Source organism: Camelus ferus, chromosome X (assembly GCF_009834535.1).
Source record: "Camelus ferus isolate YT-003-E chromosome X, BCGSAC_Cfer_1.0, whole genome shotgun sequence".
Lineage (NCBI taxonomy): Eukaryota > Metazoa > Chordata > Mammalia > Artiodactyla > Camelidae > Camelus > Camelus ferus.
This window is the reverse complement of record NC_045732.1, coordinates 89,742,503-89,813,349: the sequence shown is the minus strand read 5'-3', so window position 1 is coordinate 89,813,349 and position 70,847 is coordinate 89,742,503. Positions and strand designations below refer to the sequence as shown.

The 70,847-nt window shown below is 44.4% G+C and overlaps 2 protein-coding genes across 7 annotated transcripts; one reads left to right on the top strand and one right to left on the bottom strand.

Moving 5' to 3' along the window:
* Window positions 1–17,066: 17,066 nt before the first annotated feature.
* Window positions 17,067–46,218, top strand: MAP7D3 (MAP7 domain containing 3). 3 transcript variants are annotated; one of them, XM_032474598.1, is made up of 18 exons: window positions 17,067–17,217; window positions 22,441–22,539; window positions 22,644–22,727; window positions 23,864–24,027; window positions 26,956–27,067; window positions 27,586–27,690; window positions 29,040–29,135; window positions 32,513–33,873; window positions 34,641–34,771; window positions 35,018–35,226; window positions 36,540–36,672; window positions 37,747–37,885; window positions 39,019–39,123; window positions 40,102–40,155; window positions 41,453–41,561; window positions 42,796–42,991; window positions 43,918–44,189; window positions 44,767–46,218. In XM_032474598.1, exons 1-18 carry the CDS (start codon window positions 17,157–17,159, stop codon window positions 44,772–44,774), a joined length of 3,438 nt encoding a protein of 1,145 aa, XP_032330489.1. In that variant the 5' UTR covers window positions 17,067–17,156; the 3' UTR covers window positions 44,775–46,218. The 3 variants fall into 3 exon arrangements, with proteins under 3 accessions (XP_032330489.1, XP_032330491.1, XP_032330492.1); XM_032474600.1 differs by lacking the exon at window positions 39,019–39,123; XM_032474601.1 differs by lacking the exons at window positions 42,796–42,991; window positions 43,918–44,189; window positions 44,767–46,218 and having other exon boundaries at window positions 39,019–39,122; window positions 40,100–40,155; window positions 41,453–41,545.
* Window positions 46,219–50,072: 3,854 nt separating this feature from the next.
* On the bottom strand, window positions 50,073–61,389 carry FHL1 (four and a half LIM domains 1). Of its 4 annotated transcripts, none has more exons than XM_032476003.1 (7): window positions 61,234–61,389; window positions 54,579–54,760; window positions 54,143–54,317; window positions 53,369–53,538; window positions 52,739–52,925; window positions 51,955–52,154; window positions 50,073–51,608 (listed from the first exon to the last, which is right to left on the bottom strand). In XM_032476003.1, the coding sequence occupies exons 1-7, from the start codon at window positions 61,253–61,255 to the stop codon at window positions 51,525–51,527; spliced, it is 1,020 nt and encodes a 339-aa protein (XP_032331894.1). In that variant the 5' UTR covers window positions 61,256–61,389; the 3' UTR covers window positions 50,073–51,524. The 4 variants fall into 4 exon arrangements, with proteins under 4 accessions (XP_032331894.1, XP_032331895.1, XP_032331896.1 ...); XM_032476004.1 differs by lacking the exon at window positions 61,234–61,389 and adding an exon at window positions 56,085–56,230; XM_032476005.1 differs by lacking the exon at window positions 51,955–52,154.
* Window positions 61,390–70,847: the final 9,458 nt, after the last annotated feature.

The following is a 70,847-nucleotide window of genomic DNA, read 5'->3' as shown; positions in this document are numbered from 1 at the left end:
TCCTCTCCTAGCTAATAGTGGTTAAAAGGGAGTTCGGGCTGTGAACTCAGAAAGCGCAGGCCTTGGATGTGGCAAAGCTGTCAAATACTGAGCCAACTTGAGTCCTAACTTCCACAGCACAAAATGGAGATGCTCTCTCTCTCACAGACTGATAATGAGGAAAACATGAGATAATGTACAGGAAAATATCGAGCACAGGGCCTGAAACTTGGCAAATGGCAGTTATTATGATTATTACTAGATCATTCTAGTGATGCTCACCGACTGCTTTCTGGTTTTTTGTGCCTTTCCCCTTCTATTTGCTGTTTGGTACAGCCTCCTGCTCATCCTCGATGAGGCTTAGAGGAATAATGGTAGCACTAATGAGTGACCCGTCCAGCCCCACTTACACTCATACCCCTGGCTTCCCAGTCTAGGCCAGTCTAGGCCAACCTAAGCATGAGATTTGCCTCCTTCCTCATTTTCCCACTCATAAATCGCCCCAGGTCCCTTTGTTTACATTGGTTCTTTGAAGGTTAACATTCTGCCTACAGCAAGTTTGGGAAGAGTAGGGCTTTTCTCTATTCTGTTTCATTCAGCCCAGCACCGGGTCCCATCAGGCGCTGGGCTAGGCAAAGAAATATTTATTGAATGCCTGTTCTATTCCAGACACCACACTAAATACTAAAGATTTAATGATAAGCAAAATTAGACATGGTCCCTGTTTTCAGAGAACTTACCTTACTAGGGGAGGAAGACACATTAATGATTTAATAACTCAAAGCTAAGATAGATGCTCTGTAGAGAGAGTTTTACCATAAAGCTAAAAAAAAAAAAAATGAAGCTTCTGGTAAACTTCAAGCCTCCTCATTTGAACAGACCCCTGTAAGTGCTGGGAGATGCTGGGAGTCATAGAACATTCTAGATGGAAAGGGATATAGACATGAAAGTCACCCCCAAGAGGATGCAGGACTTGAAGTGAAGAGGAAAACCATGTTCAGAGTGTTTGCTGATTTAATTATACAAATTATAGGTGACATATTATAAACTTTCAGCTCTCAGGCAGATGTATGTTTTATCTAAGAAAAAGAATGGGACTTTTGAATCGTTTACAGACTGAAAGTGATCCGAATTCCTAAATATCAAAACCATACAAAAACAAGTCTGTTTCCACGGCTGAAAAAAATCCTCCATCAATTCTGTCAGAACAATTAGAAATGACCACAGTCAGAGGAATTGTCTTCTGATCAATGGTGTTCAGCCAAACTGACTGGAACAAAATCAACCAGATGGCAATCCCACTGACAGTACAATCATCAGCCATTTTCTACTCCGAAAAAAAAATGACCTTTACATGAGCAATTCAGGCGTGTAATAACAACACAGACTCTTGTGTACATATAATAGTCATCACTTTAGATTACTCTTCAGCTTGATTTAGTTGCCCTGTGTAACACAATGTATATTTATTCAGATTATTTGATGCTCTCTACTTCAGTTCACTCCAGACAGGTTCCTTCCAGAGGTAAAAGGCATATTTACTTGCCTACTTTAACCAAACTGGCAGGCCATCAGGCAAACACAACTGTATCTACATCTGTCTAGTAAGCTGCCCAGAGCTCCCAGGCTAGGAGGGTGATTTGAGTCAGGTGGAGATAAGAGTTGGTAACCTTGACTATATGTAATTCATAGTTGTCGGGGGAAGTGACAGAACTGGGGAGGTGCCCTACTCTTGCTGAAAGCAGAAGCCATCAATGAGGGGAAGTAATCAGTATTGATTGTGAAAGGTACAGTAAATCCCCTGTGACCACATGCCTCTCCTTATCAGATGTTCTCCAATAGTCACCAGTCCTGGGAAGCTCAGGGTGCTGGGACTAATTTGAAACACAGCCAATTTGTACATAAATACAAGGACTAAAAGGCAGCATGATGCGGTCACTAGAGGGAGCACCGAATAAGACTTGCCCCCCAGAGACCCTGTAACTTTAATAGAAAGAATGTCAAAGAAACTCCCCTCTTTGGACCAGGCTTCAGGCTGAGATAACGAACTTAAGCCTTTCTCCAGGGTTCTTCATTTTACTCCGGAATGATTTAGTCAGCACATAACACTTGACCACTACCGTTTTTAGCTACTGCCCCTTTCAGGACCTGCTTATAACAATACTTTATTGTAGCCCCAGACAAGAAAAGCTCCATTCCAGACAAGAGAACAAATTATTACACATTTTCATCCTGCTTCCATGAAGATGTCTTATCTCACCAGCAATATATGAGAGGTCCAAATACTCTACATCCTTGTCGGCATTTGACAGTGTCAGTTTTGGTTTTGCTTTGTTTTTGTTTTAGCCATCCTGATCTGTATGCAGTGGTATCTCACTGTGGCTTTAATTTGCATGTCCCTAATGACTAAGGAGGTTTGAGCATTTTTTCACGTGAGCCTTTCACGTGAGCATTATGCTTGGCGCAGAATAATTGCTCTTTACCAAGATTTCAGGTGGTTTCTAATCCCTTCTTCCCAAATACATGATTTTAACAGAGGCCATCAAGAGACAAGACCTTACATCCCCACTCAAGATTTTAAGTACCAGTCACATGCTTGAGGAGAAAGGTATGGGGGAGCTAGGGAGACGGGTTTCTTTGCAAACTTCTCACACATCACACCATGTAAGTGACCACTGAATTCCGCTAGTAGGAATTGCCCTAAATCTAAAAATTCTTTTCGATACTAGCTTCTCTGGATTAATCAACACACACACACACACACACACACACACACACACACACACACACACACACTCAGAGACAGTTTTCTTTGTTTTTAATTTTTTTTTTTTGGTGGGAGGAGGTAATTAGGTTTATTTATTTACTTATTTATTGTAATGGAGGTACTGGGGATTGAACCCTGAACCTCTTGCATGCTAAGCACAAGCCCTACCACTGAGCTATACCCTCCCCTAGTTTTCTTTTTCTTTTTTTAATTAAAAAATATTTCAATGACTTGAACAGTATAGGCAGACAGCTAAATTAAAAGGCGGCTGTAAAAAGTCACTGAAAAACCTCCCATATGCACTGCCGGCTGCATTATTACACTTGTGATTCATATACAATGAGATGGGAACATTTACTATCCTTAGTCTCCTCTTCACACTCTGAAATGAAGTCTGTAGTTTCTTATTTCTTTGGCTGTTTAACCCAAAAAAAGGCACCTTGATTCTTGAAGCCTGGAACCTGATTACAAAGTTCATTCTGACTCACTAAATACTTGAGTATCTAAAACATACTAAAACGAGGGTAGACAATCTAGGAGAATTTAATGACATAAGAGACATAATCTCAACCCCTGGAGGGCAACTTCTGGTCTACAAGCACCTTGAGCTTATTTCAAGAAATAGCTGAAAATTATTTTAGTCCATACTTGCTGCGTGGAGTCTAGGCATGGGCTGAGGCCTCTGTTTTTTTTTTTTTTTTTTTAAATAAATCTTTTTTGATGACCCAACACCAAGTTGTCTGTAGTCTCTGACTAGTCTCCGACTAACTACCTCGACTCACTTCCTCTTTTTTAACAGCATTCTCAGCTTGTGTTCGACTATTTCCTGTTGACATTTTCTAAATGCCTTTGTTTAGTATTCTCTGCCTTAAAACCAAAAAAAGAGAGAGAGACAGCACAAAATGTTATATAAGCCTTAGTATGCATCCTTAGCCTAAGGAACCCCCCAAAAAGTCAGAAATGGGGAGGGGTGGGGCAAGAGTAAAATTACTGTTGTGCATATTCTGTTCATATCACGTAGATACATCTGTAATAGGTGATAGATGGATTCTTGTTCATGGAAACTCTTCACCTAACTGATAATTTAATTGGAGGAAGAGAGGATCGTGTTTGAAAACAAACAGTGGAGGGAAATCTATCCCTTTTAGTGAATAATTCTGTTCAGGCTTATTACTGAAGGGAATTTTGTATGAAAGAGGAAGGAAGGTTTGAATCACTTAACTATTCTTAACAATCCCTGTTAATAGAGAGGAGCGATTGTTCTGATGAGCTGAAACAACAGATAATCACAAATTCTTCCCCTTAGTCACCTGTCCTCCTACAGTCTATCTCCCCTTCCACCCCCATCCAGCAAACAATTGGTTGGAAATTAAGGAAAATATTTTCCCGAGGTAATCTCTCCCCCTACAGGCAACTGGGCTACCAAGCCGCTGCATCAATTCCCCGAGGAGAGGCTGTATTACTAGAATGCCTCTGTGCTAATTTACAACAGGGTCTGCACGTGGCAAGAAGGGAACCCTCTCCTAGAGATGGAAATGTAGACGGTTCCTAGCCAGAGTACGCATGCGCACCTCCTGCTTCCCGACATTAGCACATCTGGGAGGCCAAGGTCCCAGGAAGGAGGGTGGTATAGGGCTGTGATTAAGGGCTAAGGTAGTCAGGAGAGCCGTGGGACTCTGGTAAACTGTTCTCTGACCCTCAGCTTACTCAGCTGAAAAATGAGGATCAGGATCATAATTATTATCTCATTGGGCTTGTGTCAGATGTAAATGAGATAATAAAGGCAAAGGCCCTGACTCAGTGGATGCCCTTGGTGATATCAGCCACTATTATTATTACTACTGTCATCATCATTATCGTCATTAAAGATTGTTGATTGTGCAAAGAATTGACTACTTCAACTTGGGGCTATGAGATTATTGCAAGTGATTTATAATAAAAGTAGCAAAAGCTTGATTTTTAAAAATACATTCTAGCAGATTACGCCTGGTGCGCCGGGAGCCACTCCAAGGGTGGGCTGCCTCTCAGCAAGATGAAGATAGGTGGTTAGAGGCCTCTGGGAGTCCCAGGGAACAAGTCCTTCCTTCTTCCCAGCACAGAGAGCGCCTTCTAGTGCTTAAAGCTCCCCTGAGCATCAGCAACTCCAGCTTTCCGCCCAACTACCCATTCCTTCCCACCAGAACCCTCAGGCGTTCTTTAAATATGCAAATAGCATTGATTAACATCTCCTAATCTTGCTCCAGGCCCAGGAGCTATATTCGCCTCTGATGGTGGTGGTTTTACAAGTCACTAATCTCATTCATTTGCGGTGGATTTTATCAGATCAGTTTTCAGAGTTCTGGGACCAGTCTCCTGTCACCCCTGCCTAAGTTAACTACCTGTGTGACCTTGGCCAAAATATCTTCCCTCTGTACTATGAAATAGGTTGTCCTAGAAATTCTCTGAGGGTGCTTCCTTCTTGCTCAGACCTTCTAGGGTTCTGGGATTCCAGCCGAAAGAGGGAGAGGACCACGGGAAAAGACCCAGTCTGTACACATCATTACATCTACTTAATAGTAATGCCCAGAGAAGCTCTTCTCCCAACCTCATTTAGTCAAAGGGAAAGAGATTGGTTTGCAGAAACCTTGTAAGAGTTAATCTGTGAAATCCCCAGAACAATCTGGTCAACTGGATGATTTCTGGTCGCTTTTCCCTAGGCCAGCACAGGAGCCTACCTTGCCTGGAAGCCACGCGCCTTTTCCTCACTAGGTGGCAGCAACACTCAGCTTTGCCAAATAGCAAAAGCATCCTTTCTATGGTCATGTCTGTGATGATCTCTATCATCTACAGGTTTGATTCAGGACCTTGATACTTAGTGGTTCTATTTTCCTGAGCAACTAAACAGGTTTCATTCCCATAACAAGCAATAGCAAATTATGGTAGAGATTTCAGAAAAAGGCATAGAACGCAAAGCCAGGAAAGAGCCAAAGCAATAAGAAAGTAGGAGCCTTTAATTTGTAGAGGATGGAACAGAACTGGAGTGATTTACCCAAGGTCATACAGGTAGGTCGTGGCACAGTGGGAACTGGAACTCAGGCCTCTTCAGTAACCACCCCAATGTCTTCCCCCTTCCTTCTTTTGGGAGGTGAATATGTTGATAGTTTCACTTAGTAACTGTGCACCCGGGGTGGGGCAGGTTGAGTTCCTCATCTATAATATGGGCATAGTAATACTATAGACCTCATAGAGTTTTACTAGAATTAGAGACCACACGTGTAAGGGACCAGGAGGGAGCACACTCAGGGAGGCAGGGTGTCACAGACAGGCAGGTGCGTCACACATAGGTATGCCCAAAGGCATTTTGTTCCACAGTTTGCCATGACACAGTCTGATACAACATATGACATACACGGTTTTCCTTCTCTTTTTCCCATGGGGACAGTGCAGGGATTTTTAACAAAAACAAGAACCTACAGTCAGGAAATAAGAAATGGGAGGCATCAGTGTCCGGTGAGAGGATATCTAAAGCCTGTTTCAGCGCTGACAGCCTCCCAGCAGTCTCTGGTTCAGATATTAAGGTGAACTGTGCCTAACTCCAGGTTTCTCCCTTAGGAGAGGATGTGAGGCTCCCTGGGTTACGTCCCAGCATCCTGACTTGCTCACTGCAACAAGACCTGGGGTACCACGCCCCGGCTAGTCCATTGGACTACTTTTGAAACATGGATGAGGCCAGCAAAAGCAATAGCACGCGTGAAGGTGAGTCTCATCTTCCTCCTGACAGTCTATTGCAGGGGGGAGCATCACATTTGTAAATATCATCATGGAACTGTAATCGGGGACTCACTTGGCAGAAATCATTCTTAAAATAGAAACTACTCAGTCTCTCCAGAAAGCCTAGGGCTGGGCCAGGGAATGGTGTAGAGTCCTAGAGAATTACTGTAGCTAAATTAAATCCACGTGATGACCATGTCTTACATTAATAAAATGCCTACACATTTATACAATATTTTGTTTACTCTTTACAAGGCACTTTGGGATTTTTCTCCCATTTGATCCTTGAAACAACCCTGAAGTCAGTAGGACAGATAACTCACCATCTCATAAATGAGGGGAGGAGGGGAGGCAGGAGAAAACCAAGCACAGATGCTTTAGAATCAAACAGGCCTGAGTTCATATCACAGCTCTGGCACTTCCTTGGTGTGTGGTGTGTGACTCTGGGCAAGTTAATCTTTCTAAGCCTCAGTTTCCTCATCTGTAAAATGGGGATGATAGTAGTGTCCACTCCAAAAGTGGTTGTTAGGATTAAATGGGATGATGCATAGAAGCGAAGGGCCGTCACACTCCAAAATATAACTTGTTAGTATTAATCATTGACAATTTGTGACAAAAGTCAGAACATACACTGCAAGTCCAGTGGGCTAGATGTTCAAATTCAATCACATAGATGGATAACTGGATACATAGATCCACACTTAGATTTGTATCTTTAAAATCAAAATCATCTTCTTGGCCATGATGGGAATTCACAAGTGAATCCCCAACATTTTATTTAATAAAGCGCTTGGAATGGTCACACTTCCCTGGGTGGCTTTTGTTAGATTCTGCCTCATATTAATACAGAACTATTCATCTTGTTCTATATTAGCATGGTCACTTCTGCTCCAAGACTCTCTGCAGAAGGAGGAAGTTAGAAAACGGCCAGGAAAGCACTAACACTGCCAAAGGTTGAAGGGTGGGGTGAGGAGGGGCAGGATGTGAAGTTTCAGCCAAGAATCCCCAGGTTCCTTTTTCTATGCCCAGACAGAGGAGTTAAACCACTTTTTTTGTCAATGATAGTCTCCCGTCACTGGTCACACACACAGTAAACGTGGTATTTCTCTGACGAGCAATCTGCTTTGAAATCTCTTCGTGTGTCTTACTCCATTCTTGAGAACACATTCTAAAGAAACCAGCTTTAGCATAGGGGATGGGAAGGTGGCAAGCTAGGTAAGGTTGTTCCAAGCCCTGCTATGTATAATGGTGAAAAACTGGAAACCACCCAAATGTTCACCAGTGATAGAGTGTATACAAAATAGTAGAGTCCACAGACCAGATGGAATATTCTTTGGGCATTAAAAGGTAAGTCTGCAGGTAAGTCTGCAGTCTGTGTTAAGTGAAAAAAAAGAGATCAAGATGTGGTCTAGACACAAACATTACAACTATGTAAACTCAAAATCTATGTGGCTATGAATATCCAGGAAAGAAAATACGTAACGGACAGAGCATTTTAATTTCGTTCTGCCACTTTACAAGCGTTACTGCATTGAATCCTTGCAACAACAAATCATCTTGTCAATTGTTACACATAAAAATGCTCCCTACTGGGATTATAATTTGGATCGTGTGTAATGGCATTTTGAAAATGGGACTTGAAAACATATGGGTTTGCCATTTACTAGCTGTGTGACCTTGGATGAGTCACTTCTTCTAAGTTGCTTCCTTTGTAAAATGAAGAGGGAAGCTGGCTAGATTTTACAACGAAATTTAAAGACACTCCAAATCGAGTGTCTTTGAGCTGTCAAAGAAGTCCTTACCTGAGTTTTTTTCCTAATTTGAGTTTTTCTGTCTCTGGCCTACCCTGAAGTGTCCCTTAACAAAATGGTTGTTTTGAAACGTGATGTAAACTGCCACTGGAGAAAAATATAAGTGACTTTTCTATTTTAAAACAAGACACAATCCAAAAGGTTATAGTATGATATTTCATATTTCCCTGAATTCTGGGGACCAGACTGTCTACCACACCCAGAGAATTGGCAGAGACAGCAAGGAGGGGGAAACAGACGCAGAAAGAATTTGGGACCATGCGCAGACAGTGTGAGAGAAAAATGCTGAAATTCTGTGCTGTGGCTTCCCGGAGGCCAAACGGAAACTAGAATCTGCTTGGTTTCCAGTTAGCATTTCAATAAGTTTCTCCCAGGAGGTGCTTCCCCCAAGTGCCCGCCAGCCTTCGGAAGTGGGTGGAGCAGGGTGTGTTGTCACGTGACCTGAGTTAACCACCCCACCCCACCCCCCAGACCTTCAAGGCCCATGTTTTGCCTTGAATCCGATTCGGATTCTTATCTGAAGCCGCTTCACCTTCTGCCTTACTCTCAAGAGAGATGCTCTCTTCCTGCAAGAGCTAATTTCCAATAAGGCCAGTTCGGTTTGTAAGAAATGAGGACACTGCAGGCATGCTAGTGGCAGCAGTCTATCTGTTTGGACCACATCTGCCCCCGCCTCGTGCCTTCCCCACCAGGAGATGTGCCTGGGGGAGGGGGAAGGGGGTCTGTGACTGCACCTCAGGCTTCGCCTGCACCTGAAGGGAATCAGCCCTGCCTTGTCCCGACCTGGGACAGGGGAGCAGGGAAGGAAGGGGGTGGGGAGCAGGAACACAAAAGGTACTGGCCCTCTGTGAAGGCCCAGTATTCTGATTTTAACAGATTTCAAGTATATGAATGACTCCTGTGTTTGTTTTCCCCCAAACAAGCCCCTTTGTCAGATACTTACAATTAGTATTCTTTGCATAAAAATGTGATTTCTTGTCTCTGAATGCAGACCCCTTTGGGGTTGCAAAATGCCTGTTCTCTTGGCCTCCTGTCTTCATTCCATCACCTGGTGAAACGTCTCCAGCCGTCTGGCCACAAATGAAAACTCAGTGGGGGGTCGGGGGAGGTGTGAGGACGAGATGAGGAAGTGTGGAATTATCCCAGTCTGAGCTGTGTGGTGTGTTAGCATTATTAATCATATTCGGTGTTTTAGGGGATAATTCTACTGACCTCATAGCTAGAAAAACAAAAAAAAAACTTCAAAAAAAAAAGGATAAGTGAGACAATGAGAAAAGTGCCTAGCACATAGTATAATATTAGCTTTTGTTATCACTCCAAAATATTAGCTATCGTTGCTACTACTATTTTATATTGAGCTCACATTGTGTATTGAGCACCATACCTGACCCTTTATATCAACTGATTTGAAGATCAATAAAACAGTTTTAAGCAACTGTTATGATCCTCATTTTACAGGTGAGGAAACTGGAGGCTCAGGGTGAAAGAGTCTTTAAGTGGCAGGACCGGGACCCAAAGCCCCTGCTCTTTTCCCACAGGCAACGGCAACGGGCCAAGGGCAGGTTGGGGGACTTCACAATTCTCTTCAAATGTCATTTCCTCCTCCTATAAACGCAGCGAACACATCCCTGACTCACGTCTGAACAAAGTCATTTTACATTTCAATTTTTCCTTCCCCCGCAGTCAGCCCTATAGCAATTCCACAGGCCCAGGGCCAGATTCCAGCTCCTAGTGGAGGATGTGTGAATACCGTCGGCTAAGAAAATAGCAGGAGACCAACTGACAGTGGTCCCCAAAGTGCGATCTTACCCAGCTATTTCCCAGCAGGCTGTGGATTAAGATATAAATGAAACATATGGAGATGGGAAAAAGCATATGTCAGGCCTGCTGTGGCCCATGTTCCTGTCAAGCACACGCATGGGGTCATTTTCAATCATGAAAACACCACCAAGCAGGCTTCCCAAATATTTCTACAGAACTAAAATTGCAATCAGTGCTTTATTTCTCACACCTTCTTTCTGAAGGCAGTCTCATCTACAGTTTCTCAGGGTGCACACATCCAGAAGCAACCAGAACTTGGCATATGCATGCCTCCTCCCAGAAAGAGAAAAGAACCGGTTCCAGAAGATTGAACAGCTCCTCCTGGATGTGTTTCAGTTGAATTAATTATCCCCAAGCATAATAATAAATATCGACAACAGAAACATACTGAACACAAACCCTTCACAAAGCACTGGCAGAGTTCTGAGAATAACACAGATAAGAATTTACTATCCAATAGATATGAAGCCTGATTTGAAGAGTCATTTCTTCCATGGAGCCTCTCAGGCTACACTAGTGCTTGGCCATCTCCTCCATCCTCACCGCTACTCCCAGATTCAGATCACAGTTCCACACTGGCACGCTTTTAGCCCGGGCATAGGCTGCCAGGCACTGCCCAGAGCGGCCCTCTCTTCCTCTGGCTCCTCATACCTCTGGAAAGTTTGAGGACTCTGGAATCAGATTATCCTGAATTTGAATCATGCCTCTGTGAGGTGCGGGAAGAGTAGATATAAGAGGGCCGTGCAAGCCGAGACGTTTGCCTGGTTTGGGGGCTGCAGAAGAGGGTTCCATGGAGGAAGTGGTGAGACAGGAGTGTGGAGCAGCAGGTAGGGGCCAACTTATTGGATCCTTTACAAAAATCATGGCTGTTAAATATCCTTTAAGTGTGCCTTTCACAACTTAGCGGGATCTCCATCTGTTTCCCTCCCGTGTCCGTTTCAGTTTCATGAGAGGATATAGGTCAAATTCCAGCTGGATTGCATAATGGTTCCCAGCGCTGGATCAGCAATTCTCACTTTTTTTTTCTTCTTCCAAAAGATTGTTTGGACAGCCTTTCACGTATGTGTAGAGGAAAGAGCATGAGATAGGGCATCAGGAGACCTGGGTTCCAGCTGTGGGGACTTGAGTCAACATGCCTCTCTGAGCCTCAGGGGAAAGTGAGAGGACTAAACTTAGTGGCCTTGAAGTTCCTTGCTAGCTCTCACATTCCATGATCTGTCCTCCACGGTAATATCTGGAAACTAAAGCAAAGCAAAGTCAAGGATATTTGTATTTCCTGAAAGCAGAGAAACGTTGTCTGTTCACTTGGCCTCAAGGATAACCTGCTCTTTTTCTCTCCTCCTCCCCATCTATCCCAAGACTCTTCTCTGAAAACCCTGGAGAGTTTTCTTTTCAAGGGGCTGGCTGTTGGGCTGACCCTTAGAAATTTCACTCTGCATTGCTGAGTCCTTCACCCCAGCTGCATGCAGAGATGAGAACCCCCTGGGAAGTCTGCTTTGGCTCTTGGCTGCCCACGTGTGCGTTCTGATAGACCCACGTGCCACGAAGACTGTGCACAGTGGTTTCCTTTGTCCTCTCAGGCCCTTTTGTCTCTCAAAGGACACATTCTCTAAATAGATCTAGGAGCTGGCCATGAGAAAACAATGAGGTTTAACAGTGCAGGCAACTCCGCAACTGTATCAACCTAGTGACAAACAGCTGAGTTTTGCAAAGGGTGGCTCGAGAAGAGCCGAGTTAGGGACAGGATTGTCTAACCATTCCAATCTTGGGTCACGAAGACTTGCATATTTCACTTTCCCCCTCATTCATCTAATGAGGTCCTTTTTATTTTTTATTTATTTATTTTCATTTTGGTAGGGGGGAAGCAATTAGGTTTATTTATTTTTGGAGGATGTACTGGGGATTGAACCCCGGGCCATCATGCATGCTAAGCATGCGCTCTACCACTTGAGCTATACCCTCCCCCCATTAACGAGGTCCTTTGAAAACATAGGTGCATATGTATGTGGACTGTCCTGTGTATGGAGGGCCAAGAGCAGGAAAACCGTGTATGTAGTGTGCTGTAGCACACTCTGTCACAGGAAATTGTGGTACAAAATGCTCTCAGGCAGCCTTGCCTGCAGCTCCCTGTCGTGATGCCCCTCCCTCCATGGTGATGCTCACCAGCAAGGCCTTGGCCAGACCTTGGCTTTCAAGGACCCCTAGGGCAAAGCATCTGCCTGCCCTTAGTAAAAAAAAAATGTTAAGTATCAGGATGTATACAACATTAGATCTGTATTAGAATTTTTAATATTTATCATCATCAGTGTTTTAATATTTACCAATTTTTAATATTTATCATCATCAAAGACATTAAGTACTCAGCTATACTTGACATCACAGTAGATATTATTCGGTACATTTCCTTAGAGGTATATGTTGTACAATTAATGACACTTACAGAATCAGAAGCTCTGGGAATGGAGCCCAGCAAATCTGTGTCTTAACAAACCATCCTGACTTCTCTCTTTTCTTTTCATTTTCTCCCATCTGGATTTTACCAATTTTTAGCTCTGTTAGAAATCCTAAAGTGTCTTTAAAGGGCATTCTTGCTATTTTATGCTTTTTGGCATCCCCAGAAGCTTCCTTTATATTACAGGCCCTGTATTTAGAATTAGAAGGCACAGCCCATGTTTGCTCTACTTTATTTGAAGTCAAGAAAAAAAATGAGGACATTTTCTTGCCCTTTAATAATTTTAAGTCTAGACCTTTTCAACACCCTGGTGGCCATCGAAAATATTTTCATTTCTTCCTCCTGCAGTACTGTGGAGGCTTTTTGTACTTTTTCATTCAACACATATTCATTGCAGGATAAACAGCGCGATAGATGTGGCGCGTTTTCCTTTACAGAGGTATTTTGAAGTCAGTCCTGAGTGCTTGGCTCTGCTGAGCCTTGCTATTCTAGAAGGAAGACTGCTTAACAGGAGTCATATGTATCTCCATTGCCAGATATATATGAAACACCCATTTTTCAATTTTTTTATGGAGTAGTTTGAGTCAACTCAATTAAAGACTTAAGAGACTGCTATACTGATACTTGAGTTAAGAGATGTAGTTGTAGGAAGACCATCCCAATCATCAAAAGTGCAACACTGAAAAGGCTGAGTGTGGGGACTGGATCTGTGGAAAAGTGGAAGACATGGGTTAGGAATTAAGAGCAGACTAGGGGCTCATCAGCTGGTAAACCGGGAGACACAGTGTAAGGAGTACTAGATACACATGGCCTTGAATCCTGGTCCTGCTACTTCCTAGCTCTACTAACCCTGGGGAAATTAACTGTTTCCTCATCTGTAAAATGAGGATGCTAACAAAAGCTCTCTCATAAAGTGGTGCTGAGGATTATATTAAATAATCCACATAAACCTTTAAGCACTGTGCCTGTGAGGAGGCACTGGACAAATGACAGCTCTTACTATGTACCGGTAAGTATCCAAGACATACCTACTGCTCCAAACAGATTGTTACAGCCGTCACCACACTCTTCCCTGCTGAGGTTTGTCTGATCCAAAGTGACAGTGGTGGCCTCTTCTTCCTCTCCTAAGAAGCTCCAGCCCCCACCCTGGTCAGCTCAGGTCATGAGAATCAGCGCCCCCCACCCCCACCCCAGGAAAGAGAGCAAGGTCACCCACGGTCCTCTGTGCAAAGGGAAGGGGAAGGAGAAGGGGGAGGGGTGCTGAAGGGTAATGGCCAGGGGGACCCCGAGGTGTTGCAGCAGGAATTCCAGAGCTGGGAAGGCTGCCACCAACCAAGCAAGAAGTGACCAGAGCCTGAGGTAAGTCCGTAACTTAGGAGAGAAGAAAAGTGCAGATTTGGGAAAAGAAAGGAAAATATGAGTCGGCTTGGCAAGAGACGAGTCCAGAATGAAACATCACTCTTCCCCCTGCATCACAGCCAAGCTGCAACAGATGCGAGGCAAGAGTCAGAAATGAGAGAATGAGAAACGAGAGGCCTGACTCTGCTGCGTGTGTGATGGGTGAATCTGACAGCTAGTTCAGGATGGAGAGGAACAGCCATCTCACAGCCATGAAGCTTAGAACTCTTAGTACAGTGCTGTGGTGGTGGCTGTTTAAATGCAAATTTGTTGGACTTGATAAGTCCACCCAGTGTTTATTACATGTGAATTCAATATTTTAACAGAAAAAAAAGTGACAATTCCTAGACCTATTATGACTGTGGTTTGTGAATGTTTCCTGCTGGTGTCAGGTTTAAGGGAAAAAATAGCCAAGTAGGAAAAAAATAGTGTGCAGGATTCCAGTTCTTTTTTGCTCACTGGGGAACAGGCTTTCCAAATACAGGAGGAGAGGACTTGAGCAGCCTGGGTTCTTTCCCAGCTCTGAGTCTGCGTTGGCTCCAGAATAGATTCACTCTCTCCAAGCTGGCAGCTTTCAGCTCCAATATTTTTCTGAGAAATATACAAACAGTCCCGTGGGGGCTCCTTAGGGAGCTGCTGTAGCCACAAGGAAACATCGAAGGGGACCCTGAGGTCTAATTATTCATTTAGAATCACTGGAGGACATAGCTCTCTTTTTTTCCCAACCTGCCAGGCACAGAGTAGATGGTCAAAAAAGCTCTGTTGAATGACCTACCTACTGAATGAATGAATGAGTTGAAAACTCACAGTGATCTGTCAAAGAGGGTTGAGAGAAAGAAGGGTTATTTATAGATTAAAAGAAACCTAAAAGGCATATCAATGAATGCCATGTGTGGACCTTGTTTGGATTTTTATTCGATGTAAAAAAATGAGGTAATTGGGAAACTTGAACATTGATTAGCTATTTGACCATTTCATTTGTCCTGCACTGTGGTTTTCAAAACTTTTAATGTTCTTATCATTTTTAAAATAAGAGATTTTACGTTAAAATCCAGATTTCCAGCTTATTTTGAAAAATGGGACGATCTGGCCACAGATGGGCCCATTGCCTCACTCAGCTCCTAGGGGAGGCTGAAATTAAGGTGCCATTGCGTTCTTTTGATCAGCAGGTGCGAAATAAGTGCCAATTCTTCCACAAAGGCTTCTCTGATCACCCCAACCATGAGTGATTTCTCATCCCTCTGAGCTCTTGGAACCCATTTTAATTACTCATCCAACTCCCAGCATATGCTGCCTATATTTGTTTTTTTGTAGACCTCTTATTGCCCCTTCCCCACTCACCTGGGCGGGATTAAGGACTTTAGAGTTTCTAAATGCTGCAACGATATGGGGGGCTCCTCCCCATATATGTAATTCCAAATCAAATTTCACTTTTCAAAGTGGTGATGTTTAAAGAAGACAATCTTTCTAGATTTCAGAAAAATTCCCCAACTTACTTAAAAATGAGAAACCCATGGAAGAGTTGAAAGAAGAGTAAAATGAGCATCTATGTAACCATCTAGATTCACCAGTTTTTAACATTTTGTGATAGTTGCTCTGTTTTTTTCCTGTGAACTACTTGACAGTAAGTTTCGGATATTATGATACTTTACCCCCAATGCCTTCAGCATTTACTTCTTAAGAAAAAGGACATTTCCCTACATGACCATAATATCATTCTCACTCCCAAGAAATTTGACTTTGATACAATAATATCTAATATACAGTTCATATTCAGATTTTCCCAGTTGTCCCCATAATGAATGCAAACCTAGGTTCTAATCGAGGATCATGCATGCTTACACCTGATCTCTTTAGCCTCCTCTGATCTGAAACACTTTCTTGGTGTTTGTTTTTAATCTTTCATTTTGAAGCATCCAGGTCAGTTGTTTTGCAGAATATGCCACAGTTTTGATTTGTCTGAATGTTTCCTCATTATTAGATGGGTTCGACATCTAACAGTGAGTTCAACATTTTCGACATTTTTACAAAAAACTACAAAGGTGATGCATTTTTCTAGATCTTCTGTTTGTAAGTTCCAGGTAAATTCATCAAAGCTGAATCTGTGTATATGTGTATGTGCCTTGCGCATGCATGATTAGTCCACGGGTGTAATAATAGTCACGGCTACCATCTCCTGTACATCATGCAAAGCACTGGTGTCTGTATATACGTAGGCGCAGGGCTTCAGGTGCTATAATGGCAATTTTTTTCTGTACTAGTATTTTTTTAATTGAAGTATAGTTGATTTATAGTATTATTTTTCTACGTCTTCACCAACACTTACTGTACATTCTTTAATTTTTGACAAATCTGTAGGTGTAACATGGTATCTTGTGGTTTTCATCTGTATTCTCTCAAGTGCTAAAGAATTTCAGCATCTTTTCATATGCTAATTTGGCCATTTGTGTCTTCTCTCCTGTGAAAGGCCTGTTTATGCCTTTTGCTCACTTTTTGGGGGGTTGTCTTTTTCTTAAGTATTTTTAGATCTTTATGCATTCTTGATACTAATTATTGATGTATTTTATATGTATCTATCTGGAGAGATTAACACCAGTAAGTCCTCTCCTTCACTTTAAAGATTCACAAACACCCGAAAGGTAATTCACACAACTTTGAGACCTAACAGTGTCATGGTTTATTGTCAATAACTTAAAAAATTTTTACTCGTGATCAGGCCCCTAGCACCTCACAGGAACCTCTTTCCCAACCTTTCGCCCAACTTGGGCCTTACTGTTGTTTTTCAAAGACTAGCAAACTCATAATGCAGGCGAACCCAAGAGGCACTTAGGAAGTGATCCTTAAATGAACGAATGAATGAAGAATGAATGTACTGCGTTTCTAGGTAGAAGTGATGAAAAGAAAAAGGACTGTTGGATAGCCAAGCCAGCTGATGATTGGCTGTCCTCCAAGATGAGGGTATGGGGAGAGCACGGGACGTAGAAGACGGTTTCCTTACACAAGGTGGTCCCGGAAAGTAGCGCTGCGGCGTTTGCGGGTCTGAGGCTGCCGCGGCGTCTCTTTGGGCCCCGCCCCGCCCCCGGAGCCACGCCCCCGACCCCCGTGGCGGCCGCGCCAGAGCCTGCGCACTGGGGTCCCGGCGGCGGCAGCAGCGGCTCCCAGCTCGGCGGCTCTGAAGATGGCGGAGCGGGCTGGCGCTCGCGGCAGCACATCCCTGAAGGGGCTGCGGGAACGGATGGGTGAGCGGGCCGGCGGCTCCCGGGGGAGCTCGGGCGCGCGCGGGAGGCAGGGTTCCCGCGGCCCCAGGGACCTCTGGAGCGGCGTGGCCCGCGCCGGAAAACTTTACTCCGGAGTCTCCTCGCGCGCGGTCTGATGTCCCCTCGTGCCACAGCGCCCGGGGACGCGACGGGGCGACGGGACGGGACGGGGGCGGGAAGGGAGACGGCTGGCCCGCGCCGCCAATGGCCTGAGTCCCGCAGCCCGCGGTCCAGCTGCCACCGCCCGCGCCCGCACCCCCACGGGCGGGGAGCGAGAGAACTAACGGGCGCTGCTGGGGCGGGAGGGCAGGGGCCTGGCACCCGGGACCCCGCGGACGGCCCCGAGCCTCGCCTGCCAGTGGGGGCGGTGGACGCCTTCGCAGACGGGACGCGCAGCTGCCGGGGATGTGCGGGCGCTGGGATAGCCCTCGGGGCCCGGGGCAGCCCTGAAGTTTTCCCGCGGCCCGGGGCGCTCGCGCTTTCGTCCTCTCCCACGGTCTCAGTCCTTGTCTCTCCCAAGGCTTGACTTCCTGCACCCTCCCGGTCAAGGGCCGGTGACGAGGGGGCCTTGGGGGGGAGGTCTTGCTTTGAAAGTTGGGATGAAACTTGGCTCTCGGCTCCTCCGGGTTTGCCTCCTGTAGCACATGACTTCGCCAAGATGTCATCTTCCGTGGGACCTCTTGCAGACCCCAGGCTGAGCTGAATGGGAGTCAGCGCTTCAAAGTGCTTTCTCCTAAACTGATCCCATCGCCAGAAAGTACCCTTCCCCCCACCCCAAATCGTTGATTTTATAAAATTGGACAGCGCATTGCTTAGCCCAAGAGACTTGTCCACTGCCTGAGAGAGGTAGTATTCGATTGTGGGAGGTTGCTTTTAGCCTGTTCTCAGGCTGGTTTCCTTTTATATGAGCTCCAATAAAACAGTCTTACTGATTTTGTTGAAATCCTTAAGGATTTTTTTCATTTGCAGTTGAGAATTAAGTTTTAGCCTGGCTACTATTGGAAGGCTTTGTTATTTCAGAACGCTTTGAATCAACTCTCCGGAGGTGTCAGAAGCAAATACACTTTCATCGTTCCATAGGGAGAAAAACTCTTCTTTTTGTCTCTGGCTTATTATGGTTCACCTAGAGGGGGACTTTGCAATAAATTCAAAGATTTGTATATTGAAAGTCGAAAAGTATTTTAAAGTTTTATATGGGACAGTTGCTTGAATTCACAGTATTTCAAACCAAAAGCTTAAAGCCATGATGCCCCAAAAAAGGAGGGGCTTAACCCAGAACCCTAGTTGACATCTTTGCTGCCCATTTCATATGTCCATTTCATATTAGGAATTGAAAACGTCACATGTTAAACTTTCATAGAGGACCAACTTGACTATAACTTGGTCTCAGCATGGCCTCAGCATTTTCCTAACGGGGACAAGGAGTCAGTGAAATGTTCTGCCACTTTGTGACAAATGCTTCTTTTCTGTTATCCAAATACCAGTGAGTAGACTTTGTTGCTGTTTAGGCAGAATTCTGTGAATGTACCTTATATTTGTGGTTCCCTGATTGCAGATTTCTTTGGGTTCCTATTTTTTTTCCTCAATATTTTCTCACGTGCAAACTGTCATAAAGCTATGAAGAGAGATTCTTGGTATGGGTGGAATGGATCCACAGGAGACCACATGACTTCCAACTGCTTGGCTTTGAGTGAAGGTGGATCCAAGACTGGGCCAGCAGCTGTAGGAAGGGTCAGGGACTGGGCTGCTGGAAAAGAATCTGCTGACCTCCCCAGCCAGCACTTTGCAGGCTGCATCCAGCAGGAGCTCAATATAAGACTGTAGCAATTGCTGCTTTTCATTCTGTTACCCAGATAACAGTGAGTAGCACTGTATTAATCTGTAGCAGTTAGCTTCATGGTACGGTTGTTCTCTGCCGTAACCACAGCCCTCTTTATAATAAAAACCTTCAGTCAGTTTTTACAATCTCTGCCTTTTGCTACCTTATTAAAAAAAAATACTAGTTTATGTGATCTAATGTTTCTAATGAGTACAGAAGAAAAGTCTTGGAGAGGTGGGGGCTAAAGATTTTATGTTGAACTCCAAGTGATTTCAGGAGCAACAGCTGTGGCAGACAGTGTAGAATTTTTGCTAAGTAAGTACTGGGATGAGTATCATTGACATCTCACAGGATTAAGCATTTTGGGGTGATTGTGCTTGGGTGCGGCTTTAGGAAGATTATTACCATTCTTGAACTAGCAAGCTGTCGTGGAAAAATGTTCTTCCTTCTTGCATTGAGCTTGCCCTAGTGGAGCAGAGCTCTTGTGACAAAGATCTTTGTGTGTGTTTTGAGGAAGCGGGTAGTTTCAGGAGAGAAGCAGAAATGTCCTACTATATTGAAGTCAGTAATGAGTTAAAATACTTTGTGTCCAGAAGGGGCCTCAAAATTTCAATGACATCATTTAAAAATCTGTCAAGTGAAAAGCATTCTTTAAGTTTGGCATCCTAGTGTCACCTGTTTTGGGCTCACTTCATTCTGAGGCTTTTATTGAGCTAGCTAGCTAGGCTGATTGAGTTTGTTAAGTTTCCCCATCAGAGGGACTGATTTTCTTCTTGTAATGTCTTTTACACATTTTCTCTAAACTTAGGCGTTTGTTAGCCGCAGCATGATAGTACTTTCTTTAAAAAATACATAGTAAATGCTTTATTTAAAATTTTTTCCATTGCTATATTTCCAAAGTATATTTTAACCCAAAACCCATATATTTCATTTACTTATCATTAAATCAGTTTTATGCATTTAGATCTTAATTCCTTCCTTGTGGTATTTTAAAAAGAAGTAACCTTAGAAGTGGCTGAGGTGGAATTATTAAACTAAGTCATATAAAGGTTGATGTGAGTTTTATACAGTCTTGATAATTATATAATATTTCAAAATAAAGTTGCTTCATAATCTACAGTTGGATTAAGTTCTGGCTTTACCGATTGCTGGCTGTGTGATCTCAGGTTTTTCATCTGAAAAAAAAAAAAGAAAGTGAGGAAAATAGTAATACCCTTTATAGGAGTGTTATGAGAATTTAATGTGGTAATACAAATGAAAAGAACTTGGTAAATGGTGAAGTGATACACATTATTTGTTATGGCAAGTTTTAGGAAAGTACTGCAAATACAGATTAAGATTCATAATTCAGTCTTAGTAATAAACTCTACACATTTTCTTATTTAGTCTTCAGGCAAAAGATAACTTTTAACTTTAATTTGAGAGTTAGTATAAGAACTATAGAAATACTCTACTGTGCCTTACTGTTACCTTAAAGTGAATGGTAAGTAAGTTCCCTCATTGGGTGGAGTTGAATGTTCATTCTGTTAAGTTCATACATAAAGGCTTTCTCGAATTGCCTGGACATTTTAAATAATTTTTAGAACCTGTCCTTTTGGTAAATGTATTTCTTGCCAGTAGGAATTTGGATATAAAGCTCTAGAAATCAAATTTGATATTATGACCTTTGTATGATTTGGTTCATTATTCCCACCACAGCTATTTCTAAGGTTACTTCTAATTAATAAGATCTTTAAATCTGGTAAAATTGTACATCTTGAGAGATATTGTCTTTACGGCCAACTGAATTGTGCCAAAATACGGACTTTCCTTAGGACTTTTAAGTGGGAAAACCAAATGTACAAAAACAATGCTGGTTTCTCTGTGCTCACATAGATATGTTGTGAGTGGGAGGGAGATACGTAGGATGGTTTAATTAATTTATAGACTATATTTAAGAATTTTTTTCTTAATACACTAGTACTCAAATTCAGAGGATAATTATGGTCCACAAAACTGCTGGTAGTTAAATTACTGAGGAAGCTGAGAAGAGTAATTTTCAAGCTAGATCATGGATTATCTGAGCTGTTAGGTCTCTGGGATTAAAAAAAAATCCTTTTTCCCTTTTAAAATGGCAATGCCTTTGGCAGCAATTGTGATGTCACCTTTCAAGGTTACTCTGTAAAATGGGTCCCAGATACCTTTCCTCAGTGGCAACTAACATCTCAAAGTCCATTCATTCCGAGTACAGCCACAGCTCCTCTATTCCCCTATTTTAACTGCCCATCTTCAACTGTGAACATTTTTCTTGAAATATAGAAACCAGAGCTGTACGCAGTATCACAGGGTCATAATTCAGTGCTATTCTCCAGCCCCTGCCTGAAGATGCCCAATATTGTGCGGCATTTTAGATACAGCCATATATGGATTGTGTTAGAAGGGGAAAAAAACATATATTCTGACCATAGGTGTGTTTTTAAAATTATTATTTTAATGTATTGGGAATTCCTCAATAATAACTTGTGTGTGTATCATCCTAGAATTTTAGTTTTTCTCACTTTCCCTCAAATTATGCCCCCATAATCTTATATTTCACCCTTTTTGAAGTTTACTTACCACTTTTCTACCTGTTTACACATGACATATAAATTTTATATTATATAATTTATATTTATTTGCTCGACATTTTCCTACCTAGAATAATACCATCACGTTGGAAATTCCTCGAGTGTTTCTCCACCTTCACTGTGCATCAGAATGGAGCTTTTAGCAACTGCAAAGGCTGGACCCCACTCTCACAGTGTGGGGACCGGGAGGGGAAGGCATTGCTAATTTTTTTAAAAGCAATTTTGGTGACTCTAGTTTGCAGCCAGGGTAGAAAGCCCCTGTCTAGATAATGTAAAATATACTCGTTCATATTTGGCCGAATCTCTGAGGCTGTCACTGTTGACAATTTAACTTCCAAATTCAGATCCATAAATTCCAAATCTTTTCTTTTCTAAATTCCCCCACTTTATGGCAAAACAGTTTTTCCAGTTCCTTGCCAGCTCAGTTTTTCTAGTACTTGGTGTAATGTCTTGTCTGAGGCATTTTTGAAAACTGTTAATCGTTAGCTCCTACTCATCCACAAGCTTGCGCTGTGACTTCCACAAACCACTCTCTGTAGCTGCACACACAGGCCAGCATGGCCACAGTAAACACTTAAATTCTTCGTTAAATTATTGTTGAACATCATAGGTACTCAGTATGTCTTTTTTGTTGACCCAGAGTAATCTGTCATGATTTATGCCTTCTAGAAGAGATACTGTCTTATCATCAAAGATACAGTTGGCTGTGCTTTGCCACCCCGGATTGGCTGTTTGTATGCTTAATATCTAATCCCTTTCCTTTATCTCCCTGCATTTTAGTCGCTGCTGCTAACGCAATTGCTGAAGAAAGACGAAACCAGAGTGGCTTTAGCACTCTTGCACCTCAGTCTTCAAATGCAAAGTCAGCATTTAAACCAGGTATAATTTCTAGAAAGCTTTGATAGATGTCGAAGTATCATATCATTAAAGTTTGATATCCCATTAATGCCTAACTATATTCTTTTATTTATTTATTTTTTTAGTAATAGATGGATCTGTGCTTAAAAACGATATAAAACAAAGATTAGCAAAGGAGCGAAGAGAGGAGAAAAAGAGACAGGAAGATGGTATGTATTAGACTTTTTTAAAAAATTAAAATGAATGAATTATATGTTAAGGTTATTTGTTTCCAAAGTGGTTTTACTTACTTTTTAATCTGTTTATATGATAGATTATACTTTCTAATAGTATGTGCTATATTGGGTTAAAAGCTTGAACTAAATTAGATAAAGAAGGCCTATGAAAAATATTTGACCAAATTGTTTAATTTTTGAACTAGTAGTTTCTGTTAGCTTTTATTTTCTGAAAACTAAGGTATGAAAATTTCTTCAGTGTTTGTACAAACAAGCAAAATGGGATTTCAGTAAAAATGATTCTAAAACCAAAAATGAAGTCGCTAATAATCCTAAAATAGATATGATATCTTTCACTGGTTGCTATGCTTCTCAAGTATAACTTTGTATCAGTTAGGATCTTAAAGAACAATCTTTTTCTACACCTTGAGAGAAATTTTCAACTATGTATTTTTCTCACCTGGTCTTGTAAATCCACTGCAAAACTAGTGCTCAACTTCATTCAAATGGAATAGCAATTGTCTTTGTTTTGGCAAGGAGGTGTTTCTTCCTGTAGCTCTATAAGAGTATTTTACAACTGCATAGATGCTCTCCAGGCTTTAGTGAGGGGAAATTTGAATATAGGAAAACATCATGCTGTTCAGTAGTGTGGTATGTGCCTGAGCCCATGAAGGTCAAACTGGCTGTCTTGATGTGGCCTGCCTAGGTGAGGCCTTTGGAATGAAGTGTCCTAGTAGAAGGGGGAAAAACATATATTCTGACCATATGTGTGTTTTTTAAATTCTTATTTTAATGTACAGCAGGTTAATCTGGTGGGGTTTGACTTCAGCTCAAGTCAGCAGTAACATCACACGAAAAAAAATATTTCTTCTGAATTTGAAATTTTAGTTTGGACAGGAGGAGAGTCATCTAAGCCAATTCACTTCTTGGGAGTTAAATGAACACCCAGTGGAAATGATTCTTTCATGGCCATCTCTGTTCACTTATATAATAAATCTGTAGTTATTAGCATAGATTATGGTATTTTTAAGAAAGAGAATAAAATACATTAAGTTTTTCCTACTCTGTATGTAATGTGGAAAACTGAAATATTTTCTTGGCTCTTATACCTTGCATTTGGAATATTTCAGCTAATAAAGAAATACAACTTCTTGAGAAAGAAAGAAAGTCTAAGATCCTATATGAAAAACAGATGGAGGAAAAGCAACGAAGACTGAGAGAGCAGAAGGCAAAGGATGAGCAACGGAGGATATCTGCAGAAAGAAAAAGAAAAGAAAAATTTCAGGAGGAAAGGGTACATGTTCTTCTAGCCTGTTAATCGGATGATAGATATGCTGTGTTGCCTGGTTCTGGGGTACTTTTTTTCTTAGCCCTTTTCTGCCTTTACTGGTCCCACCTGTGGAAGGGAAACCAATCCTAGTTCTTCGTTTCTTCTTTCCTTGCCCTGTTCTGATCAGACCCCTGAGTTTAGGCTCAGGAGCTGAGGTAAAGAGGAACCTTGCTAATCCAGGAAGAGAGCCCTGTCGACTTGCAGAGCCTGGAACCCAGGGTGCCTGCAGCCTGAGGTTTGCGGTGAGCGGTATGCTCTCCTACCAGAAACTGTTGTCCCCGCAAAAGGCCCTCCCTGATGGGCCCCCATCTGACGGTTTACTTCTCACAACTCCTGTCATGTGAGTGCCGGAGGCCCAGCCGGTCAGAGCCCTGGCGCTCTCCCAGGGGTTCCCTGGCTCCCTCCTGTGTGCGCTCTCTCCCCCACGAGCTCCTTTCTTTCTGTTGTTTTGAGGCCCTGCTGCTCTCTTTTCCTCTCTGGACTCCGTTTGGTGTCCTTGGCACTCTGTTGGTGTGAGTCACTGCCTTCGTTGTGCCCTCTCTCTCCCATTCTGTCCGTCTTCGGTCAGGTTGTCTTTGACTCTTTGTATGTAGGCGTTTGGCTACCTGTCTCAGTCGGTATGAGTCTCTCTGACACCAAGTTTTCCTCCGTAGGTCATCCCACTGCTTTACTGAGTGTCCTTGACTCCTTTTGCATTGGCACGTTCTCTGTGGCACCAGTCTCCTTCTTGCTGCCATTCTTACTTTGTTCCAGTGACTCTCAAGTGTCCCTGAGTAAGCCTTAGTCAGTCTGTGGCTGTCCGTCTGATCCTGGCCTTTGTCTGCCTGAGGCACTGCCCTTTTCTTTCTGCTTTCTTTGTTTTAGCCTCTCTCTTTTTTTCTCTCCCCATCTTTGGACTTTTCTGCCTGTTGATCTCTCTGTACGTGTGTCTGTATCTCCCTCTCTTTTTCCTGTTCTAATTTTTAAATGTCTTTTTCTCTTCTTTTCTCCTTGCTTCCATATCTCCCCAAGAGCCTTCTCTGTGGTGCTTGCCTTTCTGTCTGATTTTTGCGTAAAGTTGCTCTTGCAAATGCCTTACCCTCAGCCCTTACCCGCATTCATGGGTCTTCCTCATTCGAGGACTGTTCCCTTGCTGTTTCTTCCCTGTCCGTGGCTCACTAGCACCTTCTCTGACTTTCTGAACCTTTTTCTATGGTTTATGCTCTTTTTTTCACATTCCAGCATTTGGTGAACTCTCATTCAGAATTTGTGTCACTCTCTATCTTCTTCTGTGAAACCTCTCCTTAATTTCCTTCTCTGTGATAAAGAGAATGAAGGCCACAGAGAGAGAGAATGAACTAGGTGGAAACAGAACCAAAGAAAGTAAAATAGAAAATTGTGTGCTGCAGAGTGGGGAAGGGTCCCTGGGAGAGAGTCCCAGGCACTGAGAGGGAAAAAAAAAAGACCCTCTTAGGGAAAGAGGAGCCAGAGAGAGAACACAGAGAAAAGAAGATGCAACAAAGTGACACAGCAGACAGAAGGGGAGCCAGAGAGAGACATGGCAGGAGAAGAGGCCGCCAGACCAGGAGAAAGGGCAAAAGAGAGCCGTCCCCAGAGAGCTAGCATGGGGAGTCCGAGGCAGAGCAGGGACTGTGGGACACTGTGAGTAGGCTGTACTTAGAGGAAGAGAATAATTCTGTAGAGCAGGGGAAACCCCAAACTTGGTCGTGCTGAGGAGGGGTGAGTGTGGACAGGCAACACATAGGAGATACGGCCGGAGCTTACACGTGAGCCACAGATGCAGAGCACAGAGGGTCAGTGCACCTAGACCCAGCGGGATAGAATTCTTAAGAATCAGAAATGTTTTAATAATGCAAGATTAGTTGCTGTTTTTAGTCTCTGTTATACTTCCTGCATTCTAAGTAGTTTAAAACAACCTATTTTCTGTTAGAAAATATAACTTTGAAATACTACCATTAGATGAATTTTAAGAATTGAAGTTGCTTTTCTCCTTAGGATCTGGATAGCTCTCCATTTTCCTAGTATGTTTATCCTCCTTGACCTCAGAGAAAGGCTGGGAGCATTATAAGGATGATGTTGCTATGAAGCGCTTGTTGTCAGGGAAGAATAGAAAACCTTGTAGCCCTCAGGTTGGTTTGCTCACCTGAATGTGGTCCACGGCGTGTCACAGGGATGAGAAATAGCTGAGAAGAGAAAACGGTGCACCTCATTTCTGGTGGTGGTGGTGTTTTGCCACAGTGTGGCATTTACATCTGTAGAGCTGTTATCCTGCACAGTTTAAATTGAAGTTGAGGTCAAGACAAGTACATCAGTTATCTTTTTCAAACTTGATTAGTTAACACCAGAATTTAAAATGTTACAGATGTGGGAATAATAAATGATCTGACATAGATTTCTCTTGCATATTTTAGTTGACTTTTTTCTTACCACATTCTATAAAGAATTTAAGGTATAATTTTTAAAAATACATACTTCAACCAGATGATAAAATAAATGCTTGAGGGAATCAAGCAGAGAGGGATATTAATATAAGAAAATAATAAAACATATGGTCTGATTAGCATACACCAAAATGTGCCACTCAGTCTTTGTGTAGTTGCTAGAAATAGGCTACGCATTTGGTTCTAAATTTCCTAATGATAAAAGCAAAGAGGGAAGCACAGTCAGTTCCTCGATTCATGTCCATAAGATTAAAACCTGGTTATTCAGGAGAAGCACTAATATTGATTGATACCTGAGATGTTTCCAATTTTTTTTAACTTTTACATTTTATAAAAAAATTTTGCCTGGTACAAAAATTTGGTAATGGGGCTATTTGATAATCCACAGATCAAAATTATACTAACCAATATAATGCATATGTAAAAATTTGTTGTCATCTGTTTTAAATAGGAGAGACTCAAGGCCATCCTTTATCGTACATTGGAACGGAGCAGCCACGTTGATCGTCAAAAAAGATGGTCGTGGGAGGGCTGTACGGGAATAAACTCTGAGAATAAAACCGGTAATTAACAACTGTTAAAATTGATTCATGTTCATATGTAAATATTGGCTATTTGTATACGGTTGCATTTACAACAGGGTTTTGAGCTTTGTATTCTAAATGAAAACGCTGCCGTGTACTCTTTGGCATGCATTTAAATTTGTGTCACGTGAGATTGCAAAAGAAACAGGTGCAGCTTGTAGTAATCTTATTTTATCCACTGTATCCAGAATCTTATCATTTAAACTTCTGATCGGTATAAGAATGATTAATAATTAATAACCTTTACATAGCATTTTTAAAATAAATTGTCCTGTTTACTGTGTACTGTAAGTTTTCCTATATATGGACATAATCCTACACAATTTCATAAAATGTAAGGTAAATTGGCATAGTTTGTAAGGAATGACTAACAATGAGCATTGTGTACCTAATTAATGCATGTTTATGCTCCATAGAACTATATCATGGACTCATTTTGTTTCAGCTAATGATGCATTTTAAAATAAGACTACAGTAAATATTGTATCTTTTCTCAGCCAATAAACATTCTATATCTACTGAAAAACTTGAGCAGGGGACTTCTGGTTTACACAAACAAGTGTCTGTGTCATCTACAGGTCTCCAGAATCCGGTTGACAAGAGTAAGTAGTTATTTCATGTCTTCTGAGTTTCAAATCAATGAAATCAATTCTTTAGGTGTATTTTTACAGTACCACTTATTCTTTAGATTGTAGAACATTTAGACTTATTTCAGAAGAGCACCACGTTGTTTTATAGTAAATAGTGATGGTCATGACAATTTTGTATTTTCATCAGTATAAATCCTTGTTTCACGATTTGTTATTATTAATGAAAGCACACAAACACTGGTGTGCTTTCATTAATATGTGTACCTGCCATATTAATGAGACATGTAAAGAGAAAGGAATAGGTGATGACTTTCAGGTTAATAATTAGTTAAATTGCACTGAAGGAGCAATTCCAAGTAACTTTTTAAATGATTTCTTTACTAGTTTTTAATATAAGAAGGTATGTGTGGAAGACACTGAAATAACTTGCTTAAAGGTACAGTATATTGTACACTCTGAAATGATGAATGCTGTTATTAATGATTCCAGGGATAATAAAATCAGTATTGTTAGTAGATTACCTTCAAATTGAAATGAAACCTGTTCAGTCCAGAGAGATGAACATTTCAAACTCAAATGAAGTTTATAATCTAACTTGTAATATTTTAAATAGCCCTATTTTAAATCTTGGCTGATTCAAATAGCCTGTTTTTCTTCTGCACATTGCTGACTCAGTTTTGTCATTTCTTGCAGCGTGACAATAAGGGATAGGTGATTCCATCACGTGATCACATCAATTACACTGCTGTGGTTCATGCTGTTCAATTACATTATCAATTCAAGAACTTTCAAATGATGCTATATTGTCAATATGTACTTTAACTTATAGGTCCCCAAAAGAGAAGTTATTCTTTAAACAGACATTCGTCAGTATTCTGATCAGTATTTCAAGTGAAATGGAAAAGTGTCTACATAAAAGAGATTTTCCCATATGACTGACTGGTTTGGGTTGCTAAAATTGTAACATCTATGAATGTTAATGATAACTTTTATTTAAAAAAAACTAGTTATAACTAAAGTATAAACTACTTTAGTCATAGATGTTATGGGCTATGTCTAGAATTAAATGTCGTATATTCCTAACTTGGTAACTTTGAAGTTGTCTGTTAGTGTCAGGCATTTTCCCTCTTAATTTTTAATGTTTTCTAAGTAATTTTATTTCATTTCAGATAAAGAGTAAACTAGTTTTAAGTTTGGGCATATAAAAATCTCTCTACATAATATTTGAAATTTAAATAAATTCTTACAAGTAAGAGTAGAGAAGATTTTTAAAAAGGTTTGGAAAAAAGGAGTGGCTCACTCCTGAAATAATGTATTTATACAGCTTGTAAAAATAATGTTCCTTTGCCCTTGATCTCCAGAAGCAACAGAGAAGAGGAGAAGCTCATCTCTGAATAGAAGATGCAGCAAACTGCATTCATCTGCGGAACCTGAAGAAGTAGAATCAAAAACAAGTGGTTAGTTATTTCTAAGTATTGATCTTAAATGGTGGTTTTCAAGTGTTTATGTCAACATTTAGTTGTTTGAAAAGTCATTTCAAAAAACTGGAAGCCAAAATAATATCCCTTCTTTAACTGAAAAATATACTTTGGTGCCATGCTTACGTGGCTGAAGCCAGAAGAGCCTCTTTAAATGAAACGTGTAATTCTGCCATCATGTGAGCAAGGGGTTATAATAAAGCTGAGGAACTAGATCTCAGAGTGTTGGTGTAGCCAGATTTGTCCTGAAGCACCTGATTCCCTTCAAACATTTCATCAGTTCGCATGTAGAAGTTCTAAGTTACTGGCCATGTTTTGAACTTCAAAGCTTTGCTCTGTGGCTTCACGGTATCATCCACATTTGTCCTTTGTGCGTGTTTTCACTGCTGATGACTACACACAAAATTTCATAATTATTACTGAAGTACTTCTTTACTTAAAGTTGCTTCTTTCTGACACCTTCCCCCCCTAAATTTTCTCTCTCAGACGTGACTGTTCCTTTTTGTTTCATACTGAACCTTTCACTTACAGAAAACTCTCCACTTAATCAGTCAGGTCAAATCCTGTTACAACAAATGTCATTGTCACAGGGAACCTTATGAACATAAAAATTTATTGGAGCAACAAGATTCAACTTGAACAGAATAATTCATTCAGTCCCTTGGAGCTTTTGGTGATGGACTTGACCAATATGACTGTCAGTGGCATGTATCTGTAGGAAGCCACGTCAGAGTGGTTTTGTCATGTACAACTTTTTTCTTTCTCCACATGTGAGTTCCTCTGTGGAGACTCCATACATTGGGTATGATTCTATTAAATACATTACCTAGAGTCCTGTATTGGGGTTACTGTGGTACGCTGGGGCCTTTGCCCCTCCATTCAGGTACTCTCTTCCCTAACAGAGCAGTCCCATCAGATGGCAGTATTCAGTCCTATTCTGTATGTGTGGCTCTCATTGCTTCTGCTTTTAGTCTGGGAAAGTTACAATTTATAGCAGTTCACATTGCTCTTTCTTGCTTTACATTTATTTGTGAGACCTCAGATTGAATCCTTTCTGTTTATTCTCATCATTTAGTTTGTCAAGTGCACACCAGTCTTTGGGAGAATAATTTAATCAGTCACCTGCTTATCCCAGCAAAACCGTCAGTAGCCAGGAGCAAAAGTACTGCTTCATTATTAATTTCTGGAAGTAATATTTCAGGTAACAGGCGTAGGTCTGAAAGTGTTAGTATGTCCTTAAAAAGCAGGTTGCATCACTTAATTTTTTACAGTAAAGCATGAAAATAATGTGAATCAGTACTTTGCAAATGAGTGATTTTTACCTAACTTTTTTATGTTGAGTATTTATTTTATGATCTCTAGCATGGTAGGGCAGTTATCTGGCTAATTGATAGGATGAGATAGAGAGTTTGGTTGTTGTTAAATTTTTAAGCTGTGGGGTTTTTGACCTGTGTTTGAATGTATCACAGTACTGTAAAAAGTATTGGATTTTAAAAATTTAGAAAAACCTAGTATCAAGGGAGAGTCTCCTACTCCACCCTCCTTTTTTTTCTTAAAATGTGGACGAATAACATTAAGTGGCTCTTTAGCTTTTAGTTAAGAATATAAAGATTGTTAGTAAACAAATCTTCAGGGTTACGTGGATTTTCTCACGTTTAGGTTCCATGTTACGTTAGACGTGCCTCTGCGTAGTAAGGGGTTCTCGGTAATGGAGAGCTCTAATTCACTATTCCCATCCTTTTTCTCTTTTTTTTCCCTCCACTTTTTCCTTTCCAGAATATATCCCACCCCCATTTATTTTTTTTTCCTGTCAGTATTCATATAATTTAGCAAATCAGAATAGACTGTCATAGACTTTGTTGCAGTGCAGCGTTACTTCTCTTGGTTTGAATTCCTGACTTTGTTGATGCCTGGTTATATGTGTGCTGTCAGATTATTTTCTGCCAGTCTCCCCCCAGACTATTATAAGGAATTCTACTTACTTTCATTTTAGTTTAATATATTACCCCCATCAAAAACCTTAATATTTTGTCTTAAATCTCTATAGCTAATAGAAATCTAGTTATTATACTTAACTATATTTTCTGTAGCACAAACTGTCAGTGTTAAATAAGTGACTGTTTAGGCACATGCAGGTATGTAAAGAAAATGCTTCCTCCACCAGAAGTGAGGGACTAAAAAAATAACCAAGTCTTGTATTTACCAAGTCTTACCAAGTCTTAAGGAAGCACCCGCCAAATGCCTTTTAAAAAATGTTTGCTTTCTTTATTATGAAAGTAATTAATATTTAGTGTAGAAAAATGTAAATATAATTCCCTATTATCAATATCCACTGATAACTGAATTTTTTTGCATTTATATTTTTTAATAAAATGGGATTATAACCTGCTTTTGTTTAAACTCAGTATATACCATTTTTATGTCTGAAAATTGAGTATTACTGCTCTCAATGACTGCCTTAGTCTAGTCCAAATTTTCTGTTGAGTATTTAGATTATATTTTCAATTGTTTCAATATTATAAGCAATACTATAATAAGTAACCTCATATATACATTTTCATTTGTTTATCTGCTTTTGTCTTAAAGATAACCTAGAAATCAAATTGCTAGAACAAAGAGTGTATACTTTTTAGAATAGCTCTTGATACATTATTGCCAGAGTGCTTCCCAGGGAGCATTTACAAATCCACACTCTTCACCAGCAGTGTATGACATTGCCTGGTTCCCAACATTGGTATTATCACTTTCCTCCATCTTAGCAGGTACTGGATATTATAATTTATGTGCATTTATTAGGCTAAAAATATTTAGATTGTTGAAGCTGGAAGAGACCTTGGAGATGCAGTCTGACTAATGTCTTATTACAATTTTCTGTATGGGTGAGAAAATGTTCTTTTTTACGTTCTAGTTTAAAACAATCATATGTAAAGTGTCTTACGTAATCATCTGTGATGGTAAGATCTCTGGCCCTGGTGACATTGTTTATGTTACTTTTAGGAAGTGTTAAAGGTCTTGTAATTTTCTAGAAAATCATTCTGAACTATAGTGTGATTGAAATAGAAATTTAATTTATTCTTATTGCAAACATCAGCTTTTGAGAAGCATCTTACTTTCATTTGGAGTGGACTATTGCTTTCCCAGGGCCTTTCTTGGTGGTGCTTCTGAAATACCAATTTGGTGATGCTTCTGTCCTATGTCTGTGATCCATTTCACTAAACACTCCGTGTTGTGTCTAATCCCTCTGATTTCCTAATAAATGCAGTCTCTTTTGTTCTTATACTGTTACATAGTACATTTCTGTCTTGTCATATTTCTACCTGTATGGGATTTCATTCTCTGTCCTCATTTACCTGCAGGCATCCACAGTATAATCCAGCTTGTAAACATGCCCTTGCGTAGCCAGAGCAGTGTTGAATTGAAGAGTACCATAGTGCCTTGCAAGTCAACAGTGGCAATCCCTTCCCAGGAGAAAGCAGAAATATCTTCAAAGATATTTGAAGCAGTCCCCAAGGCGAGTGTGGAAGCACCCGCCGAGGCGAGTGTGGAAACACCCCCAGAGGCGAGCATAGAAGCATCCCCGGAGGCGAGCGTGGAAGCACCCTCGGAGGCAAGTGTGGAAGCATCCCCGGAGGCAAGTGTGGAAGCACCCCCAGAGGCGAGCGTGGAAGCGCCCCCGGAGGCGAGCGTGGAAGCGCCCCCGGAGGAGAGCGTGGAAGCGCCCTCGGAGGCGAGCGTGGAAGCGCCCCCGGAGGCGAGCGTGGAAGCACCCCCGGAGGCGAGCGTAGAAGCGCCCCCGGAGGCGAGCGTAGAAGCGCCCCTGAAGGCGAGCGTAGAAGCGCCCCTGGAGGCGAGCGTAGAAGCACCCCTGGAGGCGAGCGTGGAAGCATCCCTGGAGGCGAGTCTGGAAGGGTCCTCCAAGACCAGCATGGAAGCACCCGTGGAGGCGAGCATGGAAGTGCTCCCCAAGAGTGTGGAAACATCACCTGAGGCAAGCATGGATCCATCCCCTGACGTGAGCATGGACTCGTCCCCTGGGATGAGTGTAGACCCATCCCCTGAGGTGAGCACGGACTCATCCCCTGAGGTGAATGTGGACCCATCCCTTGAAGTGATCACGGACTCATCTCCTGAAGTGAGCTTGGAAGTACTCCCCGAGGAGAGCGAAGAGAGCCTGGAAGCGTCCCCTGAGGACAGTCTAGAACTGCTCCCCGAATTGACCCCCGATGAGAGCCTGGACGTCCCTCCCAAGGAGAGCCTGGACGTCCTTCTGGAGGAGAGCCTGGATGTGTCCCCCAAGAAGAACCTGGACGTCCCTCAAGAGGAGAGCTTGGACGTAACCCCTGAGGAGAGCCTGGACGTCCTTCCCAAGGAGAGCCTGGACGTCCTTCCGGAGGAGAGCCTGGATGTGTCCCCCAAGAAGAACCTGGACGTCCCTCAAGAGGAGAGCTTGGACGTAACCCCCGAGGAGAGCCTGGACGTCCTTCCCAAGGAGAGCCTGGACGTCCTTCCGGAGGAGAGCCTGGATGTGTCCCCCAAGAAGAACCTGGACGTCCCTCAAGAGGAGAGCTTGGGCGTAACCCCCGAGGAGAGCCTGGACATCCGTCCCGAGGGGAGCCTGGAAGTAACCGCCAAGAAGAACCTGGACGTCCCTCAGAAGGAGAGTGTGGAGGCGCCCCCTGAGGTGACAATGGTGAAAGCAAAAGACTGTCCTCCGCAGGTTTGTCGGGTGCCTTTCATTGACAAATTTTCTATTAAAATCTGTATATTTAGTTGTATAGATTTCGATAGGTCAAGTTTCACAACAGAAGCAACTTCTTACTTATAGCATTCTGTGAGATAATAAATTCACTGTAATGATTTAAAATTATCTGATATATGTTGTACCAGAGTTTCCCCCCAAAACTGGAAAATTAGTATAAGAGACAAAATATAGCAATTTATATGAACTATGTTTCCAACTGAAGGAATTTTTTTGAGAACTATTTGCAAACCTCAGTTAGGATTTAAAAATAAAATTAGGTTTTTAAATTTTAAATTTTAATTGAAGTATAGTCAGTTTACAATGTTGTGTCAATTTCTGGTGTACAGCATAATGTTTCAGTCATACATATAGTTACATATATTTATTTTCATATTTTTCACTATAGGTTGCTACAAGATACTGAATATATTTCCCTGTGCTGTACAGAAGAAACTTGTTTATTTTATATATAGTAATCAGTATCTGCAGGTTTTTTTAAAAAACCAAGTTTTGAAGTAAAAGAATTCTTTTAAATTAATTATTTCTATGACGTGCTTAAACTGTGTAATATAAATTGTTAGTCTGGAAGAACATATCTCTGTACCGAATTCTCATGCATGGAAGGAAAATTTGGAATTTAAGGAACTATGATTCTATTTTACTCAGAATATTTTTCTCTTGAAAAGCCAGCTGCAAAAGGTAAATGCTAGTAATTTCTTATCTGATTGTATTGATCTGTTCAGAAATCAGAAATGGACAAACAGGCCTCAAACTCTGTTACCAAGAAGCGCCTACCACCGTCGCAGATCCCATGTTATAAATGGTCGTCTTCTCCAACAAGCAGGTGGCGTCCGCCATCCCCCATCAATGCTAAGTAAGTAGCTTATTTGCAACTGTTCCTGATAGGTATTTTACCAGCATAAACTTCACATCAGTGTTTCAGCAACAACGTGTAGTATGCATGGTAATGTAAATATAAAGGGAAAAACCTTTAAAATGGATTTACCTTTGTCTATAAAATATCATTATATTATATCCAGATATGTTTTATGAAATGCTGTACTAAAAATTAGCATGTATTTGTTACAAAATCATAACAGACTTCCTTCATTTCTCTCAGGAGGCAAATCCAAAAGAATCGCCCCCCATCACCTTCACCCGTCACTTCAAAACCATCAACACAGGTTCCTTTTTCTTATAAAGTAATTCCTATTCAGCGTACCCTATTTGCACAAAATGCATCAGGTACTATTGGAATGAAAAGTGAAGCCATTTCTAACACCACTAACAACTCTGAGGCTGCGAGCCAAAATGGTGCGATCTGTGAAGGTAAGAGCATTCACTAAGAAGTTCATTTCTGCAACGGAGTTTGGGAATGGTCAGCTTCATTTTATTCCCCAGTTCAGAGAACTTCAGGAAGCGAGCTTTCTTCTGAATAAAGAGAATTTCACCAGTCACTGGCACACTGCTTGTTTTTTCTTGCCGGAACTTCCTCTTACCCCCATTTTTGGAACAGATGTTAGAAGTACGGGTTGGATGAGCACCGTGGTCTAGGTGCTCCCTGCAATTCTGACAGTGGATGGCCCTAAGGTATTTTCCATCCTTGGAGAGAGCACATCCAGCCATTTGTGGCTGAGCGGGTTTCCATCAGGAGCTGTAGGGCCATTTCCATACATAGGCCGTAACATGGGTCAGGCCAGTATGTGGGTTCCTGAAAGTACCATATTGGTATTTTGCTGGTCACATGCATTCTTTTTTCTTTTACATTGAAGTATGGTTGATTTACAGTGTTGTGTTAGTTTCAGGTGTACAGGAAAGTGACTCGGTTACACACATATATATCTATTCTTTTTCAGATGCTTTTCCATTTTAGGCTGTTACTCATATGTATTCTTAATATCCATGGACATAACTTAATTTTAAATACACTGGGGAATTTTGCTTTTTGAAGGAATTGCACAGTGAATTTTTTGTAACGGAAGCAACCTTTTTATTATAAATTATTTTAGATGTCTTGAAATCCTCATTTTGACGTATAGTTTATTTTAAAAAAGAAATTAGTGACATGACTGAAATATAATATGCCTCCATGTGATCACTTTATTTTACTGATAGTCCTGGTTTCTTTGGTTATCTACATTTAGCCATTTTATGATCAACCAAACATAGTAACATACTATTATCAATGGTTAGCTAAACAGTAATTATTTAGTAAAAATAATGCACAATTTTCAAAATGTATCCTGGATATATTTTTGTTTAATCGAATATTTAAGATTTGTACACTTCATTTGGACCGAGCATAAGCTTGTGCTTCCTCTATATTCAATATATCTTAATTTTTTTTCCCATGAGGCAATTTAGTCAGGTATCTCAAAACAGCTAAACCAAAATGAGGGTACATTATTTCATTTTGGAAAACGCAGTTGTTAAAAAGAAACAAAATGCTACTTCTGTTACGGAGGGGCGGGGACTTGCAGTTTTGAACAAAATCTGTTGCATAAATCACAGTCTGTTTTTTATAAATTTTAGACCATGGACATATTTGGTTTTTTAAAAAAATACTGTAGGTGGTCTTGCTGTTGGACTTAGAGGCAGTATGTTCCATAAACTTAACTGTTTTACATGTTAATTTGGACTAGAGTCTGGTAATAAAAGCACACCAGGGCCTATGAGTGCCAAGGAGGCAACAAAAATTTTGGCAGAAAAACGACGCCTTGCTCGCGAACAAAAAGAAAAAGATGAAGAAAGACTACAAAAAGAGATGGAACAAAGGTTGGCACAAAATCATCCTTTCTATACTATAAATCTTGGCTGGGGCCCATATTCTGAAAGTCAGAATTTATGCTCAAGTTAGATGTATTATAAATTCTCAGAGTAATGGACTTTATCGCCAGCGTGAATCAGAAATGACTCGGCGCCTTCTAAACTAGTGTGGGGAGCATTTCAAGCACACAGGACACTGGTGTGTAAATGAGCGTGTAGAGACCGGAACTCGTTCCAGGGTCCTGGGTCTCAACAGTAGTACCCGAGTGATCATGTAAGACTCTTCCTGTTGGTATTCACTAGTGGCAGTCCCTTTCTTTGTTTCAAAAGTTTTTGTAAGTTTAAAATTTGTAAACCTGGAAGGGATACTCCCTCCTGTTTTACTAGATGTCTAATGACCCATAGGTTGCAAATACCACGTATAGTTGTACGCATTCTACCCTTGATTGCAAGGCCCGTTCGATTTGGGGCTCTGTGATGCGAACTCTGTCTACTGTTTGCAAAGAATAACTACAGTCCTGACTTTGTTTTTAAGTATTAAGTGTCTTTGAATCATAATTACGTGCTTTCTATGTACCTTTCTACGGGTTTGGGAGAAAGGAGGAGGAGACATTGTGAACAGCAAAGAAAACTATAATTTGAAGAATATTACTCATTGCTTCGTGTAAGCAGAACTAATTTGGCATTTTAAAAGCCCTGAATACTGCTCATTGTGGGCTGGGGTTTCCTCCACTGAGCACCACCAGACCCTTCTCTAAATTCCCTCTCTCACACCCCAGTGTGCGATTCAGTGTGAGCATATGTCTAAGACAGTTAAGAAGGGCTGATGATCTCTGATTGTGTGTGCGCGTGCCCATTTGTGTTTTAAGATGCAAAGTTGGCCACTTCTTGATAGAAATATTTTTTCTACTCCCAGGGGCTAGTTTCCCCCATTTAAAAAAGATGAAATTATACAAATCCGATGTAGTAACAACACAGAAAACTTGGTGAATCTGGTGTAAATATAAATTGTGTACTACACACAAGCAGTTTCACTATAAAAATACACACATTGAGAGTTATTTAAATATTCTGTGTCATCAGGAAAATGAAAGGCATAGCAAAGAGAGCAGATGAAGGCCCAGAAGAAGAGTTCTCAAATTTTGAAGATGTGCAGCAACCAAAGGAGATAAAAAAGAAGGAAGAAAGTCAGGATCCAGAGGACAAGAAAGTACAACTCCAGGTTTGCTGGCTCTGCACTTTCTCAAGGGATGAGAACCAGATTCTAAAATTCAGTGGAAACCCAAAACAAAAATCTCTTTCTCCAAGATAGAAAAGGAGCAGATACAGCATTCTCTGGTTGCATTTTTACATTAGAGTCTAGCTATTACCCAATATCGCTGTGAGTCATTCTCAACCACCCTTGGCAAAATCCTAGAATGTCTTCCAAGTGAAACAAAAGCAGAAAGCAACAAATTACAGTCTAGGAGTCCTTTAGTTTGTCTACGTAAATAATATTACAGCTTGGTTTCAGGAAATCCAAATCACTCACGCAGATTAAACATCCTATGAGTTTTCCCAGTCCTACATTCTGTAGTGACACTTACACCTGCACCCCTCTGCACACCGCCTAACAAATAAGATAAAAATGATGAATACCTCTAAACATTTAACGCCATCAAATCCATCAATAAAGAATGTCTCACTTGAGGCGCAAGGATATAGCTCAGTGATAGAGTGCATGCTTAGCATGCGAGAGGTCCTAGGTTCAATCCCCAGTGCCGCCTCTAAAAATAAATGAACCGAATCTCCCCCCTCAAAAAAAACTAAAAAAAAAAAAAAAGTCTCACTTGTGTACATTTAAATCAGCAGGTAAATAAATCCCTAAATAAAAAAAAAAACACCTCAGACTGTACTCAGCTTGAATTAGTATGATAACCTAATTTATATTCCAGTTTTTGGTGTATCAGTTATATGTGTCACATAAATGATTGTATGTATTTGCATTCCTTGAGAATGTACCTATATGAATCCTCTCGATGCTTTCGAGAAGGGTAAGACTTGGCTCCCGTTGCCTGTGTCAGTGGAAGACTACACAGAGTCACTTACATACTTTGAAACTGTAGTTCTCTGAGAACCCTGATGTCCTGGAGGAAACATGGCTTCTAAATCCTCAAAATAATAGCCTAGTTTTTACATTTTTGCTAATGCTTTAAAAACTGATGATCCATGAATGAAATATATGAGTATTCTCAATCACAAGGTTACATTCTTTTGTTCTGGATAATGTCTTACTGTTTCACTTTTTAAACTGGTGTTCTGTGATGTCACTAAGATGTATTGAGGTTAAATGATATTTTTATACAAATTTCCTAGAAAGGCGACGCCAAAATAAAAGCTCAGGAGGAGGCTGACAAACGCAAGAAGGAGCACGAGAGAATTATGTTACAGAATTTGCAGGAGAGATTAGAAAGAAAAAAGGTAGTTTTTCTTTTTGGGGGGGGGTTTGATTCTTTGTCTAAAACTGTTGGAAATCACAAATAAGGGATATGCTAGCCCTGATTGTTTTTCCTCGGTACTTTCTTCTTATCCAAGAAGCTGACTTCTCTCTAGAAAGGTCTGTTACGGATCATACCTCTCTCTCATGGACCACTGGTGCCATTATAATGGCACTATGCCTCAGTTTAGCAAACCCTTGGGAACGAAGCTCCTTTGAGCAGAACCACAGAACCACTCAGGTCATGGTAGGGGTTGGTGGCAGTTAGAGTTTCTTCTGAACTGGGCTGGAAGTTGCTGCAACTGAGTGGGAAGAAGCAGAAGGTGCAGGCCTCTGAGAGGCCAAGGTCTGGGCTGTTTGCAAAGCAGGGCCTCACAGTGCATCTCACGTGGCTCATCTGGGAGCAAGGAAAGGCTCTGGACCAGGCCAAGGTGCTGCATGGCCTCTCTGTCAGGAGATCAGTGACCGTGAGGAGGCCTGCAGCTCTCCTCGCCTTCAGGGAAGAAAGTGAACACTGCGGCGGTGGGGGGGCTTTTATCCCTCCCACATATGCTCCTTTTAGTAACCAAACCTCTGACGTGGTCGCATCATTGGGGTGCATTCTTTTCATTAACATCAGCTTCAGTCATGGTCTGTTCAGGCCAAAATCATATTCCAAAGTTCTAATTGGTTTGCAGTATGTGCTTAGTCAAAGTACTGAATTTCTAAGTCTGCAAATCAGGAGTGAGAAGTCATTTGGATTTCTGTGTTACAATAACAAGTATATCTGTCATTGCTCAGTGTTTTCTAGATGATGGTGAAACTGGGATTAAAAGAAGGAACCCAACCTCCGGCCAGGGGTCTGTGGCTTTGGAGCAGTCACTGATACTGTCCGATTCTGGAACGTGGAAATGATCAACTTCTTCAGGACCACTGTTTTGTTTTTAATCTGTTTTCATGTTTGAATTTTTATTTTCCTTTAGAGAATTGAGGAAATTATGAAGCGGACGAGAAAGCCAGATTCGAACACATCAAAGGTAGTCTGTGTGCTCCTACCAGCAATGTGTACAAATTCCTGCTTCACATTCTTGCTGACTTTTTAATTTTTGCCAGTCTGGTGGTAATGAAATAAAACTATCACATTGGTGTTTCCCTGATTATTAAAAAGATGGAGCATGTTTTCATATCTTTAGTTAGCTTTCATGTTTTTTCTTGTCTGAAGCGCCTGTTTAAGTCTTTTGCCTAAAACTTTCTGACTGACTTGTCTTTTTTTATTTCCTTATTGGTAGTTCTTTAAATGTTCTAGGTATTTATACCTTCTTGGTTGTGTGTGTTCCAGATATCTTCTCCCAGTTTGTGGCTTTCCTTTTCCTAATGCTTTCTGCTGCTGCATAGAAGTTCTTGATTTTCACATCGCTGAATTTATCAATATTTTTTGATGACTAATGGAGTCAGGTACCTTATTGGCCATTTGGAGATTGACTCCCTTTGGTGAAGTGTCTTTTTAAGTCCTTTGCCCCTGTTTCTATTCAGTCACCTGCCTTTTTCCTTTTGATCTGTTAGAGTCTTTACCTGCTCTGGTTCTGAGCCATCACAGGTATCGGCCCCCATGCTGTAGTTTGCCTCACACTCTCACAGTAACTTTTGATGCACAGAAGTTTATTTTAATGAACTCAAATTTGGCAGCTTTTTTCCCCTTATGGTTAGTGCTTTAGGGTCTGTCTCATGATAAGTATTTGTTTACCCCAGTGCCCTGTCTTTTGATGGTTTGCATGCATCTAAGGCCTTTTCTCCCCTAGAGTCTGTGTTCTCAACCCTTTGTGCTACAAAACTGATATTTTGCTGATTTACAATTGCCCAGTTGTCCTTCATATCATTTTGAAAATTTAGAATAGAAATGTCGTTTCTGAAAAGTGCTGGGAGTCGTCATGTCAAAGATCATTTAGCCCATTGGCCTGAGAGGTTGTGCCTTAAGCAGCAGCCAAGAATTTTTTTAACTTATTTACCAACGGGCCACACCTCGGCTTAGTTAGGACCTCGAGTGGGCAAAGCCTGCATGCCAGCCCAAAGCTGTTGTCCCTTGACTCTTATTCAGAGAAGTCTTTCATTCTTGAGTGTCTTTCCGTAGCTGAGAGACACAACTAGGGCCACCTGTCCTGTCCTCTGTAGATTCTTGGGGCCAAAGAGGCTAATATTTTTTCCTTTTAATTGAAATGACAAAAATTAAAAAAAAAATTCACCAGCAATCCAGGCGTGAAGTCTGTCTTCTTTGAAATAACTGAGTCAGGATGATTGACTATTAGATGTAATCATGACTTTCCGTTTGCATTGTAGGCTGCAGATACAGCCAGCATCCAGCGTGATGCATATGAGGAGGACGAGGCGGACGATGAGGACGAGCCAGAAAGTGACGACGATTCCTTTGATGACATGCGTCCACCTGGTTTGCTCGCCTTTTGAGTTCTGTGACCATCTAGAAACTAGACTGTCTAGGTTTATCCAGGGGCTACTCCGCTTCTGAGCTGTGTGGCTTTGAGCAAGTCACTTAACTTCTCTGTCCAGCTTCCCTGTCTGAAAAAGGGGAAGTTAATGTTGTTCTTCTAGAGTGGGCATGAAATTGCAGTGGGAGAGTCCATGTAAGGCGAAGAACAGTGCCTGACTCTCAGTAAATATTAGCTGCTGCTACGCCTGTTGTTAGTTTTCAAGTTGTGCTGAGAGACTATACAGATGGCAGCTCTTTCTCAGCTCAGTGTAAGGCTTACTAGCATTTTGTAGTTCAGGACCTCACGCAGCATTCATGACCCACCATAGGTGGAATGCCACTTTCCGCCTCACTGGGAAAAATGAAAATCATGTCATGATCTGAGAGCCCTCTCAGGTGCATTGCTGAGTCGCGTTCATTCCTTGGTGAGGAGGACCACTTTATGCCCACAGTAGCAGCATTTGGCCGTGTGGCCACCCTTTATCCGGTAGCAGATATTGAACTCAAGTCGGGCACTCTGCTAGGTAGTAGGGATGCACGGCCCTCAGCCTCAAGGAACCGCAGCCACTGCGGAGTCAGACATGAGCAGTGATGCTGCCACAAGCTGGTTGCATTAAGAGAAGTTTGGCCGAAGTGCAATGAGAACATAGCAGTAGGAGCAGGGCGGGTGTAGGCCCTGCCTTAGGGCGTTGGGGGTAGGTTAAGGTAGGAGGTAGCACTAAGGGTGAGACTAAAGAAAGAGGGTCATTTGGACAAGGGGCAGGAAGTGTGGTGCCGTCATTCTTCCTTGGCAAAGGAGAGAGGGCAACTTCCCTAAAGGTGGCCCTCTGTGCTTTGATGGCAGGGTGGCCATGTATCCTGGCTAGCAGCCCAGGCCATGGTTCCAGAAAGTGGGCTTGCCTCTCTTGAGTTCTGCCCCCTGATAGCTCTAGCCTGGCAGGGTCACAGCCTTCACTTTGCTTGTCTTTGTTGTTGAGATTGCAGTTTTTTTAATTAGGTTTATTCATTTAGGTTTTTATGGGGGGTGCGGAGAGAGGTAATTAGGTTTATTTATTTATTTACTTGTCAGAGGAGGTACTGCGGTTTGAACCCAGGACCTCGTGCATGCTAAGCATGTGCTCTACCACTTTGAGTTATACCCTCCCCCTAAAATTGCAGTTTTAATTTTGTGGCTCTTTTTTTTTTTTCCCGCTAGCTTTTATAAATGGCATGGATCCATCCACAACACCAAAAGCACATTTTAAAAATGTGAAGAACACTCGCAAGCTGGAGTTTTTAGATGCCACTTCTAGCCACATCTGTAAAGAGACAAAAACAGTTTTTAATTGTGACATGAAAACCTTTAGACATAAAAGCGTGAAAGATACTTTGAGTCAGATAAAGAGTACAAGGTGAGTCACTGGGTGAGTTCAGCATAATGCACTTGAAGGGGTTATGATTGTCATTCTTAGAATGGTGCGTGAGATTACTGACTGAGCTCCTAGTTGGTACCAAACACTATGTCAAGCACTTGACTTATAGAAACAAACTAATCTTCACAATAGACTTGCTTAGTAAGGATGAGTGCCGCCATTTTTACAGATGAGAAACTGAATCATGGAAAGATTATGGACCTTATTTGCCCAACATCTCACTCACTGTTCGAAGGCAGAAGCAGAATTCAAACCCAGATACACCTGACTCCGAACTGCTTTTGTTCACACTGATTAGTGTTGTCTCATAAAATCAGGGAAGGGGACATTGAGTGACTGCAGTATACCAGGCACTTTACCTATTTTAATTCTCATTGCAACTCTGGTTTGATATTAGTGTCCTCATTGTACATACGGGGAAACTGAGGATCAGAGATTAGGTTGGAAGAACAGGCACAGATTCCTGGGAATGGAGGCTCCTCGGGGATTGTGTGAAAAGACATTAACGTACAAAAAGCCCATGAAAACAAGAGTCTGCTGAGAGGCAGCGAGGTGAGGAGAGAGCACTGGAGCTAGTAAACCCATGTCAGTTTACTGACTCCACCTTGCTGGCTGTTTCCTGGATCAGCTTGAAGCAGGGACTGGGTTCCTGGAGCCCTGCGTGCTGAGCTGCTCCTAGCCCCTCCTTAGTCTTCCTGTGGGGCCCTAGGACCTGCTAGGACACAATTTGGAAACCAGTGTATTCTGTGATCTCCAGAGTCCCTTCCAGCCTTCCCATGCTATGACTCTGATGAAAGTTCATTTACTTCCAAGGCATTTCTTAGAATTAAAAGGATACAGCTCCTTTCAGGACGAAGCCTTGATTTGGGAATAGTCAGGATTCTAACCAACATACCTCTTTCTAGATCCTCCACCAAAAGAACCACCAGCCGAGCAGCAAAAACTGGAAAGGCCAAAACCAGCAACACCATGGGACCTTCTAAGAGTTTACGTTCAGAGGCACAGGAGTGGATCTGTGACAAGATTACTGACATCACCAGCGAGACAGAACCACCTATGTCAAGTATCCCTCCTGACAGCCACGAACGCCACCTGAAAGGTTCTGTGACATCCTGCCTAAGTGCTCAGCTGGCTGTGGACAACAAAAAAAGAAACAAATCTGTTTCTACTGAGTCGGGTAAGGCCTCATACCATCATCACTTTGTTTGAGAGGTAGTTGGCCTTGAACCCTCCTCTGTTTCTGGCTGTCCTGTAGCTGTCTTGGCACTGTGTAACTTTGGAGGTGAGGGAGAAGACTGGTGGGTCTAAAATCTAGGTTGATGTCCAAGAGTTTTCCATTAAGTTAGTTTTGAGAGGGTAAATGACTTGCTTCTAATTTGTATGTCCTGCATTTCCTGCCAGACATGCAAAGCAGGTTCCGTTCAAACCCCAGATTCCTCTGCGCTCCTGGTCCACCGGCTGCTCTACAGCACGCAGATAACATTTAGGGCAGAGGCTTAGTCAGTTTTTTGGAATTACTCTTTCAACTCCAAAACCATAAGGCCTTTGTTTTTCTTTCCTCAAGAAGCTCTCTTTGAAATTGAGAGGCAGCTTGGGCCCGTTTGTGGGATGGGGACATTTGTAAGAGCACCAATATGTCAGCGACTCCACGGGGGCTGCTGAGGGTCCTAGGCCCACCCAGAGTGGGACCCGGAGCCCCGTTGCTGTGGCACCAGCATCTTCTCTACTAATCTTTTGTTTTTCCCTCTGCTCAGATATGTAAACCTTATCCAGCCTGCAAGAGAATCTATCCTCCCCTCTGGATTTTGACTTCCAGGCCCATCTCTCAAAACTTCTCCACCTCCTGCTTGAAACTGGCAAAGAAAATGACCTTCAAAAACAAATACAAAAGGAAAACATCAAAATGTCATCTTAACGTATCTGAGGAGATGCTCATGTCATCTTGACTCTTGGCCACAAGCAAGGGTCCTGAGTGAAGAGTCGTTGTGTTTTCTTATAAAAATATCCATTGTCTCTCATTCTTGTGTTTTGAGACTTGTCTCCAACATGCTTGAGTGTATATTAAGGGTGTCTTTATAAAATGCTAACTCTTGAGTTTCTGATGGAATCTCTACCAAAGGAATAATTTTTTCTAAGTACATATTTGAAGTCTCCATTTAACAATTACATTAATTTAGCAATAAAAAGCTTGATTTTGAGAACATAGTGGGTTATGCAAAGACTCAAGACTGCTCACAAGAGTTTTGTTGGATTGTTTTTAATACACAAATACAAGAAGGTTGCAAAATATAAGCGAGATCGGGTGCGTTCAGGGTGGCATGGCCGTAGACAAGGTTGCAAAATATAGTAAGTCACATTTTACCAGTATGTATGTATATTTTTAACTTTGCCATAGTCTGCCAGCCTAGTTTACAGGCACTGATACCCCAAATGCTGGAAGTCCTAAAAGGGATGATCTTGGGACAGTTAGCATTTCTCCTGTTCCTGTCAGTGTTTCCTTCTGAAGTACATATTGAGGTTTATCTACAGAAACATGAGCAGTTTTGTTGTGTACAAAAGGCAGTATTTGACTGTTGTTGATGGGGTGTGCTTAATTCCTCTTAGGTGTTTACTGTGTATAATCTTTTTCTGCTTGTGCTCTCCAGGCCTGCCCTTCACTATAAACTCAGGCTTGAGATGTGGAACCAAAATACGCTTGCCTTTCTCTAGGCGCTGGCTGCAAGCGAGTACAGGAGGAGGAGTATTCTTCAGTCCTGGTGATAGGTACACAGATACACACAGCGTACGCGTGCACACGTACACGGACACACGTACTCACAGGATGTATGTTCCTGGAAATCCATGGAATCCTGCTTCAACAATTGACTAAAACTTGAATGCAAATTAGTTGTCCTAATGCTAATGAGTTCTGGTGCATCACAAGATTGTGTTCCTTTCTAGCCACCAGTCTTGAATTAGTAAAAGGAAGTAATTATTCTTTTTGATTCCCTAGTTCTTTGCAATTCAGAGTACTGTACCTTTGTTAGCGATTAGAGCTTGGTACCTTAGATTCAAAAACTGTTTTTATATAATAGGTCTTCTACATAAAAGGCAGAGACAATCATGCTGACAGGTGAATTTCTGATACTGTTCTGCACAAGCATCACATGCTGAAACACTGTTACACTTTCATATGTGTGCTCTATGAAATAAACTTTGCAGATGAAGCAAGTTTTCTTCTCATTTTAATAATAAAAAATGTACTGGTGGTGGTATAAAAGGTGACACCAATTCCTCCAACCTATGAACACGGGTAACCAGGATGTTCGATAAATAGTAATCAGATCCTCTGATGCCCCGCTTCAGCCACTGGATGATGTGAGTGTTCCACGGGGGACAGGAAGAGGCAAACTAACTGATTTTCCTGTACCTGTTCCAGTGCGTGTTCCTCTTTGTGATGGCTCTGACTTGTACTTGAGGCCAAGTGATTAAACTATCCTCTTTACTGTGGTTAAATTCAGGTAAGTCACCGTCCAGTGGTACTAGTACATTTACAGTGTGCAGTCATCACCACTATGTAGTTCCAGAATGTTTTCATCACCCTCAGAAGGAACCCGTACCCTGTCAGCAGTCAATCCACGTTCCCCCTCCCCCAGCTCTTTCAAACCTCACATCTGGTGCTGGCCATGCAGGAGGGGAACATCTGCTTTTTAAAGTCTGAGTGTGCGGTGTGCGGTCAGGCAGTAATTGTGCTGTTACATACGCATCTCTTCATGACATCACTGTTACTATGCATGGCTGAACAAATGTTCTCATCTGCCCGTAATATTTAGTTTCTAACCTGGAAACATGGCCACTAGGTTTTGTGTTTAATAAGGTGCGGCCCTTGTTTACCCCCAGTGTTTGGCATCTGGTGCTTGGAGATCCGTGGCAGGTGTCCCCACTTGACACTCCGTATTGCTGGGCCACCCCTTGGAGCGGCTGAACTAGGATATTCCATGGTGTGCACACAGCCTGAAGTACCACCTGTTGACACCACCAAGGTGATGGACACTGACTCGGCCTACCCTCTTGCCCTAGGCTGGTGTCCTCGAACCTATCATGGGACACAGTGGTCACCTCAAATTTCCCTTCCTTTCTGGATAGTCTCTTGGTAGCCACTCCCCTGAAGAACAGGTCCCTGGCCTCTACCGGTGGACTCAAGATCAGTCCATTTCCTACGCCCGTGTCATCCCGCCCACTGCAAGTGCAGTGAAGCCTTTTAACAGGTCCCATCCCCGACAACCACAGAAACGCAGTGCGGAATACTGGAAGGGATGCTGGGTGGCGTCTGAAGACCCAAATTCTGGCTGAGGTGGCTGCAAGCTTGCCCAGTGAGTCTGTGCACATTGTGGTCCTTCTGAGCCCTCCTATCTAGCAGCTGGGGGGGCTGAACTCCCATGTCTGAGGGCTCCCCAGTTCTGGGGAGTCACTAACTGCAGGAGCCAGAGGGTTGAGGGGTGGGACGAGGAAGGGCAGCAGCAGCTGGTGCACAAGCACAAGGCTGGAGTCAGACCGCACGTTTCATCGGGGCTCATTGCCCACTCCCTGCACCCTGCTGTCCTGGTCAGTTGAGGCAGATCCTGGAAAGGCCACCTTGCCCTCCATCTCCCTCCCCACCAATCCAGTTCCAGTGTTTCCAGGCGGGGTGCAGCTAAGAATTTCCCCGACTGTGACTAGTTACGTTGATTAGTTCTTTGTCAGGTGCTTTATAGGCATCATTCGAACCCCTCACAACAACCCACTGAGCTGTGGGTATTCATTTTCACCCAAGAGGACATAGATTGGCATTTGTTCAAGGTTACACAACTAGAAAGAGGCAGACCTGATGTTTACACTCTAGTCTGATTCTAAAGCCACACCCACTACTGCTTTGGAGTGGGAACAGTGTCTTGTGGCTTGCATGGAGGGTAACATACTGTCTTTGGTGCTAGAAATAAAAATAAATGAGTTGCTACCATTTTCTTGGGTATCTGGTCGCCCTGTTAAATAAGCATTTGTATCATCATCATGAAACGTGCCTGTGATTCTGCAAGACAGGAATTCTGTCTCGTTTTACAGGTGAGGAAAGCAGCTCAGGGAGGTTAGCTGACCTGCCCAAGGTCATAACTGGAAGGTGGCAGCACGGCCAGGATTTGAAGCTGGGCGGTGCGGCTCCAGAACCTGCCCAGTTACCCACGAGGAGATATGTTCTGATACTCTTGATCCCTTCATTATGAGAGGGAGAAAGTTCTCTGCTGAAAATTTGGTGAGTAGACATTTCCCCTCCTCCCTCCCTAGTCTCAGGTTGTCACTCCAAGTGGAGCGCTGAGTGCTGTGCGTGAAGCTCTGTGATGCCGCGTCTCTGCCCTGAGGGGCTCACCGGTTCCCTGGCAGCGCGCTGTCCTAAGCAGTCGGTCTAGATGTCTGCCCAGGGAGGGTCTTGTCACTTATTTGCTGTGTGACCTTCAGTCTTCTCATTTGGAAAATGGGACAACAGTGCCAGTGCTGGCTGTGAGGACTCGATATGATGTGTACAGTGTTTGCTTGAGTGTTCAGAGGGCAGGGGTCTCAGGCAAGCCTGGTGCCGGGGGACGGAGGTGGTGGCTGGGAAGTGGCAGGAAGTGGTGGAGGGTGACACAGGGAACCTCAGGCACAGTTGAGGGCCTGCAGTCTGCAGTTGTGCGCCTTTTTCTCTGCAGAGCTCTTCAACCCTGGCGTGGGCCGAGGCTTTGCAGGCTGAGTGGGGAGGGAAGCGAAGGGTGACAGGGTTGAGGGATGAGAACGGTGCAAGTGATGGAGCGTAGCGTCTCGGGCAGGTCAAGAGGGAGAAGAGGCTCAGAGGCCAGTGGAGTCTTCGGTGGCCTGGAGGGTGAAGAACTAGTTTGGCCAGATGAGGAGGACCAGGAAGGGAGGAGCAGGGTCAGAGGAGAGGTAGGTTCAGATGCCGCGAAGGTCCAGGCTTTGCCGGTACAGAGCCAGCAGATGTTGGGGGCATTGGAGACATGATGGGGTCTCCCCTGGGGTCCCTTCTCCTTCCCAGGCTTGTTCCCCCTGTGCTCTGTCCCTTGGTCCCTTGGTGCAGCCTGTCACCCAGCTCCCTTGGGAAGCAGAGGGGCAGCAACTCAATTCTTCACAACCCCTACTTCCTTGGGACCCCGGCAGTAGACAACCAGACAGACTCTCATTGTTTTAAGGGTTTTAGCTGCTAATTTCTAGAGAAACACACACACACACACACAGAGCTGTTCCCATGCATACAAATGCTCAGTTTCTTGCAGACAGGTTTTGACTCCTAACATGGCAAATGTTAGCACCAAAAGGGTTCTGTCCTTTGCTTTGTTCACCTTGGGCATGAGCACCCTCTGCTCCCCACTGCCTTTGACTGGACTATACTTTCACTGGGTGCCCTTCTGGCCTGGGGACCCACCCATCTGAGGTGATTGCAGCAGACAGCTGTCTCACTGGGCCTCCAGTCCTGAAAGGACCATGTGGCCTCGGCAGGCTGGCTGCCCAGGAACCTGAGCCCCAGAGGTGTGGCCATGATCTGGAAGCTACCTCCACCTCTGCCCACACTGGCCCTGAGCCACCAACCCCTAACTGAGGTGCATGGGCCCAAACAAGCACTGCCCACAAGGGGGAGTGAGTTCTGAAGGCCCGACAGTGGAGAGCACATCAGTGTTCACCGTGGCTCAGCTCCAGAGGGCACAGGAAAGGGGCAGCCAACCAGAGGGACAGGATGATTTCTTGATGACACACTTCAGCTGCAGTCCCCCTCCCACCCCCAAACCCCGGCCAAAGGAAATCAATCTGCTCTTTTTAAGGGATATGAACATCTGGGAAATGTATATTTGGGGTCAAAGTGGGTTTTGTTGTTATTTAACTGCTTCCAAGGGCTGCTATAGGTTTGTTTTATCTTGTTTTTACTTCCTATGTTCCATGTAATTGCACTGAGCTGAGTATGTCTTTGAAGGAAGGGGAAAAAGAGTCATTCAGGTTTGTGGATCAGCAGGTAACACCTCAGAGCAATTCCACTAGGCAGAATTAGAGGACAGGAGGCAAGTTATTCATATGCCGCTTTATTTCTGTAAGGATACACTGAAACGTTAGATGATAATAGCTAATGACAAAATGTAGAAATGAGGCATCAGCTTCTCTAACCACTCCTACGAGAATGTTAATATGTATTGTCATTACATGTGTACTCTTGATGTCATCTCTTTATACTAGGTCATATAACAATGTGGATAGAATAGTCAGTGGGTAATCCTGCATCTCAGGTAAGCACTATGTGGAAATCCGGTTCTGCCTGTGAGGACGGTGGCCTCCCCACTGCCCCAGAGATCCAGCTAAGCTCTTGAGGAACAGTCCTAAGAATCACAAGAGAAGGGAGTTGGCGGGCCTCTTTAACACACGGACAAGGAGAAGACAACTACTATGTTACAAGGGATTCAACTTGTCGCTGTTTGGAAATGTCGTTGTATCCGTGTCAATGAGAGGCCTGGCGCCTGCTCACCTACCCCTCTCGAGTTTTACGGTTAACTTCTGTAGGATGAATTTCAAAACTGCAGGAACATCTGAGGGGGCTAAAACATTTTCATGCAAGTCTCCAAACCCATAAACTATGTTGCTATTAATTAAAACAAAAATATTGTTAATTAAAAAAAAACGAAGGACAGCTGGGTTAGTTTTGTTAAGCTTCCAGAAGTATTTGCTGTGACGATGTTCTTCTGAAACAGGCTCGTTTTCTCAGATCTGCCTACACTTTCCAAATCACCTGCATGTTCCGTGCCTGAAAGTAGGAACGCTCAGGAAACACGCCACACGGGGGAGATCAAACGTTAGTACAGGGAAAAGGTCAGTTTAGAACTTACGGCTAAATTCATATGTTAAATTTTCTGGAAATTCATATTAGTCGTTTGAAAGCACAAAAGAACAGAAGGAAGGTTTTGATGAAGATAAACCATGCAATTCGGTAAGTTCTTTCCGCTCACAGAACAGGGTGAGCAGCCGAGTTGGAGCAGCCGCTGCAACTCTTGGGTGTCGTGCGACGACGACACGGTGGGTCCCAGCTGAGCCACGAGACGCATCTCAGTGGGGGCTTTATCTCTTAGGCTTCTCGCTTACATCACTAAGCAGCTAAATGGTCAGCACTTTTCTGCTCTATGATAAACATGCAGAAGAGTCAATCTAGCTAAGTGTTCCTTTTTTAACTGCAGCTGTCGAGAAATAAACTTTGCTGCAAAGTTGCTTTTTGCTAAATCCTAGTATGATCGCTGTGTGCCCTTACTTGAGTAATAACTGTAAAATGGGAGAAAAGACAGAAGGAGCAACTGTGAAGAGGTGAAAAGCCGCTCTTGCCCGATGGGTGGTGCAGGGCAGAGGGTGAGGACACAAGGAAGAAGACTCAAATTCCATTTTACAGGACAGGAGCCCCTGTCACTTTACAGCTTTTTGGCACAGTCGGGGCAATACACTTGCTCCTGATGGAAAACAAAGCGCTTGTTGGCCAGATTCACGGAGCACTTTTTGCAGTGGAAGCAGTAGTCGTGCCAGGATTGTCCTTCATAGGCCACCACACTGGAGCCTTTACCAAACCCTGTGGAGGAAACAAAAGCAAACAAGAACGACAGCTGAGTGGACACAGGTGGCAGCCAGGCCACCGCCTTGCCCGTTCACGAAGCCAACAAGCACATGGGGCGGCGTCCGCCCGGCCCCCCGCTCCACCGCACGCTGTCCCCCACGCCGCCGGGACCTGAGAAGATGCCAGAGCTCAGCCGAGGGCTCCCCTTCTTTCCAGAACCCACATTCCCCTGCCACCGCCATCGCCCTGTGACGCGCACCGACCTCCCAGCACAACCAGTGTCTTTGATTTAGGTCAGGGCCATGGCATCAAAGTGGCCACCAGGAGGCAAACTTGGGCTGTCGGTGGGGTGTGCACTTACCGGGCCTCGAGGAGCTGCTAAGCTTCGATTTTTTCTATAAAGAACCACCACCCACGAGGGACAAGTCCTCTCTCCACCCGGATGCCTGCCCCGGAGGTTGGCGCTGGGAAACAGGGTGAGAGGCAAGCGTTTCCCGTGGCACACTGGGGGCTTCCTAGCTTTAGAGACTGGGTGGCTCACTCTTGACACAGTCCTTTTCCCTGAGGATGGCAAAAGTCTTCTCAAATGTACATTTCAAGGCTCCCCGGGGAGATGGGAAAATTGGAGGCGGGGGAGAGGGCCCAGGGCACATGGACCGCGGCCGCGAGATGAGGAATGAAGTGATTAGCTTGGCTTCTGATCGCAAAAGACCTGCCCACTGGCACCTCTGAGCTAGCCTTCCGCTACGCTACGGGGTGCTGTCATCCCAGCTTCTCGCTCTCCAGCCTCCCTCCCCCTTCCCCTGCCCTCCCCTCCCCCAGCCCAGCCCACTCCTCTCCCCTCCCCCACCCCCTCCCCCCAGCATCCCCGCGCAGTGCCTGCCCGTGGCCGTGGGTCTCGGGCTCGTGGTCTCCGGCAGCATCATTAGTTAGTCGGCAGTAGTCAGGAAGTGTTCTGTGGTGCAAAGGCTAATCTGGCCTGGGGGAGAATCCAAACTATTTGGGGGCCTTTGGGACCACAATGACAGCGGGAGAGGGCATTCTTTGGGGCCTTTGTGGATGAAACCGACGACGTAGGAGAATGAGAGATGGTTACCATGCGCAAAACCTAGCCTGGCAGACTTAGCAAGGACTCTTTAGCCTACCAGTGATGGGGTTCTTGCATCCAGCACACTTCTTGGCCACAAAGTTCTTGTAGCAATCCACGCAGTAATACTGGTCCTCCACAGCGGTGAAACGCTGCCCAGCCAGCTTCTTAGAGCAGGTAACACACACAAAGCACTCGGCATGCCAGGGCTGATCCTGGTAAGTGATTCCTCCAGATGTGATGGCCTAGACCAGGGAGTGTAGCACCGGATTCAGATTCAACAACCATTTTGTTGAGTGCCTACTACGTGCCAGGCACTGTGCTGGGCGCTCTGGTCTACAATATCTCATTGAATCGCCACAACAGCCATGGGAGGCAGGTGCCATTATTATCCCCGAGTTACAGATGAAGACACTGAGGCTCACAGAAGGCGGGCCCCTGTGCGAGGTTACACAGCCACTAGGTGGAAGAGGCCAGCTTCCAGAGCCAGTGTGCCCCCGGACAGCCTGCCGTGGCCTGGGTGCTGATTTCTACCACCACAGCCTCCTCATCTGTAGAACGTGAATAATAATTCCTACGTCGCAGGGCTGCCGTGAGGATGGAATGGGATAGTGTGTGTGCAAGTGCTCTGCAAACTGTCAAACGCTTCTAGAAACACTGTCAGCACAGAACTCCCTTGACAACGTACCTTGTTGCACTTCACGCAGTGCTTGGCAAACTTGGTCTCGTGGCAAGTCACGCAGTAGAAGTCCTCCCCTTTAGGGAAGAAGCTTCCCGTCCCGATGACTTGCTTGCAGTTGCTGCAGGTGAAGCAGTCTTTGTGCCAGACGGTGCCCTTGTACTCCACATTCTGATCTCCTGCGGGGGGAAGCGAGGGGGTAGGCCCAGGCCGGTGCGCTGCAGGGGGCTGCATCCGCTGGGCGCCCCCAGCCCGAGGAGAGGGAATGCAGGCCCTGCAGTTCTTGGCCTCACACTTCCGGCTCGCCTCCCCGTGGGGGTTTCTCTACCGTGTCCTCCTCGTGGTCGGTCATGCCAACCCAGGCTCTGTCGGTAGGGGCCCCAGCCACAGTGATTTCAGGCTAGCTGCCTGAATGCCCATTGCCCGCCCCCGCCCCTCCGCGGATTCAGAGGTTCAACGGGGGTTCCCTGACCTGGAACCACACCCTAAGGAGGAAGCATGCTTCGATCACTTACTCTACCCACATGAGAAAGTGCTACATACTGTTCACTTCCTTCTCTTGCCACAGACCGTTCTCTCCATGTTCTGCAGTAGCCGAGTGTGTGCGTGTGTGCAAGCATATACGTGTACACATATATACGGGTATATATATGCGTGCACATATATGCTGAACTCTAGAAGCGGCTCACAGCGGCCTCGGCCCCATCACCACAAGCCACCCCACGTCACACCTGCCCTCAGGGCCTCCTCCCTGGCCGCCCCGGGGCTGAGTGTGGCCAGTACCTGCCACAATTGGCTTGAAGCACCCCTTGCACTTGGGGGAATCCTCCCGCGTGGTGCACTTGTTGCACAGGATCTTGTTGTCCTTGGCCACGAATGTCTCATTGGCCAAGGGGTGAAGGCATTTGGCGCAGCGGAAGCAGGTGTCATGCCAGTAGCGGTTCTTGTAGTGCACCTCCTGGGAACCGAGCAGAGGGGGTGGGCTCTTTGAGTGAGGCCGGCACCAGGGCAGGAGCGGGGCTGCCCATCAAGGTGACACAGTCCCTTACACCCGGGGTGGGGGGCTGGCATCCCGTCCACGTCCCCCATCAGCCAACCAGGGACACCTGGGCAAGGAGGAGGAATGAGAGGGTGGCCGGGCCATGTCTCTCTCTCTCTCTCTCTGCAGAAAAAGCCTGCCGGTCCCGTCCCATCCCTGCGGGGCCCACCCCGCCGCTACCTTGGAGTCGGCTCCGATGGGCTTGCGGCACTCCACGCAGGTGTTGGCGCAGAACTTGTCGAAGCACTTCAGGCAGCAGTGGTGGCCGTCCTTCTGCACATACTTCTTCCCCTGCAGGGAGTCCCTGCAGTAGTGGCAATCGAACTTCTCAGTCATGGTGCCCACCTTGTAGCTGGAGGGACCTGCAGGGGACACGCGGGCAGAACCAATGACCCACAGAAAGGTCAGCGAGCAGCCCGAGGGGCTCCCGGGGAGGCTGGCCCAGGTGCCAGGGCCACAGATCCTTCACTGGGACTCCTGTGAGGAAGGCGCCCCGAGTGGAGCTCCCCAGGGGCCAGAAGACCAACAGCCAGGGAGTCTCCAGGGCCGGGGAGACAGTCCTGCTGGGACGTCCCACTGTGCTACTCCAGAAGACACGGGAGGTGAGGGAGGAGGACAGATGGCTTGGAGCTTGTGGTGGCCAGACGGGTTCTGGCGGGTGCAGGGGTTCTGAGCCACAGTGCAAACAGTCCACACACAAGACATGCAGCTGTGGGCAGTCTGCAGGCGGCAGCTCCCGGAAGGAAAGCCGCTCCGCCTGCCTGTTCCCAGGGGGCTGGCGGGAGGGAGCGGCCCAGAGCCTCTGCTTAAAGGGCCACGTTCTAAGACTGAGGCAGCACCGTCCCACCAGCCTCTGACCCTTCCTCTGTAACTTTCTCAGCACAGCACAGCATCCTCTGGAGGCATCACTCTCTTCCTAGCTGCAAAATTCAGTTCATCTAACAGAAACTGACAAGCAATCCTTATTAATTTATTCTAAATGTCTGCATTTATTTTAAATCTCACAGAACACTATTTAATCCCTGAAAAGATCCTAAAGAATTTTATCGAAGATAGTCTCCTGAATTTTGATGCCTGGGCAATCAAGCCACAGCGGATTTATTAAAATGGCACACTATGTGGGTGCCGGTTAGTTCTGCAACTGTGAATTATTTGTCACAGTGACATGCAGTTTTGTGACATGCCAAAATCAAATCCCCCTTCATTCATGCAAGTGAAGATCAATATAGTAAAATGACATGTTACGATTTAGGACATCTGTTTTAAAAACTGCAATTTGAAAGTGTAATCTGGGGGAAAAATGACTTTTAAAAGGTGTTAGGCTGATGATTGTAAGAACCCCTTCCACTGCCTTCAGATGAACAAGTCCCCTTCCCCCGTCCCACGCGCCTGCAATCACAAGCACTAAAAAGCACTCTGCTAATCCTGCCACCAAAAAGGTGCCAAATGTGAGTTTCTATTAGCTCTCAACTTCTGTAAACATATGCTAATTTGTGTCTCTCTCCCTGAAATAGAAACTTACACGGGTAAATAGATAGCAATTATTTAATTTGCCCAGGAAACAGGAGAACAGAGACTATTTTCTCTAACTACTCACAAACATGGTTATTGTGTGAGCAAACATCCCAGGAGTAATTTAGAGAGAAAGAAGGGGGTAAGAGAAAGGACCAGATGCCCAGTACTCACCGCAGCTCTTCCACTAACTGAATGGCCCCAGACTCTCACTTTGGGTCCCATTCCCAGGTTTTTTTATACAAACACATGTCCAAGTTGTTTGGATCCTGTTGCCATAGGCAACCAAACAGCAGAGTGAGCTAAGGAAACCACACCCTGTGTCTGAGCACTCGGCCTCCAGACAAGGGCAGGCAAGCAGCCCCCACCCCCAGACCCTCCTCTCCACGCAACTGACAACTGAAGCAAAGCAGTGACATCCTTGTGCAAAGACACGTGCTGGGGACAGCTGTGTCATGGTTCAGAGATTTCTTGAGACTGGAGACTGGTTCTCACTGGCACTTCTGCCCCAAAAAGTAAACTGGGCTGTTCCTCTACATAACTGGGTTAGAAAGGAAAAGCAGAGCCACGATGAAACCAGCGTCTTTCCCCCTGGACCACGCACTGTTTGTGGAAGGCAGCCTTTCAACCGTCTAGCCCCTGTGTGTACAGGAAGGAGTGCCTGTCACAGGGAGAGAACGCTGAAAATCACTCTCCTTAATTCACTCTTGCTGCTCTTTCACATGGCACATAAAATCCTTGTCTTGCTAGCTTTTCCATATTGAAATTGTGCTCTCAACAAAGATTTACTTTCTTGTTAAGAGCTGCGCAGAGAAACCAAATAAATCTCCAGTAACAGTAAGTGCCAGGAAATTAAATTATCAGTGGCTCCTAAATGCCATTTGGCAGGAAACCAGCCCTTGTAAGATCAGACAGCACTGGCTTCCTGTGTGGCTAGCGACCACGGCTGGGTTAGCCCTTCAGAGACTATCTTGGGCCTTATTTGAAAATCCCTCCTTCCCCCTTCCCAGTCTCTAGGTAGAATAAACGTCTGAACCCTACTCATTTTACTAGCACTCTCTTTTGAGGTTGTTCAAGGAAGAAACTGATTCTAAATATTTCTATATTAAAGTAACATACAGAGACCCACCTAAGGAGAGGTCTATCTTGTGGGATTTCTGAGTCCTCAGGTCCCACCAAAAAACCAAACCACCAGAAAACACAGTGAATTCTATTTAAACGTTTTCAGAGGTTTTGGAGAGAAGGAAAGCCACTGCGGTTCACAGTACCAGACAGATCTTACCTGCCAAGCCTTTCCCACCTTTAAACCACGCACTTTCCAACCATTATTTACCAATGCCAAGCCCTGCACTGGTTATTTTCATAGTTTTATAACATGACTCGCTCAGAGTTTCTAGGCATCCAGATGATAAAATAATCCATGGCTCACCATGAACATGGCAGTACCCGAGTGTGCTGAAGATGGAGTCGGTGACGCCGTGCGGGGTTGTAAACCAAGCAGAAGGAAAAGTGACCCCCGGTCAACGGTACCACCAAGGACAGTCCGCTTGGTGTCTTTGAGCCCTAGCTTTAGGCAACATTACTTTTTCCTTCTGTGGGGTCATCTCATACTCGCCAGCACTGTGTGCTTAAAGCCAAAGAGTCTCCATCCAGACAGAGAGACAAACTGCAAAGGGCATATCCTTTAGGAACAGATTTCCACAGCTGACTCAAGCCTTTTTCATGTGTGTGGAAACACTCATCTGTCAAGATAAAATAGGCACTTCTAGGAATGGAGGCTTCATTGCCTAATAAGTAAACAGGCTGGAAATACCTACAGCACGTTAACAGTGTCAACGTCGAATTCATGAACTTTAGTATTTTTTTGCAATAAATCCAATTAAGTGGAACTTTGGGCAACCTGAATGAGCTTACCTCGTGTTTTTCTAACCTTATAATTATTTGGTCCCAAACTATTTCAAACCTTCACACAGTGTGCTTAGGGGGGACTTGGAGTAATGTGTTCCTGTGATGAGAGTTACCACCTCACTTCGCATAAAATATGGAAAGTGTGCACAGAGCAAATGTTCTGTTACTACTTATCTCTAAAGAGATTAACAACTCTAAGAAAACAGCTTACAAATGACAAAGCTGAGACAGACAGGCAGCAAATACTCTGATTTGTAGGCTCCACCAAAACGAGCTACAGTTAAGATGTGACTTCACTAGGAGAGAAAAGCTCTACTTTCCTTTCTCTCCGTTTGTTAGAAATAAGAGAATAGAGAGAAAAAGGAAGATGGCATTTCCCCCTCTCATTTGGGGCATTCTTTACTCTTCATGAATCCCATACACTTAGGTGTTTGTGTTTATCTCTTGGTGAATTTTTTTGTTATCCCCTTAGCAATTTCTAAGTACATGAAATATGAAACCTTTTAACCTTCCAAAACTTCCAGATCTGTTCGCCTTGACCCGTTGCCATGATCTGCTTGCCTCCCTGCCTGTCTCTGCCCGGGACACGTTTGCCCTAGGACAGCTGTCAGACTCCTCTTAGCTCACAGTGTGCCCTCATCCCTGTGTGGCAATGAGGTTTCTCTATCATAGGAAAGTTGGAAAATACCCTGGGAGCCCCAGGGGGCCTGATCCCAGCCCTTGGATACGTGGGTCACACAGTTGGTGCCCGCTGACTGACAGGTGGAGGTAAGTCACCATCATTAAGCTTCTAAAACCTCTCTTATTAAAAGCATTTTAAAACAAAGACTTGTTTCAGAAAAGCAGGGGGCAGCTCCTGTGACCCTAAGGAGCTGATGTCTAACTGACGCTCCTTATAGACTCAGCCAGTTAGAATGCAGTTGGAGACGTGACAGGGTGATCAAATTTTAGTATTTATTCCAAGATGGTAGCCTGACTTTCTTGCTATGCCTATTTCAAAAGACACATCATTCTTTACTTAATAAACAAGCTTCCTCTTTCAGAAAATTCCTGAACTACACTCAACATGGTGATAGGGGCCTACAGAAATCTCAGTATCTCAATAAAAAGTGTTGGCTTTCTATTTAATCGGGTACACATAGAAGAGACATAACATTGAAACATTTGGTTTTTTACTAGAAACCTCTCATCAGGGAGGATCCAATTTGTCTTTAATAATCTTCTGTTTTATATACCTTCTCTCATGTATTTCTTGCTAATATTCATTTCCCTCTCCTCCTATCCAAGTGGCTCAAAATAAGAAAATTTAAGGAAAAAGTGAATATTACAATTAAGTAGCATTTTTCTAACCAAGTGCTTTCCCCGAGTGGGATACTGTCCAGTGTAAACAATGAACTGCAACTCAAATGGGGGAAAATGTGGGTGATTCCTGGTCTGTTAACCACTCAGTCCAGCACACCACTGCGCTCGTCACCCGGCGTGTGACCACGCAGCAGGCAGGCTTGTGCGGCAGAGGGGTGGACACAGCACGCCAAGTCACAAAGGGCCATCCCCTCCAGACCGACCGCGCGCAGAAGGCCGCACTCAGATCCCTGAGCCCGGGGACCACTCGTGGGCCCGGTGGTCGCTCGTGGTCACATGAAGCACAAAACGCCCCGTCTCCCCATCGATTGGGCCTTCTGACCACATTTCGGCTGCTTCTGGAGCATCCCCGGTGCCTGTCCTGCCGGCCCACTGGTCCCATCCGTCCCTGCCCAGGGAGGGCGTAGGGTCACACTCCCCACGAAAGGCCAGAGGGTAAAGGAAGGAACCTAGAGAGCTCGGCAGACTGTCAGTGTCCCATCACAAGATGGTCAGGTCCTGTTCCTGAAATGTCCCGTCAGTATGCGGACGGTCCCTAAAAACGGACTGTGACCTCCCCGCTCGTCCATTTCAGGGCACAGTGGCTTCTCTCTGGGAGGTCCCCTCTCTCATCTGCTTCTGTGGACCTAGGAACCTAATGCAACACAAGATGACAGTTCTGGTTTTCAAAGTCATCTGGAAGGTGTCAGAAATTTGTCTAATTTAGTCACAGTTATAGCCTCTGGATTTATATATCCAAGAATAATACCGGGATTTGGTACAATTTAAAAACCCAAGGTTGGGTGTGTCATAAATATGTCACCTTTGAAATACACTTCCCTATTCCGTCATTTAATTAGTAAATAAAATGGGGAATTACTTCACCAGTTAACACACGTTCAAGGTCCACAGGAATAAGGTGTACAGCTGACTAGTCTGCCTGCACCCAGGGACCGGGGATGTTGGCCAATGACCACAACCTTGGGCATGTGGGGCCATGTTTGTAAAATGGCTCCGGCGGGGGGGTGGTTTCCCAGCTCTTGAACACCTGGGAACAAGGAAGACACTGCGTATTGATTCCTCAAAGCAGGACATTCCACTGCAGCACATTTGTTTTTTAAAGCAACAAAAGAGAAATTTCCCAAAGTATTCCCATTGTTTATACATCGACACTCAATTACAAGTTTTCGAAAATAATTCTTCCAAAAGACTGCTGCTGATAATTACTCCGTCCCTTAATCTGACAGCTGGGAGATGGGGCAAAGTGCCCGGTTGCTAAGAAAGGACTGTTACTCAGGCAGCGGGCAACAGGGCCACAGCGACATTCCTGGCTGCGGAGCCGAGAGGGGCAGCAGGCTGACTCCGGAGAACTGGGCTCTGTGGGGAAACTGGCCTCCCTTCAGTCCTTCGGCTCCTGTCCTGAGGAGTCTTATCCATGGCCAAAGGGCTTCCTCAATGTCAGGTTATAAAACAAGTGGTAATGATGGTCTAGAGTCTGAACTTTGCCCCCCTTTCTGATAAGAACAATTAAGAACCTATGTCTCATATCAAAAGGATCACCGCTTCAGGAAGACTAAAAACATGGTTCAGAAAAGAAGATGTGGTTATGTCAGTATGGAATTTCATTAGTTCTAAATCTTCCTCCTTCCAGCTCAACATTCGACTGACCTTTTCTAAACACTTTAAATTCAGCTTAAAGCACTGTCAAGATGAAGACTTGTATCTTACAAATAACACAAAAAAATTCCTAACAGCAACAAAGAAAACCTCTTTCCTCTCACACAGTCTTTCACAGTTTCATACGATGTCCTGGAAAATGTACAACACAGTAATATATTTAAATATTAAAAAAAATAAGCCACTCAAACTGCTGATTTTATTTGAGGTAAGGATAATCTTTTGTCTGAGAAACGGCATTAGAAGAAGGCAAAGACAGAACAGAGACAAGCTGTGACTTATTTACTATTTAGACAAGACGAAAATCATTTCACCAAAATTATCGTTTCGACAAAGGATGGATTCACTGCCTCAATAAAACTGTGCTTGACAGAAGATAAAGAACAGAAGCTTTTACCTGAGTGTCTATGGGAAGCCATGGCTCAGAGACCAAGTTCAGGAGCAGCACCTAGTATCAATCTTCCCTCGACCCCAGCTGATAAGGCTGTGGCTCAGTTGTGAACATACATTTAAGGGGAAGCGGCTAACACAAAAATAACCGAGAGCAGATGGCCCACCCCTCCCCAGAGATCACAACCTTAATCCCACTAGAAAATTCTTAACCATTTTAGGTGATCCCAGGGAGAAGAATAGGACCCAGTAAAAATACCAAACACTACATATAAATACCTGTGGGGCTACTCAGCATCCAAATTAGCTCGAGAGCCAGAGAGGCCACATAGAAAGTGATCCCTGTACCGGAATAAAATTTGGACTCAGCTCTGGCATACCTTAACGCTGAGCCACCCTCATTAGTCCACTTTATATGCCTCAAGAGCTTGCATTCGGTCCGCTGAAGAATTCGTTTTTTGTGCTGCGAATGATAAAAGTAACTATAAGAGAGACTTACGTTACCAGAGTAATTAAAAGGGAGGAGACTCTATGAACGTAGAGCTGGAGAGCATGATCTCTGTGTTCCTGGGTCTGTACCAGAGATTAGCAGAATACTGGAAAGAGCCATTCCAGCCTCACATCTCCCGGAGGCAGAGGGAGCAGGGCAGGACAGAGAGACAGACGCGCGCTGCCTATTATGTCCGGGGAGATGCTCTGTCCCACAAACACAAGCTCTTGCTTTTCACTGTCAGGGTCAATAAAAGTAAAAACATCCACAAAACCATGGCGACCTGGCCTGTGGTCACAGCTCAACCGGCCATCCGATGGCTGGAGGCTGGTAGTCAGGACAGAGCTTTGGGAAAGGGCCCTCCAGCCCTGCTCCATCCCTCTCCGGCCTCCTCGCTGGCCCTGTGCCCTCCAGATGCCCCCACCTTGGGGTCCCCCAGCAATTCCCGCAGCACAGAGCCTCCATGGTCGCTCCTCTGCTCCTTTCAAGGCTTTGCCCCAAGCACTTTCTCAGCACAACCATGCTCCCTGGCCCCACCCTCTCTACCCTCTTCCCAACTGGTTCCCCACAATAACTATTTGCTGAAAACATGAATTAAAAAGATGCAAAAAGCATGACTGAAGCCTCATAAAACCAAAACACAATTCCACCTGGAACCCTAAAATGGCTCCACCATTGAACTGCAAGGGAAGTAGATGGCCTTGACTCTGGGTCAGGCAGCAGGCTGGGAACCTCACTACCGCTGTCTTGTCTAGCGCGCATCGCTGGTTCCAGGCCTGTTCCCGCATCTTCCCCAGCAGCCTGCGGCCCAGGGCTGGGCTTCACTCATCCTCCTACTCACAGCAGCCAGCAGGGAAGCAATACATGCTTCATGGATGGATTCATGGATGGATGGATGGATGGATGAAAGTTTCAAGATTCTTATGCTCTTCAAACGTTTAATGAGAAGTCATTCTAAAAGAGAGCTGAAACTGTTAGTAACTTCTAGTTCGCTGGGAAATGACATAACAATGAAAGGCAGGATGTCACCAGCAGATTTATGAGATGTTAATGTCAAAAAAAAAGAGAAAAGCCTGGGAAAAGAAAGGAAATGGCACTGTGCTCGCCCCTTGCCTCCCCGGTCTCTTTCTTATCTAGGCTGGCTGCACTACGCAGGGAGATTGGCCCACTTGAACAATGTTGCACCCCTAAAGCAAACTTAAACTTTTCACCCAGAGGAAATGCTTTTACTTTATGAAATGATTAACCTTTACAAACCCTAAGTTTTGGATTTTAGTGAGGTATATTTTTAGGTAGAGCTAAGGTATTTTTAAACGCCCCTCCTGCTCTCCTCCAGGAAGTCAATCTGGTTTCCTGCCACACATCAGGAGGTGGCCTCTTGGAACAAGGAGAGTAGTTTCTTAGCTGGCTGACCACTTGCGAAGTTAGCCAAAAAACCTAAATCTATTTTGCCTGGAACACACAGGAAAACACAAAAACTAGCCAATTACTTTCTGACCATTAATTAACGAGTCAACTCCGACAAGTGAGTGTGAGCTGGGAGCATTTATCCCACAATTCATACTGACTAGGTTAACCCTGCCTTCCTAGAAACTTCGTGAGGCAGAACCACTGCCTGCTCTGACATGTGTCCCTACTGCCCCTGTCCTCGAGTCACAAAACTGCATCTTTCACAAAACCGAAACAGAGATAGGCCCTTTGTGAGGTGACAAAAATCAATTTCTAAGTCGGAAGAGCTGATAGGTTTGTCGTGTCTTCAATCAGTGCTTCCGAAACCTTGACGGTTACTTAGCAGACACGGAAACAGTCACTGGTTTCATCAGCATCTGAGCCACCTTCGTTACACACTAACAGTACGACGTGTGATAACGTCCTTAATAATCACTGCACTGTTGACACGGCGCCTTTACATACTACCGGTGGGGCTGGCTGGTGTTTGATGAACAAATCTCTTCAGCGTCTGAAGGCCATGTTTCAGGCCTTCCAGCCTCTCCCACTCTAGTCAACATGAGGAGGATTCTTCAGTGAGTGCTGGGCATCAAAATGCCTAAGCTCCTTCCTGCATGCACACTTCTGAGAACCGTTCACTTCAGAGGTTATCTACACACTCTTGTCTTCCAACTATTCTGCACCAGACCTACCTTTGGCTCCACCTGTAGATGATACCACCTCCCCATCCACTCCTTTATTTTGTAAGATGAGTACAGTTTTGCTGGTCACAAAGAGTAAGAGACGGGGGGAGGGTGTAGCTCAGTGGGAGAGCATAGGCCCAGCACGCACAAGGTCCTGGGTTCAGTCCCCAGCGCCTCCATTAAATAAGAAATAAAAGACAGTCCTTCCTTCGCAGTCTACCCAGATCAATACACAAGTGAGTCCCGTGCAAGCCACAGCACGGTAGGTGGAGGCTACCAGACAGGTACAAAGTGGTATCGAGCTCTGTCACAGGCAGAGAGCATATCAGACAAGACCTGATGGCTGGGATGACAGGTGACCTGGTCCCTGAAGAATGAGGAAGATGGTGGCACACAGAGGAGGGGAGAGGGATTCCAAGAAAAGGTACCAGGTGAGCAAAGGTCTGAGAACAGAGCCGCTCCAGAGGCAGGACGGTGCGGGGGGTGGCGTGGGCTGAGGAAGCCACTCTGCGGTCGGTGCAGGGGAGGCTGAGAGCGGCCCGGCTCTCACAGGAGGGGAGTCCGCTGGACGGGAACCGCGCTGGGCTGGCTGAGACGGCGGGGCCACCGGCTGGATGAGAGCAACCAGGACAGTGGGCCCAGAGCAGAAAGGAGAGATGGAAGGGACACTGCAGGGCAGGGTAGCACGGAAGGATGGCTCAGACGGATGCAAGGGGAAGGGGCTGTGATCCCTCTGAGGTGGTGATTCTGGGTGGTCAGGGAAGTAATGGGGGGCTGGGGAGGCAGAGATGGTGCGGGAAAGAGGAGTACTGTTATCTCCCACTTTATAACCAGGTTCTTCTGGGATGTCAGTAGCTAAGTCCCTTTAATGGGATCCCAGTTGTCAAGCCTCGAGAGAAACAGGGCTGATGGTGAGGTTGTGGTGGAATCACGTTCACCGGGATTCCTGCCCTGCAGTCGAACCTCAGAATCCCAACCTCAGAAACACCCCTGGAGGATCACCGTTCCAAAGTTCAAAGTGGTACAACCTTAGGGTCAAACACGGCAAATTCAGTGACCCAGCTAGCCCACAGCTTGGGAGCTCCACGCTCACAGCTTGGCTCGGGGTCACCCTTCTTTACTGTAGTTTTCTTTTACTGAAGAAATCTGAAAACAGCCTCAGATCACTCCTGGCCATTCGTCACGGACGGAGGCAAGAGGCTGGGGACAACCTGGAGCGGAGTCTTTGTGGCTGTATAAGCGGTTTCATCTTCATTTTTCTTTTACACATTCTTCTTCTTCTCCTCATGCCTAACTACTAAGAAACTGATACACTGCAAGCGTTTTCTCAGCGTAACTTTGTCAGGCTACCGTCCCTCCACCAACAATCTGAGGGATTCCAACCGTGAGATTAAGCCACCCGGTCATGCACCATGGTTGGTATGATTCAATGTTGAGCCCTCTGGAGTATTTCTTGTCCTATGTGCTCCTGCCAGAAAAAGCCTAGTGCAACTTCAGCCATCTCATGTTCCTGTCAATCTTTAGGGTGGGAAGAGTACTTTTTCTTACTGACAAGCCATATTTTGCAAAGTCACTGCTGAAGTGTCACCATGCAGGGCACACCGGTCAATGACTAAAACAAGCCTCACCCTCCCCAACCACATGAGGGCCGATTTTCTTATGTGAGATCCAAATAAAAGCAAACCTGGAATTCTTCCCCCTGCAAAGGGTCTCTGAATTTCAGAGGGAAGGAAAGGGTGGTTATGAAAGGGGAAGACCTGTTACAAATGAGAGAAAATACATGAAACAGAAGATCCTGAGAACAGCCAAGTGCCTTGAAGATGCTAATTCAGTCCAGTGAAGACCTGTGAGTTTCACAATTCACCAGGGCTGAAAAAGTTTCCTTGTGATACTCGGAGATTAAGCATTTAAACATGTGCCATGGCCTCTGCCATTTGCTTTTTGAAAATGTCACTCCATGATTAGTAACAGTTTTCAATTCTCCTGTCCCCAGAGTCTGCCCCTTCCTGTACTGCCACTAGACTCTCACCAAGATGGAGGAACCACCCCAGCAGATGTTTCTGTGGGTTTCTAACCAGAAATCACCATCAGGACAACACTGAACAAGTGGCTTTCAAAGTAAGCAACTATCATGACCTCAAATTTAAAGTATATATCTGAAATGATACTTAAAAGAGAGACTAAAGAGAAAATGATACAAGAAAGAAACAAATCAGAAAGACTTTGGAAGGAAATATGTAGGACAAATATCAGATTAGATGAAAATGAATGTTTCATGAAACTGAGCTCACAGGGATAAATCTTTGTCATATTTTAGGTGTTAAAATTCTCTTCCAGTCTATTTCTACCACCCACTTGTGATATATCTGTTTTATTTCCATGTTGCCATGTGCTGTGACTCAAAACACCCTCTCAATCATGCTAAGTCCTGGCATTCACCAAGCCCACCTGTTATGGGCATTTCAAGCTTGACAGCTAAACATTCCATGACCCCCACAACAAGGAGAGGACAGCGAACCAAATAACCCGCCATCTCCTGATTCTTAACGCTGCTACCTGGGACCAACCGCCTTGGCCAGAGATGTGACCATGATACCTCACGAGCCCCACTTCTGGGTGTGAGATCTCAATTAGTAACATGTATTCTGTCTTCACCTGTCAAAGGACTGGAATTACTACATTACCTTGGTATGCACTGGCGTTTTCAACTCCGAAACAGGAGAGAGCCCCAGAATTCGGGGTACAGGTTGGAAACACACGAGTGGTTCTGTGGGGTTGGTCACAGTGCACAGAAGTGGCAGGGGGGCACAGGAGGAGGAAAGACACCAAGCCGTGACCTGGGTGTCAGCTGGAAAGCCCCGATTTCTGTCAGGCAGTAGAGCTGACTGTTGCGTGGCAGGGGCAACTGGCCTTCTGGGGGACTGAAGGGATGTTAGGTGAAGGCCTCACTCAGTCGGTCCCCATCTGCCCAGTCCCCCCGAGGGCCATGACTGGTCTGCCTGAGCCACGTCTCAACCCGGATGTGAAGCGGGTGGACCCAGGAGGGTGGGTCCACGGAGACTCAGACCTAAGACAGCAAACACGAAGAACTTTCTGTGGAAAGAGCCGTTCTGTTTGCGAAGACAGGCAGTGTTATGGGAAAATTCAGTGGCCAGAGCAGAGTAAAGGCCAGTGTGACCCTGTCGTGTGTGGCTGGCTGCCAGGTGACAGCCCCGAAGGGGAGCTCGTGTTCCCTGTCAGTCCGAGCGTGGGGAGGACAGAGCACAACAGCAGGGTCTCCACCTTCGCAAAGACTTGAGAACATCCAGTCCTACCGCCTCCTCTCAGATGGGGAGGCCGAGGCCCAAAGACGGGGATGACCTCCTCATGGAACCAGCAGCTCGGTGCCCAGTCGCGCTGCACAGCCTGCAGTGTATGCGAATTGGGGCTCCGGCCCCTTGACTTTTGGTCCTTACTGACAGGGGCTGGGCGCTGGGTCCCAGCCGGGGAGACTGAGGGGCGGCCGCACGCTCTGTGGATGAACCACCTTGTAGGTTCTCCCGCTACAGCGAGGCCTTCGGGAAGCAGCCCTGATGTGGAGCCAAGGGCCCGGCTACTGGGGGAACAAAGGGGCCCCCGGAAACGAGCCGCGGCCTTCGGAGCTTGGGAGGCCGAGCAGCAGGTTCACACACAGAACGACGGGGACGCGGAGTCCGCGAGCACAGCCCAGGCAGGAGTCTGCGGCTGGAGTGGCAGAAGCCACTGAAGGTCATGCGCTCGGGAAGACTGCATCACATTTACCTCAAACCCCAACACTTCGGGTTCGCTTTCCAGCAGTGTGATAATCTAAGAGAAGAAATGTGCGAGTGGAAACAAGACCAGGTTGTCTAAGGTATGGAAAACCAAACAAAGCACTGGTGATGGCTCTACTGCATTCGTGGAATTCAGATGAAATGCTTTAGACTGGGCCATAACTATTTGTGAAGGCTTCCACGAAAGAAACTCAAGTCTTAATTTTATATGAGACTATATTAACAACTAAAATTGTTCTAAGACAAATAACATGGAATTTGCCCTGAGTTTAACACAGGATTATCTATTTTATAAAGTTCCAAGGGACACAGCAGAGCGGCTAAGGGCATGGTCTCTGGAGCCAGGATGTCCAGAATGAAATCCTGCCACCACCACTTACTGGTTGTGACCAAGCAAATCTTACTTCTCTATGACTCAATTGGCTCATCTCGAAAATGGAGGTAACAAAAGTACCTACCTGAACAGGGCTGTCATGAGAAACACAGTGGTAAGTACTTGCAACAGTAAGCACAATGTATGATTATTTATTCAACTACATTCTAAGAATGCAGATGTCCCAAGCAGCAGATTCTTGCAAAAGAGGAATTTAGCTTCAAGTTTACTACCAATTCACAGGGGACATGTGGAAAAGAGATAAGAGCCCAGCTGCAAGGATTATGGGCCTGGGAACAACTGGGGCAGCAGAGAGCAATTCTGAGAGTCCCAGGGACTCAGAGGAACCCGCCTCCAGCAGCAGGACAGCCCAGAGGGGAGGGCCGTACACCCCACCTCGGTCTGTACTGTCTACCCAACCCCGACCAAAGACATACTGTGCTCAAACTCTGATGCTCCCCCTGAGATGGGGTCGGCTCACAGCACTTGGAGTTGGGAAGACTGGCAGGAGACTGTTATCTGACTGGCCCATGGACGGGCCAGATGCTATGACAGCAGGTGTCCTGCTGCACAACAGTCCGCAACGGCCCAGCTCCTGTGAACACTCAGTGAGCGACCAGGGGGAGAGGCTGCCCTGTCGGGTCCACCGATCTCACCCCAGAGCTGCAGAGCTAACCCCCTAGTATTAGGAAGGGCTCCTTAAACCCTGTGACTTGGCGTGACCCAGGAGAACACCAGGAAAGGAATGGGGAAGCTCACTGGCTCATCGGGGAGGCAGAACAGGGGCAGGGGCTGCGCTGACATCAGCTGTGAGGAGACCAAGGGCAGACTGGTCCAAAAGATTTGGAGGTTCTTTCGAAAACTCCCGTAACCTTCACTCCTCGTGACAGGGACTGGGGAAGACCTGTCGCCACAATAGCTCAATCCTTTGTTCAGTTATTTTACTTAAAATTCTGTCAGTCAGGGCTTCATTTGGGTAAAAACATTCCCCTACAAAACAAAAAGATCACTGGCGGGTGTCAGTGAAAGGAGCTAAAGGGTACAAAGTCCTCCGGTGTTATCAGCGATATCACGTCAAACGTCTTACAAGGAAATATTTCTTAGGTGGAAACTTAAGAAAGTTGTTCCTTGTTTTGTATGTTCACAGTCATTCTTAAAGTTTCCATGTTCATGACTTCACCAAGTTGTTTTTTGTTCTATTTATTTACATACAATTTACACAACATAAAAATCACCCTTTTAAAATGTACACTTTGGTGGGTTTTAGTATATTCATAAATTTGTGCAACCATTACCCTTATCAAATTCCAGAACATTTTTAATCATTCTAAAACAGACCCCATTGCCATGAGCAGTCACTCCCGATTCCCTGTTCCTCAGCCCCTGGCAACCACTAATCTACCTTCTGTCTCTGTGGATTTGCCTATTCTGGACATTTTGTGGCTGGTTTCTTTCATTTAGTGTGTTTTCAAGATTTACGCACGTTGCAGATGTGTGAGGACTTCATTCCTTTTCACAGCTAAATGATATTCCACCGTATGGACACACCATGACCTGCTCATTCATTCACCAGCTGATGGACATGAATTGTTTCTACCTGTTAGCTATTATGAATGCTGCTTCTGTGAAAATCCTTTTTTGCGTCTGGATTTATTTTATTTTAAAAATATCTATTTTTGAAAAAGTATAGAAGAGTACATAGTGAAAAGTACCCCCCCGTCCATCCCCAGGCACCTGTTTCCCCTTCTTCATCAGTAGCCAATGGTACTGGTATCATCTTATGTTTCCAGAGATACTGGGCATATGAAAAATAGGAAGCTTTGTACATTTTTTTTCTTTTTCCCTCTTTTAAAACATCATGGTGAGAAACTATACAAACTCTTCTACACTTTGCCTTCTCAATTTAATGTATTTTCTAGAATTTTCCCTGCTACTACACAAAGAGCCTCCACTTCGTAACATGTACATAGTATTCAACTGTGTAGATAAACCACAATTTACAGTTCCTCACCAATAGACATTTAGGTTGTTTCCACTCTGTTACTGCAAACAATGCTATAAGAAATACATAAAGTTTAAAGTGATGGAATGAATTGGTTAAATAAAAGTAATCCATGAGTTCAATCAGACTGCCTTCTTCTCACACCCAGCAAGGGTCAGCTGCACTGAAGAACCAGGAAAGCGAGACAGAAAAAGGAGAAGGATGAAGGGATCTCCAGTGGATCAAGCGGCAGTCAGCAAAGCTTACTGAAATGGCAGATTATTTCTGCTCCCGCAGAGAAGATGCCATCTGGAAATTCCATGCCAACTATGCTAAGGTTACCCTCAGCTAATAAGCCACCCAGACAGGAAGTGGCTTTTGATTCCAAGTCTGGGGCTCTTTGCACCAAACCACAATGCCTGGCCAGTGAGTTACAAAACAATAAACTGAGTCAGACTTCAGTGCCAGGCAGGCCCGCGATGCCTCTCGGAGGGAAGGAGGCACCCGGTGTCCTCACGTCATCGGGCTGGGAGGCTATAAAGTACACATGGTGCTTGACTCTCAGATGTTCACGTTCTCTTCTTTATCTACTTACAAAAAATGAAAAGTGGCTTCTCAGCCTAGGATTATAATGGGGCAACCCGAGCTGGGCACAAGGCCACGTGGCTGCCGCAGACCCGGTCCCCCGTCTGACCTTAACCCGCACCTGGAGGCACACCGCCACCTCCCTCGTTGTGGGAGTCCGTCAGGGGGCTTTCAACTCCATCCGCGTCTGAGCTTTAAACGAAGCCTGGAAGTTTTCCTCCTTTAAAGCAGAAGAGTAGCTTGATGTCTGTCATCTCAAAAGTCAAGTC

Excerpts from the sequence above, each read along its gene's own strand:
- MAP7D3 (XM_032474598.1), top strand. The coding sequence starts at position 17,157 with ATGGCGGAGCGGGCTGGCGCTCGCGGCAGCACATCCCTGAAGGGGCTG. Across the intron at positions 22,728-23,863 it reads GAAAAAGAGACAGGAAGATG|CTAATAAAGAAATACAACTT; the intron begins GTATGTATTAGA and ends GGAATATTTCAG. Across the intron at positions 33,874-34,640 it reads CAAAAGACTGTCCTCCGCAG|AAATCAGAAATGGACAAACA; the intron begins GTTTGTCGGGTG and ends TGATCTGTTCAG.
- FHL1 (XM_032476003.1), bottom strand. The coding sequence starts at position 61,255 with ATGGCTTCCCATAGACACTCAG. Across the intron at positions 54,318-54,578 it reads CCATCGGAGCCGACTCCAAG|GAGGTGCACTACAAGAACCG; the intron begins GTAGCGGCGGGG and ends CTCGGTTCCCAG. Across the intron at positions 51,609-51,954 it reads TAGCAGCTCCTCGAGGCCCG|GGTTTGGTAAAGGCTCCAGT; the intron begins GTAAGTGCACAC and ends TTTCCTCCACAG.